At 45.2% G+C, this 70,938-nt stretch overlaps 2 protein-coding genes across 3 annotated transcripts in view; one reads left to right on the forward strand and one right to left on the reverse strand.

The window, feature by feature from the left end:
• Nucleotides 1–6,430: 6,430 nt before the first annotated feature.
• Nucleotides 6,431–44,647, reverse strand: Aldh1l2 (aldehyde dehydrogenase 1 family member L2). Of its 2 annotated transcripts, XM_050145763.1 has the most exons (23): nt 44,469–44,647; nt 36,555–36,699; nt 35,682–35,916; nt 33,656–33,821; nt 31,820–31,921; nt 31,562–31,651; nt 28,934–29,068; nt 27,683–27,808; nt 27,222–27,313; nt 25,361–25,508; nt 22,629–22,748; nt 21,929–22,056; nt 19,601–19,751; nt 18,873–18,943; nt 18,442–18,547; nt 16,284–16,371; nt 15,785–15,878; nt 15,132–15,231; nt 13,996–14,094; nt 11,739–11,904; nt 9,726–9,831; nt 8,932–9,131; nt 6,431–6,679 (listed from the first exon to the last, which is right to left on the reverse strand). In XM_050145763.1, the coding sequence occupies exons 1-23, from the start codon at nt 44,514–44,516 to the stop codon at nt 6,624–6,626; spliced, it is 2,772 nt and encodes a 923-aa protein (XP_050001720.1). In that variant the 5' UTR covers nt 44,517–44,647; the 3' UTR covers nt 6,431–6,623. The 2 variants fall into 2 exon arrangements, with proteins under 2 accessions (XP_050001720.1, XP_050001721.1); XM_050145764.1 differs by lacking the exons at nt 6,431–6,679; nt 8,932–9,131; nt 9,726–9,831 and adding an exon at nt 9,844–10,738.
• Nucleotides 44,648–51,315: 6,668 nt separating this feature from the next.
• The window catches only part of Washc4 (WASH complex subunit 4), a 47,829-nt gene continuing 28,206 nt past the window's right edge, over nt 51,316–70,938 (forward strand). Inside the window, exons 1-14 of the mRNA XM_050145549.1 lie at nt 51,316–51,454; nt 54,229–54,368; nt 56,099–56,152; nt 56,232–56,297; nt 57,010–57,055; nt 57,568–57,635; nt 59,657–59,739; nt 61,315–61,357; nt 61,749–61,852; nt 62,602–62,722; nt 64,714–64,837; nt 64,938–65,065; nt 66,182–66,342; nt 69,505–69,631. Coding sequence (XP_050001506.1) covers nt 51,394–51,454; nt 54,229–54,368; nt 56,099–56,152; nt 56,232–56,297; nt 57,010–57,055; nt 57,568–57,635; nt 59,657–59,739; nt 61,315–61,357; nt 61,749–61,852; nt 62,602–62,722; nt 64,714–64,837; nt 64,938–65,065; nt 66,182–66,342; nt 69,505–69,631 — 1,326 coding nt within the window. The 5' untranslated portion in view covers nt 51,316–51,393. The remainder of the gene's footprint in view (nt 51,455–54,228; nt 54,369–56,098; nt 56,153–56,231; nt 56,298–57,009; nt 57,056–57,567; nt 57,636–59,656; nt 59,740–61,314; nt 61,358–61,748; nt 61,853–62,601; nt 62,723–64,713; nt 64,838–64,937; nt 65,066–66,181; nt 66,343–69,504; nt 69,632–70,938) is intronic.

The following is a 70,938-nucleotide window of genomic DNA, read 5'->3' on the forward strand; positions in this document are numbered from 1 at the left end:
TACTGAACCTCCAGACTGTAAGTCAGTCCCACTTAGTTTTCCTGTGTAAGTCACCGTGGTCATGGTTTCTCTTCACAGCAATAGAAACCCTAAGACACTGACATTCGGAGTTGCCTAGGTCATTCTGCATGCCCAGAAACCACTAGATGGTAGCCCTCTATTAATGAAGATACAGTGCAGTTTGGTGGTTGGAGTAGAGAAAAATTGCTTAGGAGCTCTCGTCATGCTAAAAAGTGCCCTTCTGATCACTCGGTTTGTAGTTTTGTGGGTTTTTTTCCAGTGGTCCTTTCCCTTACCCTTGGGCATACACGATCGCAGCCAGTGTTCCAGCGGAAATAACCACAACCCCCCCCCCCACTCTACACAGTAGAAGAACACAGACACCGGGTCCCAACCAGGAAAGAAGGAAGGTGGAGGTGCTTCTCCTTCCTCTGATTTTCCTGCCTTTGTATGTGAGCTAAAGTTTCTCTCACAACATTTACTGTTGTTTCTCCAGTTCGTATTTCCACGTCTTTGACTGTGGAATGTCCAGCAGAGGATCTGTTGTCCCCTCTGCCGAGGTATGTCTGGGCTTGTGTCTTTGGTTGTCATTGTTCTGTTACTTTGCCTGGGCTGCTTCCTCCGCAATAAGGGTGTCCACCAATTAAATGTAGGTCCTTTGTACTGTCTTGAGGGGGGAAACAATAAAGAAACTTTAGAATATTTTTCATTCATTGACAATTTCATGTATACAAGTTATGGAGATTATATCCAACTCCAGATCGTCCTCCCTTCTCTAACATGTCATTTGTATTTGTGTATATGTAGCCTGTTGAGTCCAGTTAGTGCTGCCTGTTTGTGAATGGGTCAGGGAAAGTGAAAACTCACTATGATGGCTGTGTTACCCCAAATCAGTGTGAATGAGTGGACTCTTCAGGACACCAGGACAGGCTGTTTCCAAAACGTTAGATTTAACACCCTGTTATACAAAGGTCATTTATAATCATGTATGTATGTATGTATGTATGTATGTATGTATGTATGTATGTATTTATATATGTATGTGTATGTAATTTTTGATGTGTATATACACATTGAAGATTTTAAATGCACAAGAATAAAATCATAAGGGCATAATACTATATTGTTGTCACGTTTAATGATAATTGAGAAACACAACCCCCAATATAAGTCTGAAGTCAGAAAGGAAAAAAAGCAAAACTTCACAGATGGAGACTTTAAAAGTCTAGAAATCCCAGGGTAGACGTTCGAAAATTGAAAATGTGAAAGTCCACATTACTCAGTGGTGTATCAGACATCAGTGGAAACAGGAACTCAGACATGAATGCCAGACCCTGCGTCCTGGAGATCCGGGAGCATTAGTGGGCCGTGAGTCCAGGACCGTGAGTCCAGGACTTACCTGTGGTCAGCTCCAAAGCTGTTTGCATTTCTTAAGGACTTGTCTTTCCGGGTCCGTCCTGTATCAGCCACTGCCGAAAGGGCTTTCACTGCGCATGTGTACAAACCCTTCTTCAGTCATTAATTTCACAGTTGTGTATATTACTGTGTGGTGGTTGTTGCACTGTTTTTTTTAGAACTGTGTTGTTTGAACTGTTGTGTGGTCTGTGGAAAGGGAATTAGAAAACAGCATGTCAATGACTTCGGTGCCGAATTGTCGTGTTCCATTGTTAATTCAATTGTGTAACCAGACCGCATGTTGTGTGCATTGCTGTATTGGCATGTAACCTGTGTGTCCACTGATGTGCTGAGGCCCCCTCTGTGTCTCCCAGTGCCTGGTACAGAGCCTTTCTTGGAATATCTTGTGTCAATAAACTCTTTTCTTTCAGTTTTGTGTCAGTAAATTACTTCAGCTTAAACATTGGTTCGTTTCCTGACAAAATTGGTTTTGTTCTAAAGTAAACAGGACGGGTTGCCAGGAGACTCTAATCTGTGGATTCCCCTCCACCTTGTCACAAAGCCTTCATGTCCATTAGTTTCAGAACAGGGTGCATGAGATGAACCTTTCCAGCAGGAATTGCAGGGATACTGTAGTGTCTTAGGGTCGTTCCTGGAACTGTCTCTGAGTTGGCAGGGTGACCCAGCAGGTGACTGAGGGAGGGAGGGAGGGAGGGAGGGAGGGGAAGAGGGAGAGGAGGGCAAGTCAAATGTTGCTGCCTCGAGTGGCCCTGTACAGGACGGCCTGCTGCTCTGACTCCCGGCCTGACAGTGTCCCTGCTGGCAGATTTTCCACGTTTAATGTGAGCCTTGGCGTCACTATGCCATTAGCACAGACTCTGACCCAATTCTAGCCCAGCCACTCCACTGTTGCCAGCGATGAGCTGGGGTCTGTCCCCCTATAAAGGTACTGTAAGAACTTAGGGTCTCTAGGCATCGTGTATAGAGCAGCTCTCGGTAAAAGCCGAGTTGTTGGGTCCTGTGTGATGAATATTACAGAACAACAGCAGACATCTTGGGAAATCATTATGTATTTGACCCAAAACTTGCATTTTTAGGAAATTTCCTAGTCAGTGTAACTTTGGCCACGAGTTTTTATTTGTGTATTTGTGTCATTATGTATTCTGTGATGGGCTTGAACTCAAGATCTTTCTGCCTGTTTCTCCAGTCCTAAGGACACAAATTCTTTAATAAATTGTATTGCTTAGCCAGGCAGTGGTGGTGCATACCTTTAGTCCCAGCATTCAGGAGGCAGAGGCAGGAGGATCTCTGGGAGTTTAAGGCCTGCCTTGTCTACAGAGTGAGTTCCAGGACAGCTAGAAACCCTTCTCGAAAAACAAAACATAAAACATAAAACAATTATTTCTTCGTTGTGTGTATAGATACAAAGTGCAGTGCAGAGGTCAAAAGAAGGTCAACTTGTGGCAGTCATTTCTCTTTCTCAGTCAAGTGTACTCCAGGGCTCGAACTTAGGATGTTAAGCTTCACACCTAGAGTTTTTGTCTGTAGAGCCATATCATTGGCCGCTAACCCAAATTACTCAGTAGGATGTGTTGAGACATCCATCTCACAAGCAATTTCACAATGATTGGACACCTTGGATTATAGTCACCAAACCATACAAAGACATGATTATTGACATGATGATTGAAAATGGACATGATCAGTTAACATCCCATTGACCAGTGCATCAGTGAACACAGCAGTCTCAGGTGTGTGTTCATTTCTGTGAAGAGAAGCTGATGCTGAGTCAGCTTCATGTGGTTTTTACATAATCATATACTATTTAAGGTTCACTTGAGTATTTATGTCAGGATGATAATCCCTCAGTCACTACGCCCCCCTTTTTTTTTTTATTTTTTTTGTCTTTGAGTCAGGGTTCCACCATGTAGCCTTGGCTGACCTTGCAGCCACTACTAGCCCAGGCCTACCCCTGCCTCCTACCTGGCTGGGATTAAAGGCGTGAGCCGCCTTATCTAACTTCTCAGTCACTCTTAACTCCTTTTGTGTTCTTGGAATCTGATTGGGAAGAAAAGTGCGTCTTTTCTAAAAAACATCATTTGATACGGAAGTGGATTTTTAGAGTGTATTCACAAGAGCAGTAACGGTGCCCTTCCCATGAGCCGTTCTCTGCCTTTCACTGCTCCATGAACCCTAGGCTTCCCGCCTCCCACTCTCATGGAAAGTGAGTATGGAGCGGCACGTTCGGCTCATTCACCCCTCGTCCTAACCACTGCTGAAGAGCTCTCGCAGATAACACTCTTGGTGCTGGTTTTTTGTTTGTTTTTAGTTTGTGAAGGCATTATTTGTATTCCTCTCTCCAGTCTCCATGCCCTATTGCAGGCTTTGGGAGTAAAAATCCCATGGTTAAGACCATGAGGTCACTGCACAAATACTCAACAGCTGTGTGTTTTAGGTAGGTCACCTGACCACTCAGCTGGAAAGCAGATGTCTCTTGAGCTCTCCAACATAGTAGGCACAGGAGATACAGCACGGAAGCCTGCGCTTGTTCTCAGAGGTTGTCTGCACTGCGCTGGTTGGTACAGACCGGGTTGTGCCGAGCACTTTAGAAAGAACACAGAGGGAAGCACAGGATGACAGAGCGGTAAGAACTGTCATGGAACACGATTCTGGTCGAAACCTCAGTGTGAGGCAGCAGGGAGCTATGGCCAACCAGAAGAGTTCTGCAGGAGGCAGAGGTGTGCGGCTGTCGGCCTAACTTCTCAATTGCTTTTCTTCCCAGTTCCATGTTCATTGAAGTAACCTGGTAAGTCAGAGTCAGCTCTAAGAGGATATTTATACGTCGAGGGCCATGTGCTCACCCCTAACAAAAACTAATACCATCGGGGCTGGAGAGATGGCTCAGAAGTTAAGAGCACTGCCTGCTCTTCCAAAGGTCCTGAGTTCAATTCCCAGCAAATGGTGGCTCACAGCCATCTGTAATGAGGTCTGGTGCCCTCTTCTGGCCTTCAGGCATACATACAGAGAATATTGTGTACATAATAAATATTTAAAAAAAAAAAACCAAACTATTACCATCACCGTGGTAGCATAAGCAAACAGTGTCTTCAGCAGCCCCGAGGTGGGCAGGTTTGGTGTGTTAGGAACATCAGAGCATCCACAACAGACAGAACATAGGGAAGTCAACAGAGGTGAAGGCAGAGGACTGAGATGGACAGGCTGTATAATAAACTGAGCTTTATTCTAAACAAACCCTTAGCCTCTGAGCAGAGATTCAAGACTGACAGGCTTTGAAAAGGACCACATGTGGGAGGAAGCAGAGACACAATATTCTATAAGGTGATGTCATGTGTGGGCACAGGTAACAAATAGCTTCATGCACCTTCATTCATCATCTGGCAAGATTGGATGGGTTACTGCTATAATGGATTGTACTGTAACAAAACGTGCTGGATGGCAGCGTTTCCTGCGTTGGTCAAGGCAGGGTCTTTCCTTGGGAACGTTTTCTGCCTCTAGTGTTATTCCTACACACCTCTGTGTAGTCTCCTAAGGAGCGAGTACTTCTCAGAAGTTGCACTTCAAAAGGAAGATGTAAGTGAAGCTAACTGATGTGACCACGAAGTCTCCTTTATCTGGTTACATGTCAGAAGCAGTAGTTTAACCCGAGTCACAGCGGGATACAATGTGAGCACCACACAGGAGCAGCGGCCAGCTCTTAAATGATGTCATGCAGATGCTTGGCAAATGCAGGCCATCACTATCCAAATAAGTCACGGTGTTCGTTCCTCACCGTCTTTCATACACCAAATGCAGCCATGGAGACCTTAGGTCGCCAACCTGCCTGACATTCACAGCCAGCGAGCAGCAGAGCCGGCAGGTAGAAGAGTGGGACGCAAGAGTGTCCCGTGAGGGGGTGAGTAGGCAGCCAGGAGGAAAGCCATGGAAAAGGCGATGCTTTCCTTGGTGCCATTGACATTTTAAAGTCTGGCTTTTGTTTCTGTTTTTGATACCCAGGCTGGCCTCGAGCTTTCTGCATAGTCCAGGTTGACCTCAAGTGACAGCGGTCATCCTGTCCTGGCCTCCTGAGTCTGGCGTTACAGATGTGAACTATTGCACATGAGCACCGTTTTTCACGGCACGACAGTTGTCACATTGTACTGTATGTGACGTGTTGTACTGTATGTGGCTTGTACTGTCGCATGCTGTATGTGAGGAAAATGGGCGGGAAGAGGAGTCCAAGCAGTGATGACTGAGAAGTGTAGGTAGTTCATTTACCCATCAATTGGCTTCGCTGATTAGTGAGCCTTCTAAGAAGTTCCCTCATGCAGCCAATTAACTACTTCTAAAGTAGTGACTGAAAGAAAGACTTCAATTGACTATTTTCAGTGATGCACCGTGGTGGGGTTTTGCTTATTGCACGGAGTCCTTGTAGGCAGGGCTCTGAGAAGGCACTGCAGTCCCCTTTTTACAAACAAGGAACACATAGCTCAGAGAAGTTGGGTCATTTTTTTCCCAGTCAGACAGTAAGGCAGTCTATTACGACTAAGATTGGCTGTCTCACGCTGTTTACCTCCCAAAATTTGCCTGGAAAGATGTTTACTGGGGTTTAAATTATAGGACCAAAAACAATGTGAGTAATTTTGGTGTCCTCAGAACTTAACTTTGTTAACTTTGTTCTAGAGGTAGGGTTCCTGGGTGCTCCTCTGTCATGTCATGATGGGCAACAGAATAGTCAAAGGCACCAAGATCGCTTTACTATGGGAATGAAAAGGACAGCCGTCACATTCTATGGGGATACCCTGTTCTTTGATAGCAAAAGTAAAGAAATAATCGTCGGTATCCCGTATGTATGGCTCAGGGATTAGAGACCCAGAAGTCCTGTATATTATAGCTGAGTGAAGTCAGTGTGTTCAGGAAGGATGGCCTTGAAGAGAATAGTTCTTCCTGGGAGATAGCGGACTCCCACACTTTAGAAATACAAACAATAACCAGCGTTGTTAATCCTGACAGAGGTAAGACATTCGGTGATAAGAAAGATGTGTACTGGAATTTATTGCGGTCCTTGTTCAAATGCTCCCCAAGAGGCCCAACACTCAGGCAAATGGCCGCACGAGTGGTGCAATCTTCTTTTTGGTCTTCTTGGTCCTTCTGTATATTTTTGTGGCTCCCAGATTGTTCCTTGTTCATCAGCAACTGTTGGTCAACGGCCTCCTGATGCTAGTGTTGCTCTAATACTCCAGCGTCACCGTTTTGGTTTTGAGGTATTCGTTCAGGGCTTCCTCACCTGGGGGAGAGAAGAGTAGGCAGTAGAACACACACAAGGATGGGTAAGGCCTTGTGGCCTAGGCCTGTGCTGCTTAGGTTCACACGAGATATTAGAGAGCCTTGAAGTAAGTTAGGGGAAGCCCCTGATGTTAGGCATCGCTAACAGTCCTCACAGTGTGGATGCTAGTGTATCATAGCCCGTGATGAGTAGTGAGGGCTCGAGAAGCCTACCAGGGCCTTCAGGGATTGGAGCGTTGGTTGGTGAACTTCAGCCCTAACCTTCCTCCTGTTCCCTGCTTGATGAACTCTGTTTCTTTGTTTTGTGGTCCTGTGGCCAGGGTGCTGTTTGTTCAGTTGCATTAAATAAAGCAGAGTTGAGTACAGGGAGGAAAACTTGGGGACGTTCGCTGAGAGGGGACTGGAAGTGCAGTTTCCTTTGCTTGGCGGAGAGGGAAGACCACATCTTGGCTTCACCTGCTTCCAGACAAGTGATCTCAACAGTGGCCAAAGTTACAGGAGGCCAATGCCAGGGAGTCCCCAAGGAGTCTCATGACCACAGTAGACAGGGTGCAGAAGCCAAGGACAGGATGTCATACAGAGTCTGTTGAACACAGTACACAGAGGGCACAGAGGCCAAGGGCAGGTGCCACAATGCAGGGTGCCACAAGGAGTCTGATGAACACGGTAGACAGAGGGTACAGAGGCCAAGGACGGGATGACACCAGGAGTCTGAGGAACATGGTAGACAGAGGGTACACAGGCCAAGGGCAGGTGCCACAAGGAGTCTGAACACAGTAGACAAAGGGTACACAGACCAAGGGCAGGTGTCACAAGGAGTCTGAACACAGTAGACAGAGGGTACACAGGCCAAGGGCAGGTGTCACAAGGAGTCTGAGGAACATGGTAGAGGGCTGTCAAACTTGTTCCCTCATTTGAGCAATGAGGAAGGATGACAAACTTGTTCCCAGCCTTCTCCAGAGCAATCAGATCAGATATTTTACAGCCCCTAGGCAACTACAACCTACGATTGCCGAGATTGAGCCTACACTGAGCCAAGGAGCCTTCAGTCGTGTCAGAACCGTGAGGCATTTTGTTTTGTTTTATAGTCAAACAAGCCTTTAGCTGCCGGTTACACTGTCAGAGAACAAAAACAAGTAGTTCTATAACAAACATTCCCAAGAAAACCTGCAACTGTGTCTTAGACCCAAACCACTTTTTATTCCTATAAATACATTGTCAAAAATCTCTAGGAAACAGAATCTAATGCCTTAAATGAGCCAAATTTGCAGGGAAGTTTCAGCAAATCAAGTATTTTTATTTTAGAGTGTTTTGAGATTCACATAGCCTAGGCTGTTTTCCAATTTGCTATTTGGCCAAGGATGCTCTTGAACTGATCCTCCTGTCTCCTGTGCTCCTAAGTGCTGGGTTGCAGGCCTGAACCACCATACCATGCTCTCCCATCCTAATGTGTATTTTTATACTTTTAAGCAATGGAGGACTACAGAGTAGGAGATGAGATCTGCAGTTGGATTGAGTGACTTTTGCTTCTCTGTCTGCGCCTGTCTGTGTGGAACTGGGCACCTCATCCCCCTTTTCTAGGCCCGGTTCTCCTGATCAGAACAATGGCATCCTAGTAGCTGTCTGCTGGGTTCCCTCACTTGTGCTCATCAGGTAAAGTCTTACACGAGGGCCCAGCACAACCTCAGCATCCAGACCATTGCTGACCGTGAACTGCGTCCAGCATCGTGTGTTCTCTGTTCCTGGAGGCCCTGCGTGCCCAGGAGTCCCTGCTTATCTCAGTGACTCTGCAAGACTCACAGAGAGGACCAACCCCAGAGCTACTTTGACCCCCCCCCCAGACTGTCGTCTTGGTTCCACTGAGTTCCACAAAACCAACTTCATACTGAAAGTCAGATTTCAAAACACGTTATAGCTAAAACAATTGACCTAAGAGATTTCTGAGTGGGGAAAGGCCCTTCTCAAGCAAGCCCCATGGACTGTGTTAAATCTCCAGGATCCATGGGGTGAAAGGAGAGAACCAACATGGACAGTTTTCCTCCGAGCACATGTGTGACATGACACACGTACACATGAACAGAAACAGTTGTAGTTCTCTTCAAATGTACTTAGTGGTTTTTAGAATTTCAGTTTCCTTCGTAAACTGCTGTGTAGGAGATCTCCTTTAAAGTAATAAGGGAGTGGGGTGGCCTGGAAATAATGTTTCTGTGTGGTGCAGTGTGGATGTCCAGAAGCAAAATAGGCTGCACTCACCTAAGTCCTTCCCGAAGCCAGACTGCTTCACTCCGCCGAAAGGGGCGGCCACGTCTGTCTTGTTATAGGTGTTGATGAAAACCGTTCCCGCCTCTAGCTTGTCACTTACGTACATGGCCTTATTGATGTCTCTCGTGAAAACCCCAGAGGCCAAACCATATTCGGTGTTATTTGCTCGGCGCAGAACTCCATCGATGTCCCTGTGAGATATTTCCAGAAGCAGAAAACACCATTAAATATGCAGGGAGAGTATTCCACTCTCCACACAGGTTGGGGAGTATCTCTTCCTATTTCACCAGCATCATCTTTTTTAGTCTGCAGGGATCATTTGTGTGCTTCCTCTGCCAATTTTCGGAGCCTTTTTTCCTGTGTGCACCCCTCTTCAGAACTGTCCAGCCCCAAAGCTCTCCTGTCTTCCCCACATGCAGCTACTCTGTCTCCTTAGCTTTTGAGACAGGGTCTCTCATTAAACCTGTAGCTCACCAGTCAGGCTGGATTGGCTTGTGGGATGACATTCCTGTCTCTGCTCAGTTCTGAGTTTGCATCTGCCATGGTGCCAGACCTCCCTCCTAAGTGGGTGCTAGGATCTGCACTCCAGCCCTCTTCTTTGCCCAGGAAGCCCTTCACCCAGTGAGCTGTCTCCCAGCCCCCAGGTGCTTCTAACTTATTAGCCAGTTCGTTTACTCTTAGGGTGGAGACTTGCACGCCCACTGAATGCATTCTCTAAGGACAGCACCAGGCAGAGGAGTTATCTCGCTGAAACCCCTATTACACAGTGTGCGTAGGGAACACACCCGTTTTGAAACTTAGAAATGACCATGATAGGCCCGAAGGATTCCTCTTTGGCGAGATACATGTGGTCCTCGACGTCTGTGAACACAGTTGGTTCCATGAAGAAGCCTGGGAGGAAGAATAGACGCATCAGCCACAGGCGAGGTCGTTTCATCCCCAGTTTACTGAGGTAGTCCAGCCCCCACCCCAGGCTTATCTAAAGAAGAGAACCGTCTTCTGTGTAGCAGGAGCCTTCCTGGATGCTCATTTTTTACATGACTATTGTGGAAAGCTCAAGGATGTAAGAGGAGAGTATGTATTTAATATATATTCATAGTTCAGCACTTTTGAGTTGTTGTTTTTTCCCCACTGACATGTCTTGAACCTCCATCCTGCCTCAGGTTTTCAAGTGCTGGAGTTAAGTTGTATGCCACCCTACCTGGCTCTATTGTTGAATATCTTAGCATTTTTAATTTGACGTTGCTTTGTTAAGGTGTCATTTCTTTTTCTATATCATATATTCCTTTAAAAAAAAAATCCCTTGGGCATGGTAAGATGGCTCAGTGGTGAAGAGCACTTGCTCTTCCAGAAGACCCGGGTTTGATTCCCAGCCCCACGTGGTACCTGGAACTGCAGTCCCCGGAGGTACAGACCCTCTCCTGACTGTCACAGACACCAAGCAAGCATGTGCTACACAGACCCACATACAGGCTCAACACACACATAACCAAGCAAGCATGTGATACACAGGCCCACATACAGGCTCCACACACATACATATAAAATAAAAATGGTGTTTTTTTTTTTTTTAAAAATTATGTGTTCGCCTGCATGCGTGCACACTGTGCTCTTGCTCGGTGCCCACGGAGATCAGAAGTCCTCTGGAACTGGAGTTACAGCTGTGAGCTCCCGTGTAGGTGCTGGGAGTCAACCCAGGTCTTGTGCAAGAGCAGCAGTGCAGTAGATGCCTTATCCCTCTCCAGCTGCCAGTGCCTTGGTCTAAGGACTCCCGTCTCCATGGACCACCATTTTCTCCCTGAATCAGTGATTTTCATCAAGAGAAATGCAAAGCAGTGATTTTTCTACTCTGTCTTTTTTTTTTTCCTTCTCCCAAGACAAGGTTTTTTTCTATGTAGCTCTGACTGTCCTAGAACTCAGTCTGTTGACCAGGCTGGCCTACAACTCAGAGATCTGACTGCCTCTGCCTGCCTAGTGCTAGGATTAAAGGCGTGCGCCACTACCACCCGGCTTTTTTATTCTTTTGATTTACAACAATTCTTTTCTGGAAATGTCCCTGTACCACCTATTCAGGATTCTGGAAACTCAGCTCATCCAGGGAACACAGGATAAATACTTTGATTTTTCTTGCAATCGCCGTCATTTAAAATAAAGAGCCGGTGTACAGTAACAGTCCAAACAGTAGTTGTCTGCTTTTGAAGATCAACATATCAAGCCCCGTCTTGACAGCAGGTGAAAACTGCATGCACACACTGCACCTACACGCATATGCACCCAGGTGCACAAACACGCACACACAATACATGTATATACATATGCTGCACATATACACACACATGCTGCACCTACATGGATAAGCACCCAAGTGCACCAACACATGTAAAAACATACATACACATGTATATACATACACTGCACATATACATATTCACTCACATAGGCAAACACACACTGCTCCTACACGCATATGCACCCATGTGCACAAACACGTACAAACACAAATAAAAAAAAAAAAAAAACAAATAAAAATAAACACACAAAAAAACACACACAAGCTGTACCTACACAGATATGCGCCCATTTGCGCACACACATACATACATTGCACATACACACAAACATAGGCACACACACACATAGGCACACATGCCACACCTGTATTCATAAGCACACGTGTGTGTGCACACACAGACACACCACTCTTCTGCAAGGGAAGCACTGAAATAGAAGTCAATACCATCCATTCTGGCTTTTGGGTGGGGGGCAGGCACCAGGCACTTCCCCAAAGACGCTCTTACCTGACCGCTGCACCTGTCGTCCTCCGTATACCAGGGTGGCCCCTTCCTTCACCCCAGTTTCACAGTACTGCAGCAGCTTTTCTAGATGGGCTTTGTGGTTTTGGGGCCCGTGGTCCGTAGATCTGTCCAGCGGATCACCAATCTTCATCTTTTTAATCTCTTCCACCTGTATTTTACCCAATCCACAAAACACAGTCGCCGTTAGTAGTAGCAGTGTTATCAGTCACGTGTTCTATGTGTCTTATTTGTGTCATGGTGTCCTGAGCGGTTGACAGATGTGTGGTTGGCTCTTTCCAGCTGCACTGGAGGTAAGTCTTCAATGTTTCCATGTTACAGAAGGCGAAACCAAGGCCCCGAAGGAGTTAAATGGTTTGTCTCATCACACACAGTCACGCTACACTGTGACTTTGAAGGTCAAGTCCCTAAGTACTATGTTCTCACAATACAAGCCCAGTGCTGTGTATCCAAATCTTGAATTTTAACCCATGAAGAGCAAAGTGACATTCTCGAATTTTCATTAATGTCTTAGACTCTTGATGGCAAAAGAATTTCTGGTGTTTTCCCCTCTTTAAATGTGGTAGAGCGCCCTTGTGAGACTCTCGTGAGACAGCCAGGCTGGAAGAATTGCTGGAATGGTTTTGTTTTTGTTTTGAGGTTTTTTTGTTGTTGTTGTTGTTTTGTTGTTTTATTTGGGGGGGGGGGACAGACACCATGTAGCCCAGGCTGTCTTTAATCCCCTGTGTAACCAGGGCTGACCTGGCCTGTAGCCAGGATGGAATGTTTTGGTGAGAAGTGCCGCACTGCTTTTTCCTGGCACACCATGTGTGCTACTTTTCATCCTGGTCATCCTCTGTGTCGTTTTCCGGCTGTAACTCCAGCTCAACGAGGAGAAAGGACGGAGGACACCATGACCCCGTGAGCTTTAATATAGATCTGCTACTGATCTCTTGGTGCCATGCTAACCCTGTGCTGTAGAGAGGCTCTGCATAATGGTGACCCTGGCTGCCTGCCTGTTGTGTATTGCCAATGCCCAGAAGATGGTGACCCTGGCTGCCTATTGGTTCTGTATTGTCAATGCCCAAAAGATGGTGACCCTGGCTGCCTATTGGTTCTGTATTGTCAATGCCCAGAAGATGGTGACCCTGGCTGCCTATTGGTTCTGTATTGTCAATACCCAGCCTCAGCACTTAGCTGTTGAGGGCTGGAGAGATGGATCAGAGGATAGGAATGCATGTTGTTTTTGCAGAAGATCTGTTTGGTTTTTAGTACCCACACCAGGTGCTCACAACCACCTCTGACCTTCAGGGTGCACACACACACAGTTACAAATAAATCTTATCTGGTTGTGTTGGTGCGCATCTTTACTACCAGCATTTGGGACCCAGAAGCAGGTAGATCTCTTGAGTTTGAGGGCAGCCTGGTCTACATAGCAAGCTTCCAGTTAGGTAGGTTACACAGTGAAATCCTGCTCATCCAAGTCTTAAAAAAGGAAACACGATGAATGAATACCAAAATTGCCCTTGTAGAAAACAGTCCTGTACTGGACCAATAAAGCAAGTGCTTGATGTTTCTGGTCTCTGCTTTGAAAATGTCTCATGTGTCAGATCTTATGAGCCTCTGTACATTTATACTACGGACTGGATTCTAATGAGACACAAAGTAAATTACTCTGTAAGGCTGAGGAGTCAGTGACTACTGCCCACTGACTCCCCACGACCTGCCTCTTAAAAAACGTATCATGCTCTTTGTGAAGAAAGGATGCCTCTGCTTTTGTGTGTTTGTTTATGTGTCTGTATTTGTGTGTATGCAGGTGAATGTGTGTGTGTGTGCGCGCACAGGTGGAGGCCAGAGAACAACCTGGCTGTTTTTCCCCAGGTGTTCTTCACCTGTGTTTTGAGGCTGAGTTTCTCCTTTGCCCGAAGCCTGCTGGTCAGTCTATGGTGTTTTGTTCGTTAGTCCCTGGCCTCTGTCTGTGTCTACTGCCTGTCCAGCCCTGGGATTACAGGTATGTGCCAGTGCACTGTGTGTGTGTGTATGTATGCATGTGCATGTATGTGTGTGTATTAAGTGTGTGTGTATCTTGGAACACAGGGCCATGTGTGTGTTAAGTAGTCACTGAACCATCTGCACCCCTGGCCATCTCAACTATTACAATACCGCCATTGCTATCTCACATCTAAAATTCAGGAATAATCCCAGAAGTGCTTTTCCAGAGAACTGTTCATGTACAACCCGCAGCAGATCTAAGATGCCTTACCACCCTGGTTACGAATTCGTCGTGGATGGACTCTTCCACAAACAGCCGTCCCGCCGCAATGCAATTCTCTCCTTTATTGAAAAACACTGCACCCATGCCCTTCAGCAACAGAGGAGAAAGCCACGTTAGTATTGCTCAGGTCAGCTGGTCATCCCATCACACAGAGAGGGCAGCACTCTGTGTGAGAACATGTTCATGTGTGTGTGCACATGGAAATGGGGTCAACACCACATGTGTTTCTCGGTTGTTCTCCATGTCTTAATTTTTTTTTTTCTTGTCAGGGTCTCTTGCTGACTATCTGGACTGGCTGGCTAGTGAATTCCAGGGATGCTCCCACCTCCCAGTGCTGGGACTCCGGGTCCACACTGCCTTATCTAGTGTGGGTGCTGTGAATCCAGATACTGGTTTTTGCACTTGCTGTACTGACTGAGCCCTCTGCCCTGCCCCCACCTGTTTTTATGCAAGTGCCACGGTAACAGAGACTGGAGACAGTCCTGTAGATTGTTAGTGACTCTTAGCAACTGCCAGGAGATAGTTGTTTTGACTTTTCCCAGTTGCAGCTCGTGAGCACTTATTTAAAATGTGTGACAATGAGGATACACCTAAGATGATCCTGTGCAGGGTTTATAGATGAGTACCGCCATGCCCAGTTTATGACGTGCTGGGAATCAAACCCTGACTTCCATTGCAGGCAAAGGCAAGCCCTGCTAACTACTTTTCTCCTTATTTTAGAAATATTTTACATGTTAAATTTTGGAGGCAGGTGCATAAATATTTTAACGTGTATGAAGGTCAGAGGTCAACTTGCAGGAGGTGGTTTTTTCTTCCACTTTGTGAGTCTGCGAATGGAACTTGGGTGTTAGGCATGGAGGCAAACCCTTTGCTGAGTTTCTTTAAAGAGTTTAGCCAGAGCCTGGTTTCTAAGACCAGAAGAGGGATGAAGGAGACAAGGTGCTATCAGACAGGAGGGAGATTTTATAAAAAGCCATTTAAAGCAATTAAGCATCCCTAGGATAAACACAAAGATGACATTTGCTTCTGACCAGCTCAACTAGATCCCATCTGAAGGCCTCCCACAAAGGAGAGGAAGCGTGTTGTAGATCTAGGCGCCTTCTGCCTGGTTTGGGCCCACTTACCATCCTCACGGCCTTGTCAAGTTCACAGTCATTGAATATTATAAGTGGGGATTTGCCGCCCAGCTCCAGGGAGACTTTCTTCAGGTTGCTCACAGCACAGCTAGAGGAGAACAAATAGGAACAAGCAGTTATTCTGTCCGTCCATCCGTCCGTCCGTCCGTCCGTCTGTGTCTCTCTCTCTCTCTCCTAACCATGTTCGTACTTGAAATGCAAAATACAATTCAGCGTCAGAAACATGAAGAACCTCGCTTATGAGGGCGTGGCAGTGCATGCCTGTAGCTCCCGCGTGCAGAGCGTGGAGGCAGGAGGATGACGAGTGCAAGTCCAGACCTGCTGCACAGATAAACCGCGTCTCAGGAGTGGGGGGGGGGGGAGAAAAGAAACCTGATATGGTGGCTGGGCGGTAAATGTGGTAGGTTCACGTGGTTTTTTTCCCCATGGTTTGTATAGTTCAGAGGTGTTCTGTAATGTTTGAGAAATCCGGTGGTCAAATAATGAAGATTCCCCATAGGAATCAAACCCAGGGCGTTGTGCAACCTCGGCAATCAATCTGCCAGCTGAGCCCTATCCCCAGCCTTTTCTTCGTTCCAACACACTCTGTTGGAAGTCAGGTCGAAGCCTGATTGAGTGGGCTTCCCACAGCAAGCCAGTACCTGCTCATGATCTGTTTGCCCACAGACGTGGAGCCGGTGAAGCCAAGCTTGCGGATGTCCGGGTGCTGAGACAGCCGCTGTCCTGCGACTCCCCCTGCAGAATTCATTAAGGGGAAGACACGACTCAGATCTTGCAGGGAGGGTGGGTTTGTGTTTGCTCAAGTAGGGTTTCTAAGCTTAGATTCAAACCCGCAGTTACATTTTTTGTGTTAATTACAAATGGATTTAAACAGTGTCCTCCATGCAGCGGTGCCCATTGGTGGAGAAGCCTCAATTGTTACCTTCCAAAGTCAATATGGCCCCCTTAGGGCAGTTTTCCAATGCCATTCCTTTCCACGCTCCACACACATTAGATTTCAACTCTGTATTTCCATTACACCATAAATGTATTAAGCTTCGTGAACTGTATTCAGTTGTAACGCAGTTCATTCGGGCTAAGACTGCCGTGGGAAACAGCATTCAGCTTCCTGAGCTGCCCGTTGGTCCCCTGCAGGTTTACCTGAGCCCGGCACAATGTTGATGACCCCCTTTGGAAACCCAGCTCTCACTGTCAGCTCTGCAAACTTCAGGGCTGTCAAGGGCGTGACCTGGAAGAGAAGACAGCCATTGCCTTCCTCAGACCTGCTGTCTTTACCAGGGCCCTGATTCCCCCGTTTGTGGGTGTGGTGCACACTTGAGGTACGTGCACAGGAGTGTGGGTGTGCACACTTATGGAAACCAGGGCTGGATGTTGCTGTTGTCCACCTTATTGCCTTGAGACGTCACTGAATCAGAAGCGTGGCGTTTCAGCTAAGCTAGTTATAATCAATCTGTCTGCATCCACGTGTTCCCCACTGCTGCTCAGGCTACAGGCACATCCTTCTGTGTCCAGCTCACCACACAGCTTCTGAGGATCCAGACTCAGGTGTACATGCTGGCAAAGCTTGTCCTCCCGCCCGGTGAGCCATTTCCCTGCCCCTGGGAGTCCATTCTCTTTGTATCTTACATTGCTTTGTTGTTATTTTTTTTTTATTTGAAGATAACTTCAGGCTTATGGTAAAGTTGCTAAAATAGTCCAGAGAATTCCTCGTTCGCCCTGGACACCCAAATATGAAGTCTTCACTGTGTTTCTTTTTCGTTCTCTCTATCCTCTCATTTTTCCCCATGCTAACTCTGATTAACTAAATGTGTGCTTCTTTTTCTCGTTTGATCTCTAACAGTGGGGTAGGCAGGAAGATCCAGGGAGGTATGGAGAATATCTGAGCTTCTGTTTCCACCGGCAGATACACAGTAAACCATCTGTGACTCACGTTTAGGGCTGGACAATAGTGTTCAGTGTGCATGGAGGTGGGGTGGGGGGGTCACAGAAGGTGTCAGTATCCTGTGAATGAGGCACACGCAGAATCAAGGGGGACCTGCCCTCCCTCCGTCTGTCTGTCTCTCTCGCCCTCTCCCTCTCTCCCTGTGTGAGGGCAGGGAAGGAGAGGGAGATCACCATAGTCCCCGCATTAGTTTTGTCTGTGCCACTGTCCCACTCAGTTGTTCCTCTGCCCTGAAAGTTGCCCTGTGTGCAGTCAACAGGCCTCGCTACATGGAATCACAGATTTATTATTATTTTAAATGAAGCAACCTTCACAGAATGGACAAGTAGCCAAAAGACCCGGCGTGGAACCAGCATGACAAATACCGCAGCCCACGTGTAGAAAGGGCACCTGCTCCCCCTTCTAGTGACAGATTCCTTAGCTACACAGAGATGCTTAGACAGGGCCGCCTGGAGAAACTCGTGAGAAGCCAGCCGCAGTTGCTGCAGTGCCAAGAAGCCTACTGTGCCAGCCTGTTGTTTAGTCTACCACAGCGCTGTTGTTGAAGAGGGGACTGATCCAAGGTGTGTTATTATGCCCTGGAATGAAGCCACCATGGGTAGAATAACACTTATACCCATTCCCGAAGCTGGGTATGGCCTCTGCCTGTGATCATAGCCCTAGGGTGGTGGAGGCAGGAGGACCAGATGTTTTGGGTTTCAGGCCAGCTTCAGGTGCAGGGAAGTTCAAGATCAGCCTGAGTCACACGAGGTGTTCTTAACACATACAGAAACTACTGCAGCATCCGTAGGCTTCTCAGAGAAGTGCCCGAGGCATGTTCTTAAGCATTCCCTTGTTGTCCACACATGTACATGATTTCAGGCATGTTCAACCTGTGGCCCTTCCGTCATTTGTCTCCTGGATGACTGTGCATGTGGCCCAATATGATCGAGTTACGTCACAGAGTCGAAGTTTGTACACCCCCGGACCTAACACAATTGCCCAATTTCTACGTTAATCTTCTGTACTTTCCCCCATCTTCCATCCCTTTGCAAGATTTTTGGAAATTAAATGTGAATGGGGTCAGCAAGATGGTGCATAGACAAAGCCCTTGGCACCAAACCCTGTGACCCGAGTTCGATTCCCAGATCTTACAGGGAGAGAACAAATTCCTCAGACTCGTCCCCTGAGCTCTGCGCCCACGCACGAACACGCTCCTCCCCAACCTGCGATTTCTAAAAATGAGAATTTACAAATAACATACGAAGCGTTGTTTGTGAACCGGGGGAAGCTTGGAGGTGTGCTGTTCACAGATGTGTGTCTATGTTAAGTTTACTTACAGGCAAGTGGAGCTCTCTGCCCGCTGATGAGGCTCACCTGTGCCGGCTTGAGGACCAGGGTGTTGCCCGCCGCCAGGCATGCTGCGCTCTTCCAGGCCAGCATCATCAGTGGGTAGTTCCAGGGGATGATGATGGCGCAGGCGCTGCGAGGAGACGGCCCACGCCCTTAGTGCCCCCCCCTACGCTGACATATGTCCACGTCACCCCAGGCTCGAAGGCCCACCCCTTAGTGCCCCGCGCCACACTGGCACAGTGTCCACGTCACCCCAGGCTCGAAGGCCCACCCCTTAGTGCCCCGCGCCACACTGGCACAGTGTCCACGTCACCCCAGGCTCGAAGGCCCACCCCTTAGTGCCCCGCGCCACACTGGCACAGTGTCCACGTCACCCCAGGCTCGAAGGCCCACGCCCTTAGTGCTCCCCGCCACACTGGCACAGCGTCCACATCACCCAGAGGTTCTCCTCTTACCCAAGTGGCTCCTTCTTGGTGAAGGTTAGGTTGTGATTTGGACGGGCCTGGTTGATTGGGATTGTAGAGCCCTAAAGGAAACGGAGGTTGATATTTTATTAACTTAGATTACTAACCTTAATCGCAGATAATATGCTTTTTTGATCTCTCCTGTTCAACGTCTGGGAAATAAATTCCTGTGTTAGAATGAACTGCTGTTTCTTTCTCAAATGAACTATGATAGGACTGGGGAGATGACCCTGCTTGGGAAAGTGCATACTGTCAGCTTGATGACCTGAGTTCAGATCCCCAGCACCTATGTATAAAACACGAAATGGCACATGTCTATAATCCCAGAACTGGAGAGGCAGGACAGGCAGACTCCTGGAGATCTCGGATCAGACAGTCTAACCGAATCCACAAGCTCCAGGGTCAGTGAGAGACCCTGTCTCAAAAAACAGGTGGAGAGCAATTGAGGAAGAGACACCCAACATCCACCAAACACACACACACATGCATGCATGCACACTGCACGCATGAACACATGTATACACACAGATCAAGAAAGAAAAATAGTTAAAGGAGGCTCCTAGTGGGTTTGCCTGCTTTTCTGCAGCACGGGGATCCAACACTGCTCCCCCGCAGAGGACGGGAAATGAAGTGATGCCACCGAGCCAGAGGCCAGCCCTGCCACAAACCAGCGCTCTTGAGGCCACCTCCCTCTCGGGACGAGGAGCGTGTGTGCCTACCTGAATTTTGTCACACCAGCCTGCGAAGTATCTGAATGTCTGCACAGACATTCCGATGTGAGTCTTCAGAGCTAGGGTGTAGATGGCCCCGGAATCTAGTGCTTCTATGGTCGCCAGCTCCTCTTGGTTTTCTTCCATCAGATCAGCGAGTCTGTGTGCACAGGGGGAGGAATCCACTCAGCACTTACATGCTAGCACTAGTTGTACATGCTAGCGCTAGTTGTACATGCTAGCGCTAGTTGTACATGCTATCACTACTTGTACATGCTAGCATTAGTTGTACATGCTAGCACTAGTTGTACATGCTAGCTCTAGTTGTACATGCTAGCGCTAGTTGTACATGCTAGTCTAGTTGTACATGCTATCACTACTTGTACATGCTAGCATTAGTTGTACATGCTAGCGCTAGTTGTACATGCTAGGAATAGTTGTACATGCTAGAACTAGTTGTATGTGCTAGTCTAGTTGTACATGCTAGCACTATAGTTGTACATGCTAGCACTATAGTTGTACATGCTAGCACTATAGTTGTACATGCTAGCACCATAGTTGTACATGCTAGCACTATAGTTGTACATGCTAGCACTAATTGTACATGCTAGCACTAATTGTACATGCTAGCACTATAGTTGTACATGCTAGCACTATAGTTGTACATGCTAGCACTAATTGTATATGCTAGCGGTAGTTCTACATGCTACCACTGCGATTCCAGAGACTGATCCAGAGCAACATACCTCCCCCTATGGAGAGCATAGTCTAGGAAGGCAGCAATTAAATAAATCGTTGTATAAATGGTGTATTTCAGCAGGTTATTAATACAGATTTTGCAGTGCTATGGATCAAACCCCAAACCTCACATGCTAGGTAAGTGCTTTACCACTAAGCTACAGGGAGAAGCCAACCATGTCCTCAGCGTGTGCCCCTGGCCTCCTAGGTATAAGCAGTGGCGTGGTGGCGGAGCCACAGCAGCCACAGACAGGAGGTGGCGGGTCAAAGGAACCAGCAGCAAGCGAGTAGTTCATTATCACACAGGGAGGGGTCAGAGCACAAACCGCACCCCACTAAGGACCGTAGACACTTGTGGCTTTTTGGTTGCTACAGAAATGTTTCCAAACTAACTGCAGAGGACAAAGCAGGCATGTGGAGTGGATCCCCAACCCCACAGCAGATTCTTCAAGCTGCCGGTTTCCTCAGGAACATGAGTGGGGTCTGTGGCATTGTTGGGAATAGTCAAAAGAGCCATTTGTATTCATGCCCCACCCTGATTCCCCCTGTCCTTCCCACACCCTCCATCCTTCCGTCCCTGGGGTGGCTCTGGACATTCAGGAGTCTGGCTGGACAGGAGCCTCCATGCTTCTACTAAATCCAGATCTAAGAGGTCTGTCAATTCAGGCCAAACTTTTAGCTGTGTGTAAGCAAAAAGCAGGATAAATTATTGGAACTACTTCTAGAATACTCGCTTATTTGTAATATTCATCCAGAGTGTTGGTATTTTTCCTCCTTCCCTTTTTTTTTTTTTTTGAGACAGTGTTTCTTTGTGTAATAGTCCTAGCTGTCCTAGAACTAGCTTTTATAGACCAGGCTGTCCTCGAACTCACAGAGATCCATCTTCCTCTGCCTGTTTTGGGATTAAAGGCGTGCGTCACCACCACCTGGCTATCCTCCTTACTTCTTTGTCTTAGAAAACAAGGCGTAGCATGTCCCCTTGTGCAGTTTTGTCCATTTTCTCTACTCTGGTCCATGACCTTAGAGAATGACCTATGTATCCTATTTATTACCTGGTGACTGGGACACCTCAGGACATTTGTGAAGGTGGTGAAGGGTGTGCAGCTGCAGAGACTCTAGAGTGCTATTATGCAGCTACAGAGGACTCTAGAACACTCTTCTGCTGCTAAAGAAGGTACTAGAGCCCTATTCTGCAACTATAGACCTTGCCAGGTTCTAGCCATCACCTACTCCTCCATCTCTTCAGACCTCGGGGAAGCACCAACTTTCTCTGCCACCAGCCCTGTCTTCCCCTGGTCTTTGTGGGGGTTCCATGATGTTCTCCACATCTTACTCAGTCCTTGATGAGCTCTGACTGATACGAGCAGTAATCCAAACGTCAGGAACTTGTGTGGCATTTTATATGACTCAAGTAACAAGAGACACATAACGTCTTCCTCAGGTGCATTCAACATAGAATGTTTTGTGGGAATTTTAAAGTCTTAACAATGTTAACCTAGGTGTATTCAACATAGAATGTTTTGTGGGAATTTTTTTTAAAGTCTTAACAATGTCAACCAATACCCAATGATAACACAGTTGTTTTTACAGAAAGCATACCTGTACATCAGCCTTCCTCTTTCTCTGGCATTCATCCTTCCCCATTCACCATTTTCAAAGGCGTCTTTGGCTGCAGCCACCGCTTTGTCCACATCCGCTAAAGAGGCGTAGGACACTCTGCAGATCGTCTATTTCAGGGCAAGCGAAAAATAGGTCTCCTAAGGGATCTATCAGTGTGGCTCTTGGAATCAATATTCTATTACTAGGAAAAGTAGAGTGTGACTTATCACACAGGGGGTGGGCAGGGGAAATCCATGACAGGAAACCAATCCACGTAGGGCAAAGAAAGGGCAAAGTTAGAACAGTGAAACTGAACCTGATCATGGTCCATCCTATGCCTCATCTTATTCCGGAAGAACCCATTCAGGACAGCTGTGCCGTTTTTCCTTAGGGAAGTGGGATTGTTTTCCCTGAGTTCTCAGAGTCTGAAGTATCCCCCTCCCTCATGGAGCTCTATACAGAGAGATCTGCTGTGTGCAGGCACAACAGAGTAAATTCATCATAAATACTCAGTCTCCTTAAAACAAGGTTTCTGTGGGTCACAGTAGCCAGTGTCAGAGCGGAAGGGGTAAGAAATGCACGAAATGTATTTGAGGAGCTTGGGGGCAGAGCTAGAGCTGAGTGACTTCAGCCTGCCTGGTGCACAGCCTTGCGAGCCCAGAGCTCATGGCCGGTGGTCCCTGAGGCTGTCATTACTCACAGATCCATCTGTGGGGTTCACGGTGTCGTAAGTCTCCCCATCCTCGGCATCCACAAACTGCCCGTTTATGAAACACTGATATGGCATGTTCACGGTCATTTCGTTGACCTCCTTGGAGACCTGAGAATAAAACAAATGTGTTTCTGAGCTTATTAGCTTGATAGCAGATTTTGATGAAGAAGCATTCCCAGGGCTAGAGAGACTGTGGTGGTTAAGAGCACTTGTTCTTGCAGAGGAGCCAGGCTGGGTTCCCAGCACCTGCATAGCTCACAAATCTTCTGTAACGCAAGTTCCAGGGCATCTGGTTCCCTCTCCTCATCTCTAAGGGGGCCAAGTATACGCATGGTCCACAGGCATACGTGCAGGCAAAACACGCACACACATAAACAAGTTTAAAAAGTTAGTTTAAAACCCATAAAATGAGAGAGAGACAGAGAGACAGAGAGACAGAGAAGAGAGAGGGAGAAGGAGGAAGAGAGAGAGAGAAACATTCACCGATGTGGGAAAAAAGGCCAAGTCACAGGGATGTGACGGGACAGGGACAGGCATGGTGAGATGCGTTCAGGTGGCAGTTCTGCCCTGGGCTTAGCTCAGATGTTCTCTATTACAGACAGAAGAAATGCCTCAAACCCCCACGGACAGCACCATCTAGCAGCAGACACAACAGCGCCCCCTGTCGCACCACTTCCATCCTTGGAAAGTTTTCTCTTATCTGGGACATCTCCAGTTCTCCTCCGTGCGCTGTCTCCGTTGCACGTGAGCTACGGCATGGTTCTCCCTGCTGCCAGTGGAGAGCAGAGACTGAAACCACTCTACTTGCTTCCGTCAAGCTCAGAACCCGAGTTATAAAAACAGTCGCTATCAGCCTGTGAGGAGATGGCGTAGTAGTTAAGAGCACTTGGTACTCTTGCAGAGAACCGTGTTCAATTCCCGGCAACCACTCAGCTGCCTGTAACCTTAGCTCCAGCAGGATCTGACACAATCTTGTGGCCTCCATGGATACCTACATTCATGTACACACACACACACACACACACACACACACACACACAGCCAAATAGATACACATGCATACACATAATTAAAAACAGAAACAAAGCAAGACAGTTATATAAAGCAATAATTGAAAACCTGTGGTCGGGTTTATAGCAAATCCAGAAAGAATTCATATAAAAAAATAATAGCCCATGTTGAGGAGTATATAACAGAGCTGTGGCAGTGGGGTTTTCCTGTACTATTGGTATTAAGTTGGTATTAATCTGACCTAGATTGCTTTTAAGCAAAAAATGCTTATTGAAAGAAAATAACTAATAAAGTAGTAAGACAAACAAAGCAGGATGGTAAAGGCTCACACATCAAGGAAGACAGGCGAAGAGAAATAGACACCAGACTAGACAGATAGAAGGCACAGTGACAAAGAGTTTCACAAAAATAAACATCTGCACTGAATGTAGTTCCTCTTAGGAAGCAGAAGCAGGTGGATCTCTATGATTTTGAGGCTAGCCTGGTTTACAGAGCAAGTTATAGGACAGCCAGAGCTACATAGTGAGATACTGTCTTGGAAAAAAGTTTGTTTTGTGTCAAAGGATGTTAGCAAGAAAGGGAAAAAACAAATCAGCATACACACACGCGCACACAGAGAGAGAGAGAACCCATTCATAGGGCAAAAGAAAATATTCACAAATTCATATCTCATAAGAATTGAGTGTCCAGAATTGACAGAGGACTTTGACTCTAAAAAATCTCAAAAGCCAATTTTTTTAAATGGACAAAGGATTTGAATAAGCATTTTCACAAAGAAAAATAAACAAATGCACAGCAAACACTTGAAAAGATGCTGAATGTCATTGTCCATTAGCAAGTGTAAAATCCAAACCATAATGGGGTGCTTTTCACACACCAGCCGAGAAAGTAAAGAGAGAGAGGCAAGCGATGGAGCTTGAGAAAGGGCGCGGAGAAGTGAGATCTCTCCATTACACTGGTGGCGGGGTTCCTAGATGATATGATGACTGCTGTTGGCGATTCCTCAAAAGATTAAACACAGGGTTACAGTCTGAGTCCCCCGCTCCACTCTCAGCACGGCACCCAAGAGAACTGAAGATGTGTGTTCACGTCAAAGCATACGCCTTGAAGTTTTATATCAGTATAATAATAATGGCTGCCCAAGGGAAATGGTCTAAACACATGTAGTATGATGAATAGATTTATAAAAAGAGAGCATAGATTTTACAAAGGAAGTGTACCTGCACACAGTGAGATAGTATTGGCCAGAAAGAAAGTTGAAGTGATGATAACTGCTACAGGGTGCACCTTGAGCAGGTGCCAGGTGAAAGAGAACAGATACAAAAGGCCACATGCTGCCCACATATTCCTATATAAAATATTTACTCTATGGCAAATCCATAGACACAGAGAAGAGACTGCGGTTTCTGAGGGCCTGGATACAGAGTAGGTGAGCAGAGAAGCGTAAGATGGTCAACAATGGGTCTAGTCTTTCCTTGTGGAGTGATAAAAATATTCTAAAATAAGATAGCAGTGTTGATGATGATTGCAAAATGTGTGAATGTTCTAAAAATCACTGAATGGCAAATTTAACCGGGTAAATTATGTGACGCCCTAATAGAATCTCAATACAACTAGTCTTAAAGGCCATCAGTATAAATGCAAGCACACATGCTCTCTGTAGCAGTGGATGGGAAGTGTTTGGAGCTGAGCATCAACGAGACACTTACGTAATCCACCACCAGCTCCACCTCTTCATCCTCTCCTCTCAGTTTCCGCACGACCTTCTGGATGAAATCCTCAAACTTGGTGGCCATGTAGACGTCTTCGTTCTGCAGTTGAAGGCCACCACACTTCTGTCTGACCTCTTCCACCAGCCTTAAAGTGAGAACCAGCTCATGTTAGAGTCTCACGGCCTGTCTGCTAGCATTGGTCAAGAGATTTGGGAGTGAGTCCTGTTTGCATCGTACAAGATTGTCCACGTGGCAGCTACAGAAGATAAGTTGTGGGGCATCCTGGAGAGACACACTTTCTGCTCTCACAGAGGACCTGGGTGCAGTGCCCATCACCCTCATAGGACAGCTCACAACAACCTGTAACTCAGTCCCTTCCGGCCGCTGTGGACTGCTTGCATGTGATGCATGTAAGACAAGCATGCACACAAGCACACACAGAGACAGTTCTGTTTCTTTTTAAGTTTTCCCACAACTATAAATAAGGAAGTTAAGGAAAGATGTTTTAGCTACAGTAAATAGTTAGGAGCATAGAAGTCTGAACCTTTCAAATGAAATCAAAAAATGAGAAGAAAAAAAAGAGGCAACTTTCTAATTGGAAAGACCGTGATACCTGAATGCAGTAGAGAATATTTTCTGTAGTCTATCTACAAGAATAATTTGTTTGTCTTACATGTTTAACTTAGGCACTAGATAGCACCCCTAGTAGGCCAGTGTCATCCACAAGTCCTTGCAGATAAAGTGGACAAAGGCTCTTAACAATAAACGAATAGTTTGAACCCAGAAACCCAAATGGCAGAAGGCAAGAACAGACTCCCACAAGTTTGCTCTGATTTCCACATGGTATGTGGTTGCCCAGGCACACCAACACAAATACATACATGATTTTTATAAAGACAATAATGAGTGAACAAGTTAGACCAACAGGAAATGGGCAATTCCTGCAGGCATCTTGTCAGCAGTAGATAAGAATAACTACAGTAGGCTGGAGAGATGGCTCCGTGGTTAATAGCTTTGCCTGCTCTTCCAAAGGTCCTGAGTTCAATTCCCAGCAACCACATGTGCTCACAATCACCTGTAATGAGATTTGGTGTCCTCTTCTCGCCTGCAGGGATACATGCAGGCAGAACACTGAATACATAATTAAGAATAACTACAATACAGTCTTGGAATCCTTACCAAGCTAATCAGAATTTTCTCATAACTCACGAAATTATAGTTTATAGGCCCAATCCTCTTGACATTGATGATGTCACATGCTCATGAAATGAATACTTTTGGTTACTCCGTGACTAAGAGAGAGAGATGTCAGGGGGAGTGGGAGAGGGTGGGAAATGGTCATATTGGGACACAGGCAGGTAAGGTGTAAGAATTAGTGTCCTGGGGCTGCAGAACGACTCAGCAGTGAAGGGCACATCCTCCTGCAGAGGACCTGAGTTTGGTTTCAGCACCATTTGAACAGTTCATAACTGCCCGTAACTCCAGCTTCAGGGGACCAGTGCCTTCTTTTGGACTCTCTCGGTACCTGCACACACTGACACTGGCATTCTCTCTCTCTCTCTCTCTCTCTCTCTCTCTCTCTCTCTCTCTCTCTCACACACACACACACACACACACACACACATACACATACACATAAACAAAAATAATATATTTTTTTAAAATAGCAAACAATTCAAATCATTAAAGAAACGTGAAAATAGTCTGATTAGCAACCAATAAATAACCAGACCTGTGAGTGTGACCATGGAAACAACAACAAAAACCACAAAGAAGAGGGAATTATGATGGACACGTTCTCAGGGAAATGTATGTGTGTGTGCTCATTCGTGCGTACTCACAGAGGTAGTGCCTTTACCTCACAACATCCATTGAGCTGGCTCCAGATTTAAAGAAGTCTGTGGAGTCATCAATCACAGGGACGTTGCTTAGAATTCGAGCCCAGATAACCTGCACAGAAAGGGCCACTTTCATGAAGAAGGACCATGTGGAATCCCGGGGCAGAGACCTCTTTGCCCTTTACATGAAGATGCAACGTGGAGGTATTGTTCGCCCCAGATGCCCAGTAAACATGACAGGACGGGAGCATTCCACCCCACCAGTCTCGTCCTGTGAAAAATGACGTGCAATTACATGTGAGGTTGTGTCCTTCTCGTTAGCATCAAATGACCCCCAGCCTGGGTTTCTGAATGGTTCGACCTTGTCCTCCATGTCCCAGGAGAAAAAGTCACGCTTCTACTGCGCTAAGGATAATTACACCAGCTACAAACAGGTCTTTTTTTCCCAGGTAAGAGTCGATTATGGACAACACATGTTCACCTTAATGGTCTCTGCCACCTTCACCTCCTCTGCTGTGAGTTCTACCGCCGAGGTCTCACCCGACGAGAAGTACTGGGAGGCAGGAATCATCTTCCCATCTTCAAACTGCAGGTTTTTCACCACCAGCTACGAGACAGCAGGAGAAAGAGCTGAGCATCTGATCAGTCTGAGAGCGAGGCTATTGGGAGGCAGAGTCTACTGTGTTAGATGGGTGTGGAGACCGGCTTGTTTGGATAATACAAACATATGGTTGAACTACTTCCCTGTGTCTAAGAGGACTCAAATGACATCTTAATGGTGGCAGGAAAAAAGGATAGAGTCAATTCTAGGGCCAGATGCATCTCAAAATGGATAAATGGTACACCTATGGAAAACTTGCATTGTGGTTACAGATGCCTGGACCAAAGACTCCTACAGGATGCTAGATGCCCCCAGGACACTCCACCGCTGCCAGCACGCAGTCACTGTGGTGCACTGTGGACGCATGTGCTGGGATCTGACGGAGATGAATGCTTTTGTGCCTGCTTTGCTGTTGCGGTAGTGGAGGCTTAGTGAAACTCATAGTCTAGTGTCACCCAGGTAGTAAATAGCAGAGCTGGTTTAAGATCTACCAGTGACCAGGTGGTGGCGCAAGCCTTTAATCCCGGCATTCAGGAAGCAGAGGCAGGTGAATCTCTGTGAATCTGAGGCCAGCTCCGTCTACAGAGCTAGTTCTAGGACAGCCAGGGCCACACAAAGAAACCCTGTCTTGAAAGACAAAAGCAAAACAAAACAAAAACCAAACAAACAAATAAAAAAGACCCAGCAACAGCTGGCACTAAAACATTGTAACATAACAATTTATTTATCCTTAAGTGGGGACAGTTCTGTAAACTACCCAGAGATAGCCACACGGGTGGGGCTGGCCTGGGGAGGTGACAGCAGTGGACGATGGAAGAGTCCACTTGAGTTTCACTGGATCATCTCAATCTCTGGCAGGGGGAGACAAATATGGATCTGAGAACCAGCAGGGGAAACCATCCTTCCCAAGCCATCAGGTGGAAGGGCAGAGGTCCCCATCTCCCTCTTCTCACTGTGAGCGTCCATGGGGTCTTCCTGAGGAACCTTGTCCTTGGACATGCAAATGCCTCTCATCTTGGGAGGCAGGGCACACACCGTGACCCTCCCACCTCCCAGTGAAAGCAGGAGGAGCTATCCCCTGTGAGCTGCGGTTATAGAAGGAATACAGAGAAAGTGACTTTATACACTCACTGCTTTTCCATCGTTACCAAAAAGAACCAGTCCATTTTTGGTAACAAGGCCAGGCTTCTCGGATCCTCTAATGTCCAATGGCTCTCCAGCAGGCACGGAGCTAGTTAATAACGATGAACCGTAGAAGGTCACCATCTGAGGAAGACATCAAACCCTGTGAACTCGGGAGGTAAAGCCACTGCCCGGTGTGTGTGTGTGTGTGTGTGTGTGTGTGTGTGTGTATGTGTGTGTACACACACAATCGTCACCGTGTGTGCAAACACTGAAGTTCAGATTTGTGTAGTAACGTTGAGACACGGTTTTGCCATGTGTGTTTATTTGGTGAGACTGAACCAAGCATCAGTAGAAAGGGGACAAATGAGAATCTCTGCAAATGTGTGATCAATGTCTCAGAGACATTGGAGAGAGGCTTGGGGGTCAAGGGTGCCTGTTAGCACCCACGTGACCCCTTAACAACCACTGTAACTCCAGTTCTAGGACATCCAATGCCTTCTGGCTCTGAGGGCTGCTACACACAAGTGGTATACACATACACACTCAGGCATGCACATATGTACAAGTAAAATGAATAAATAATTTTTTAAAGTCTTAAAGATGGGGGCTGGGGAAATTCTCAGCTGCTCAAGTGTGATGTGGGATTCCCCTCTGTATGGTATGAATATGTTTTATTACCCTTGGTTAATAAAGAAGCTGCTTTGGCCTATGGTAGGGCAGAATATAGCCAGGCAGGAAATCCAAAGAGAGAGAGAAAGAGTAGGCGGAGTTAGGGAGACGCTGTGTAGCTGCCCAAGAAGCAAGAGGTAGCAACCACAAGCCTTGTGGTAAAATATAAAATAATAGAAATGGGTTAATTTAAGATGTAAAAGCTAGCTAGGAATACGCCCAAGCTATTGGCCAAACAGTGTTGTAATTAATATAGTTTCTGGGTGATTATTTGGTTCTGGGCAGCTGGAAAACGTAAAAACCGTCTCTGTTTATACAAGTGCTTGGTGCATAAGCTTGAGGACCTGAGTTTGACACCCAGGTAAAAAGCAGAGTGTGATGGCGCTGGCCTGCAATCCCCGTGCTGGAGAGGCAGAGACTGGAGGATCCCAGGGGCGCAGTGGCCAGCCGGTCTAGCCCATTGCTGAGTTCCAGGCTCAGGGAGAAAATATCTCAAAACCAAAGCAGAAGAGCAAATCAACACCAGTCTCTGCCCTCCAGACACACTTATGCACATGTATGCACCTGTTCTCACACATATATGGCCTCACACACTATACTCCCTCACAAATGCACACACACACACACACACACAGGAGCACATATATACACATACAAGGAAAAGGTTCAAACAGTTGCACAAACAGGTGATATGAGTGTGTCATTCAAACTGAATGAGATTAAAAGAGAAAAAGTGGAGCCTTTTTTTTACCACAAAGGTGTGTGTGTGTGTGTGTGTGTGTGTGTGTGTGTGTGTGTGGTGTGGACCCGGGGGGGGGGGTGGCTTGTAGTGCTGGGGACTGTCCTGGTTCTTTTTTGTTTGTTTGTTAACTTGGCACAAGCTAGAGTTATCTGAGAAAAGGAACCTCAATTGAGAAAATGTCTCCATCAGATTGGCCTACAGGTATATCTGTGGGGCATTTTTATTTTTAATTTTTTATTGTTTTTATTGAGCTATATATTTTTTCTCGGCTCCCCTCCCTTCTCCCCTCTCCCATGGTCATGGGGCATTTTCTTAATTGATGATTGCCATGGGAGGGCCCATGCCACCCCTGGGCGGGTTAAGAAAGCAGGCTGAGTAATCCACGAGGAGAAAGCCGGGCAGCAGCTCTCCTCCATGGCCTCTGCTTAGGCTCCTGCCTCCAGGCTCCTGCCCTGGCTTCCCTCAGTGATGGACCATTTCCTGGAGGTGGAAGATGACATAAACCCTTTCCTCCCCAGGTTCCTTTTGCTCGATGTTTTATCACAGCAATAGGGAACCCTAACTAAGACAGGGCTGAACTCAAGGGCTTCGTATATGCTAGGCAGTCACTCTGCAACTGAGCCCCAAGGAACATGGGGACCCTTCCAGTGCAGGGTGATGAGGGGTGAGCAGTGCAGGCTGTTTTGGGGATCAGTTCAAGAAAACAGGACTAGAAAAGGATGGTGGCCAAGAGCAAAGGACACTGATTTTTTTTTAAATTATCATTCTATAAATTCGGTTATTTATTAAGCTGTAATGATTAATATGTATTGAGTATTTCCTGCATATCAGGAAATGGACATGTATCAACTCATTTAACCTTCCTTTCTTTCCTCCCTCCTTCCTTATTTCCTTCCTTTCCAGACAGGGTCTCACTGTGTACACCAGGCTGGCCTCCAACTCCCAGAAGTCTGTCTGCCTCTGCCTTCCCACAGCTGCAGTTAAAGGAGGAGCACAAATCTGAAGTCAGCCCGGGAGATGGACCCCAAAGTGTAGCTCAGTGTCATAGTGCAAGGCTTAGGTCTAAATGCCAGTAGTACACACACACACACACACACACACACACACGAGAGAGAGAGAGAGAGAAAGAGAGAAAGAGAGAGAGAGAGAGAGAGAGAGAGAGAGAGAGAGAGAGAGAGAGAGCGCGAGCTTGTATGGGGGAAATGTATCCTGTGAACGCATACCTGTCCATTTATCTCTGCCCAGGCTCCAGGGACCTTATCATGACCTCGAATCCAGTTATGCAAAACTTCAGCAGGCTGGTCCCAAGAAATCTAGGTGGGCACAAATAAAGACTGTAAGGGCTAGCTAACCTTTTTCTCCATCAGGACAGGTATGGGGGACACATAAGGCCAGCTGACTTGGAGGCCAGGAAATGGTACACTGGGAACTTCTCAAAGGCGGAGGGCTGTGACCTGGCTGTGCATTATCGAGGTAGGTACCTTGGCATTTTCCTTCCTCTGGATCCCTTCGTATGTCGCCCCCTCTTCTGGCTGGGGAACGCGAGGAGCTTTTCCATCAGCTATGAGTTGCACAGCTTCTACCTAAAGCCGAGAGCATCACTGGTGTTACAGCCCCGTGATCCACAAAGGCATGGAAATCTGTGTCCAACAGACTGACTGCATAGAACTGCTCAGAAGTCAGCCAGGCTGTGGTGACAGCTGCCGTCCATGGCACACACACGGCTACTTATGTAAGTTACCCCCTGGAGACATCACAGGTATCTGTGTGTACAGGTGTGTACCACTTTCCTGGTTTGTAGATGAGAAAGTTGTGGAGTTTCAGGAACAGCCAGACAACTAATTCTAGGTCCAGCCACATTTGGCTAGGGATCGTTATGAATGCCACCAAACACGACTTCATACATAAACTAGCTTAAAGCACCAAAAGTTTTTTTTTTGTGTGTGTGTGTGTGTGTGTGTTTGTTTTTGAGAAAGGTTTTTCTGTGTGGTTCTGGCTGTCCTGGAACCCTCTCTATAACCAGGCTGGCTTTGATCTCAGAGATCCTCCTGCTTCAGCCTCCCCAGTGCTGGCAGTAAAGGCGTGCGTCACCCTATCCGGCTGATTTCTTTTTTCTCTTTTGATAATAAAACTGCACATCTTTTGAGTGTGAACTTTGTAGATCTCAGTGTCATTTCACAACAGCGAAAGGTTCGACATGCCTGGAAGGATGTCGTGCCCACAAGGCGTGCCCACTCCCAAGATCAAGCCTGCACTGAAGCATGGACTATTGTTGGGGCTGGAGGTGGAGCTCAGGGGCAAAGCTCATGCTTAGCATCTGCAAGGCCTCAAGTTCAACCCAAAAAGACAGGAGGGCGAGGAACGGAGGAAATGGGCTGTTGTGTTGTCATGGTGATGCTCGCCACCGTGACTTCACTTCTTTGAGGTGTGTCTACATTCTCTTTCCTGACACTTCACTGGGACGTCCCCGTGTGCCTGTGTGCTGTTTGGATTATCATGTTCTGTTTTGAGCACCTGCCGTGCGCTAGGTTCTTTACACGAATGATGTTGTTTAACTCTGAAAATACTTCTACAAGCCAGATAGTGTTTTCCACAATCTACATAGGAAGGAACCAAGGCCATAGAGGCCAAGGAGCTGGCTGTCTGTTCAAAGCATCATGTGTAAGTGGTAGAACAGGAATTGCAGATGAGTCTCTGTAACACCAAGGACCCTCTGAATTGATCACTAAGTGACATAAACAAAGGTCTCAATTATCCCTCACATCAGTGGTGACTTAATAGAACCTGGCTGCTTTCCCTACCAAATTCTGGTTGGGGCGGGGGAGGGGGAGGACAACCAAATGACTTGCTGAATCTCTGGATATGTTTATGGACAAAATATTTTACTTCATGGGCAATATGTATGCTCGAAGTGTTTCTCCTCCATCCTGAGCACATCTGAATGATTAAATCAGTCATCATATGTCACTCTGTTATGTAGACTAAGTAAAATACCTTTACAGTAAGTCTGTTACTCAGATAAAAAAACTGAAAGATTCTTTATACTTCCTTATAATCAGCCATTATCTACAGGGTTGACGACTCAGGTATTTAACAAAAAGGATGGGACACTTTGGCTGTCGTCCTGCCCATCCCCTTTCTTTCTTGTCAGCATCACAGAGTGAGTTTCAAGCTCACACTGACACTACAGGCGTGAACCACCGAGGGTCACAAGCGTGTGCCTGCATGCCTGGCTTAGCAAACTCTCGACGAAAAAAAACCAGCCCTCCAGCCTTAGAGGTTTCCTACATTGTTGTTGGTGGTGTTATTATACTGACCATGGCCTTGATTCCCTCGGGAAAAAGGAACCGGTTATAAAGGGCATCCACTGTGTCATTGGGTTTGACGTCGCATGCTCTCTGAAGAAGGATAGGTCCTGTATCTAAACCATCATCTGCCCAGAAAACAGAAAACCCAGCTTGCTGATCTCCCGAGATCAGGGTCCTGCAGAAAGAAGAGGTTTCAACTTAAAACGGTAGCTGCTTGTGTCAAGAATTCGTCACGTTAAAGGAAAGGGGAATTGCAATGGAAAAAACAGGTAGTGAGTGAGTGGCCTGAGAAGTTGATAACAGAGCTCACAGCAGGCAACACCCCCCCCCCCACGGTCCCTGTCCATGCATCCGCATTATGTCTTGCATGGCTGGTGGTGCCTCTTAAAAGGCGTCAGAATCCGGCCTTACTGCCACGCCTGGCAGTTTTCCTCTTCTTTGGGACTGAGTAATTTTCATCCCGGCATGTCCTTCCTACGTCCCGCTTGGTCATGTGTTAGAATAGAGTGGAGACTAAAACAGAGGGCACCCAGCACAACGTGCAAAGGAAAACCGGCGGTTGATTTAGGCTGCATCGTAGAGTAAAGTGTCCCTCAAGGTTAGAATTAGCTCTAGGCTGGCTGCATAAACTGTAGTAAAAGTCAGTTGGTAAAATCAGCTGTTCATACTGCATTCTGTATACAGCCTAGACTGAGAGACATACTTAGCTCTACAGTGGCTTATAATGCAAACAATACACAGGGTATGTGAAAAATGCCTAATGCTGATATCAGAGCACAGGCACACACAAGAGAAGTTGTAAAATGTCTGTTCAGCAGTGCCCTAAATCGTCTTTTTAGATTTATTCTAATTTTTATGCCTATGTCTCTGAGTGCATGCCATGTCTGTGAGATGACCACAGAGGCCAGAAGAGGACATCAGATCCCCTGGGATTGAAGCCACAGGCTGCTGAGAGCTACCTGATGTGGGTGCTGGAACCAAACTCTGGACATCTGTAACAGCTGCAAGTGATCTTAACTTCTGAGCTGTCTCCCCAGTCTTAGCCCCCTCTCTGAATCATCTGAATTTCTCTGAGTGATCAAGTAAGCAAGCGCTAAATGTTTTCAGAAATATTGAGGAATTAGCATTACACTGCCAGGCGCCTTGAAAATACTCATATGCTGTTTCCCAATGATTCTGCATATAGAAATAATTCAAAATGAAAAAGAAAAGATTTAAATGCAAAGGTATCTACTACTATTATTTATAAGACCAAAAGAAAATTAATTCCTGGCATCAACTTTTAAACAACAAGTATTTTTTTTTTCAGCCATTTAATCCACACGTAGTTGTTTTTGTATACTCGATAGCTGATGCCAAGCTTATCAGGAAGGTGGCAGATAGGAGAATGAAGGTGGACATGGCGGGGAGACCCAGTTCAGCCTCAGCATGGGGTGCTGTGGTGTTAGGAGCTTAGGGAGTGCCAGGAGCTGTGCTCGACACAGAAATGAGGATGTTGGACCGTCTCTTTGAGGAACTTTGAGTCAAAGGAAGGGGATGGATGATAAAGAAGGCAGATTAAAGTGACTCACATCTTCCTAAATGTACTTGAGATCCTTCGCATAAAAAGGAAAAAATTTTCCGAGAGCATCACACACTGTGAAGACCGTTAAAGTAGATGTCAAAAGTGCAAAGAAGTCCTGCCGTAAGCCAGCATGATCAAACTGATCTCATTCATCTGACCACAGAAGCATAGTGTCTCGCTGAGAAAACGTACCAAGTCACACGGCTGAACATGGGTTAATTTAAGTCGTAAGAATTAGTTAGTAATAAGCTTGAACAATAGGCCAAATAGTTTATAATTGGTATAAGCCTGTGTGTGTTTATTTGGGACTGAATGACTGCGGGACATGTGGGATAGAAACGCCTGTCTACACAGCGCTTTGCTGACTAAGCCATCTCTCCAGCCCCAAGCACCCCCAGTGTCTGCACTGTGTAGGAAATACATAACACAGCCTGTGGGAACAGCCACCGTTCCTGCTATTCCAAGTCTCACCAGTTGATGGCAGAAGCGCCCCTGTGCCTGGGAAGGAGGGAAGGGTGGTAGATGATGGAGCCATGCTTTGGGCTGTCAATGACATCCATGGGGATGAACTGTGTGCAGAAGGGGAGCACGTTGAGCTCGGCGCCCACTGACTGGTAGGCTTCCGCTACCTCCTTGATGGTTTTACCCTTGACTCTCCATCTAGGGAACTTGAACACAGGGGTCCCATCTTTCTCTGCAGCCAAAGCTGAGCACAAAATAAATAAATAAAAATAAATAAATAAATAAATAAATGAAGAGGTTTCCCCCCCCCCCTCAGGTCATGTTCTTCTATTCTCACACGGTAACAGCACAGTTTCACAAAACTTTGACAGGTTAAGCGTCACAGAGGGGAACTTGGACCGTGACTAGAGTTGGATGTCGTTTGCATCAGGTTCGTCCGTCTGTCTAGAGGGGCGTGCATCTATGTGTTGGCGTGCATCTACGTGTTAAAAGCATAATGCGTTCAGAGGCTGGTGAGTAGATCATATTTTCAGATACTGACTTTCATTACTTTTTTTTTTTTTTTTTTTGGATTTTCCAGACAGGGTTTCTCCGTAGCTTTTTGGTTCCTGTCCTGCAACTAGCTCTTGTAGACCAGGCTGGCCTCGAACTCACAGAGATCCGCCTGCCTCTGCCTCCCAAGTGCTGGGATTAAAGGCGTGCGCCACCACCACCCAGCTCTTTCATTACATTTTTATTCATTCATTTGGTGTGTATATATGTTGTGTGTGTGTGTGTGTGTGTATACCTGTGTATGTATGTCAGCCCTCTATATATCCATCCTAGGTCATTTCCAGGAGCCACGGCAGGAGGGTTTGACCCAGTGTTCCCGGGTGTACTCACCTAGAGGGTCAGCCTTCCCATCCTTGTCTGGAACTGTGAACACCCCCACTACTCGGTGACCCTCTTTCTGGAGGTGGCTGTAGACTTCCTTTCCGAAGAGGCTCTGGCCAATAAGCGCCAACTTCAGCTTGTTTTTGAAATAAACCTGTGAAAGAATGCAGTGAGGGCGGCAGCTGACGTCGTGGGCAGAAAACACCGGATGACAGATCACGGGAAACGTTGTAAGATGTCTCAAGGGCCAGAAGTTCCAAGACCTCCAACACAAAATGATTAGTCTGGTGGCTATGGTGACTGGAGGGTTGATAGTACAAGACCAGCCTCGGCTACTTAGTAACTTGCAATTTTGCTGGCCAACTGGGGTAAGAATGCTCCTGAAAACTAGACTCTAACAAAAACCACCGTTTCAGACACGAGAAACCTTCTGTCAAGTTGTTGCTCAGGGGAGTCCAAGAAACTCCCAAAACAACACTGTTACTGTTGCCCTTGATTGCCTCTCAGAAGCTGAAGGCAAGACCCCGTTGCTGAAAATGCCATGTACTTCAGACATAGGATTCAGAAAAATCAAGCTGGATTTGGCTGCAATGCCTCTTGATACAGGATACCTTTCTGTATGCTGTGAATATGTGTTGCTTTTATTGGCTGATGAATAAAGCTACTTCGGCCTATGGCAGGGCAGAATATAGCCAGGTGGGAAAGACAAACCGAATATAGGGAGAAAGAAGGTAGAGTCAAGAGAGACGCTAGCAGCCACCGGAGGATTAAGATGCCAGAACATTACCGGTAAGTCACAGGGCACATGGAGATACACAGATTATTAGAAATGTGTTCATTTAAATATGTAGAGCTAGCCAGTAAGAAGCCTAAGCCATCGGCTAAACAGTTTGTAATTAATATTAATCCTCAGAGTGGTTATTTGGGATCTGGCCGGCGGGAGAGAAACCTCTAGGTACAGCCCCTTCCCTGAGGACTAACTTTCATAGCACTAGAGGGGGCATTGCCAGCAGCCAGGGGAGAAAATCAACAATAGCTGTGACATTTGCATACCACAACAATCATTACGTCAGGATATCCCGAAAGGTGCAATGGTGGTGCTCACATCTTGGTGCAACCAACAGCTTGATTGGGCAAGGACTTAAGACTCTCTAAATAGGGAATTTATGGCTGGTAAAATAAACCTAGCCAACTCCCCGTGGCTAGTGAGGTGGTCGACCTTAGAAGACCCTACAGCACTGCCTCTTTACTAAACTAGTCTGAGTCCCAGCTGCATCCTAAATACGCATCCTTGTATCCACAGATAAGTGTAGCTCTAGACCCTCATCAAAGGAGCTTTTTATTCATAGTGGATGGAAATAACTATAGAAAGCCACATGGTTGGTTAAAATGCAGAACTGGCCATGGGAGGCTTAGCCCCAACTATAATACAATGCCTGCACCTCAAATCCCAAGTGACCAGCCCTAAGTATGTATGGACTCAGAAGGTTTTTGCACACTCACAAACACACACACACACATATGGACCCAGAAGCTTTTACACACACACATGTATGGACTCAGAAGGTTTTACACACACATGTATAGACTCAGAAGCTTTTACACACACATGTATGGACTCAGAAGGTTTTACACACACACGTATGGACTCAGAAGGTTTTACACACACGTATAGACTCAGAAGCTTTTACACACACATGTATGGACTCAGAAGGTTTTACACACACACACACACACACACACACACACCATGTATGTAACAATAATAGTTGAAGTGGCACATGGGAAGAGTTGGAGGGAGAGAAGGAGGAGTACCTGTGTTATAAACACAGAGACTCATGTATGAAATGCTCAAAAATTTAATACTGAAAAAGCTGGATATGGGGGCATGCATGTGTAATTTCAGTGCAGAGGAAACAGAGGCAGGGGGATTACTAGAGCTTGCTAGCCCACCAGTCCAGCTGAATAGGCAAGCTCCAGGCCATGAGAGACCCTGTCTCAAAAACAAGGTAGATGGGCGGCTGGAGAGCTGGCTTGGTCGTTTAGAGCACTTGCTGCTCCTCCAGGGGACCCATGTTCTGTTCCCTACTCCCGTGTTAGGTGGCTCAGGAACACCTGCAACTCCAGCTCCAGGAGATCCAATCCTCTTCTGACCTCCATGGGTACACACACACACACACACACACACACACACGAAACACACACATACACACAAAGGACACACATGCACACACTTATTAAGAAATAAAACCAGCCAGGTGGTGGTGGCATACACCTTTAATCCTAGCACTTGGGAGGCAGAGGCAGGTGGTTCTCAGTGAGTTTGAGGTCAGCCTGGTCTACTAAGTGAGTTCCTGTACAACCAGGACTGTTACACAGAGAAACCATATCTCGAAAAAGAAAGAAAGAAAGAAAGGAAGGAAGGAAGGAAGGAAGGAAGGAAGGAAGGAAGGAAGAAAGAAAGAAAGAAAGAAAGAAAGAAAGAAAGAAAAGAGTACCCAAGGAACAAACCAGAGTTGACCTCTGGCCAGCACACACACACATAGACACACCAAGAAAAATTAAAAATGCTCCATAACTATTTGAACTCTGTACCCTATAATTAGGGCAGAAACAGAATCTTCCCATTGGCCACCTTACAAAAATTTCAACTTCGCCCCACACAATTGTTAATGCCAGATATTTTAAGGCATCTGAAACTCTGCTTTCAAAATGCACAGAGGGGCCAGGCCGTAGCTTTCTGGGGGAGCATCTGTTCGCCATGTGCAAGACCCTTGGCCTGACAACCAACGTTACCAACAAAAGTGGGGTGGGCGTGGACAACTTCAAAGCACACAGAAGTCAAGAGTCCTAGTCCTTCAGTGTGCTTCTACATTCGACTCGACTGTCATCTGGCTAGTTGGAGTTCAGTTCCAGATCAGCCGAGAAAGTCTCTAAAGCAAACATGTTGCATTCACTGACCACTTTCTGAGCGTGGCCGGTGACTCCACACCCCATCCCTCTCTCTGATGTTGTGAACGACCAACCGCACAGCCTTCAACCTGAAGCTTGCACTTTACTACAGAGCCAGCCCCACAGCCCAAGGTGAGTTTTTAACACTGGGAAACGCTCAGATTCCAGGACTGTATGTCTATTTGTGAATTCGCAGGATACCAGAAGACTGGACTTAAGATATTTATTGCTTTCGTGTCTCCGAGTACAGTCTGAGTGCTGACTTGACCATGCTGGCGGAATCCACCAGGAAGATGCTCTCGTTTGTTCTCAGTGCGCGTTTCCCTTTCTGACCCCACCCCCACCCCGTACTACAAGATGCATAGAAAGAGAGTGGTCCCTGTCCTCGGGACATCAGTTGGGAGGGAAGACATCCAAGTAGACAAATCAGTGACACGGTGCTAGGATAGGTAGGCACAGCGAGGTTCCGAAAGGAGACGACATCACCCTAAGGCAGTTCTTCACAGGTAGGAGATGGCAAAAGGGTGCCTATGCGTTTGTCGTGTGTGTACGTAGTCATATGTGTGCACGTGTGGAGGACAGATGTCAGTGTCCTCCTCGGTCACTCTCCATGTTCTTATATTAGACAGGATCCTTCACCAAGCCTGGAGCTGACTGAGTCAGCTAAGTTTACCGCCAATTAGCCCCAGGAGTCACCCCATCTCTGCCTTCCCGTCTCTGCCTTCCCATCTCTTACATTACAGATACACATGACTACACACACTTTTTACACAAGTGTGTGGATTTAAACACGGCACTTTTACCTGAGGATCCATCTCCCTGTTTCTAAGGGAATTCTTTAGCTAAATCTCAGAGGTTTCATTTTGGGAGCGGGCCAAGAAAGTGGGGAGGATTATGTGAGACCCCTGGGGAGTTCCAGGCAGAAGGAAATGAAGAAATGGTACAGTGTCCAGAATGGGGAGCCATGGAGTACTAACAAGCAGCAATCGAGACAGGAGCGGCAGAGAGCTTTATCGATTCCAATCATTTGTACCATGTTATGAAGACAGTGGGACTCCCTGAGTGACTGTGGGCAGGAGGGTGATGTAGATTCCTCCCCGGGTTAGCCCATCTCTGGGGCAGCTCTGTCGAGGCTTGAGCCGGCTCCGAGGCATGCCTCTCGTGCTTGAAAATGGAGCAGAGGGGAAAATAACGGCTGCTATTCAGTGTGCTCCCAGGATGCATTTGGAGTGTGCAAAGGCTCTGGCTAGTGTGACAAGCTCTCACCTGAGCAGGAGCAGCGTGTCATGCTTCAGATAGAGATGAAGCTACGCAAGATTTAAGACACCAGCGACAAGCTTGTGCAACTCGGTCTCCTTATTGCATCAGAACATAAAGAAGGCATTCATATCAATTGTCATTCTGATATTTTTTCCTCAGTGCTGGGGGGTCAAAGCTGAGTTGCTGTACATGGCAGGCCAGTGCCCCTAGCTACACCCCCAGCCCTCATCACTTTTTAAAACGCTTTTCAAAGGGTCGTTATTTTCACGTTATCAATGTGTATGTGTCTGCGTGGGTTTATGCCCTGAGTGTTACGATGGTCGCAGAGTTACAGGTGGTGGCGAGCTGTTGAACAGGGTTACTTGCAGAGGGTAAGAAAAAAAAATCCTTGTGTACACAGAAAAGCAGTGGAGAGGCCAAGAAAGTTAAACACATAACTTATCTCTTCCATGGAACAAAGTACATAGTTGTTTTCCTGGAATGGTGGGGGGGGGATGTAGTTTACAACCTGGTAATCCTTTGCTACATGTTGGGTGAGGCTACCCATGTATCCCCCAGAATATTGTTCGTTTATCCCAGACTCCCATGCCCCACTCCCCGCAAAAAAAAAAACTTGAACATTACTTCTAGGCTATAAAACTCATCGTTGTGAGCGATGTCACTGTACTTTACAGCCTAAGTGACTTCTATGCCATCTTAGAGCCAGGGCAGTCCTGAGACCCACGGGTGTTGTATTTACCTCGGTCATCTCCCAGGCCCTCATCTTGAGCATTGTTTCTAAGTCACAGTTTCACTCACAGGGCTGAGCTAATTGTTATCTGAATGCTTTCCTCCGAAACTGGGCCGTGCTTCCGCATGGCTGACGTCAAACGATCTGGGTCAGACCCTAGAAGCCCTAGATTTGGTCAGGTTACCAAATCAGACTGATGCGAGTTTTGTTCTTCACCCTCCTGGCTGTGGAGTCTGCATGGACCCTAACACAGATGCTGGGAATCAACTCCCATCCTCTGTGAGAGCAGCAAGTGCTCTAATCCTCTGAGCCAGCTCCCAAGCACCCCACAACATGTTTGTGTCTCCCCCTCCTCATCTCCCTCCTCCCAGTCACCCCAGACAGAGTTTCCCTGTGTAGACCTGGCCCCTGGCTGTCCTGGAACTCGCTCTGTAGACCAGGCTGGCCTCAAACTCACAGAGACCCACTTGCCTCTGCCTCCTGAAATCTAGGATTAAAGGCGTGCGCCACCACTGCCGCCCCCCCCCAAAAAAATTCTTAGTTTTTTTTTTTAATCAACTCATGATGTCAACACAGAGGCCTGTCAGGAGGTGATGCCTAAAGAGGAATGCTTAGCATAGGGGAGGAGAGAGAGAGAGAGAGAGAGAGAGAGAGAGAGAGAGAGAGAGAGAGAACTCCTGGCATGGAACTGGTGACCACAGAGCATTCTAGATTTTCAGGAAAGGGGGACACATCCACTCCAGTGTGTCCCCATCATTGTAATGTCATCTCTCTGAGGCCTCTCCAGAGCCCAGCAGATGCTGGTATTATGCTCCTGGGCTTCAAGAACTGAGAGCTAGATAAATCTCTTTTTATAAAGTTCCCAGCCTCCTGCATTTTGTAATAGCCACAGCACACAGACTAACACAAACTTTCATTAAATGCAGCCCGACATACCCTTTCTTATGTACTTGTGTACATGCCTATGAATCCAGAACACATAGGCACTGCCACACCAGTGGACATTCCAGCACTCGCTACCATTTCCCTATGTCACCAATACTTGCTCCTTCCTACTAGTGATCCTAAGATCTAGTGACTTCTTTTGTCTCTAGATCCTCTTTCAAAAACGTCAGATCTGTGACTATCTAGACCTTTGGAGGGGGTTCATATGTTTAACATACATATTTGAGTTTCATTCCCAGTGTGGACGCCTGTGGTTCTTCCCTCCCCATGCAAGGTAAAATCCATTATATCCATGGTTTTGTTACATTTTGTTTGTCCTATCACCCGATGAGAATGATCTTTCCAATTAGGGATGATTATAGAAACACCCTATAAATATCTGTACACAGGTTTTATTTCTTGTGGGTTAATAGGTACCTAGAAGTGTGGAGCGTAGCATATAACTCAGGGGTGCAGGGTGTGCTTTGCCCGTGGGAGGCTCCGGCCCCATCCCTAACACCATGAAAACAAACAAAGACCTGATAGAGTGGAGGCAGCATCCTGTGGCGGAGATACCATTTAGACCATTTAGCACTATACCAAACTGCTCAGCAAGAAGGCTCGTCTGGTAGGGACACTTGCTGCCAAGCCTGGGGACCAACAAGAGGGAAGGAAAGAACAACTCACTGACAATCATCCTCTGACTTCTCCATGTGTCCTACGGCATGTCACCGCCTCAAGTAAAAATGTGATTTAAAAATTTTGCAAAGGGAACTGGCTTGCTTCCAAAGTGCTCATACCATTTTGTAGTCTTATTAGCTGCGTGTGTTCATTTTAAAATAATTCTGGAGGTGATTTATATTATCTTTAGAGTAAAATGTCTTCCTTTTGACCATGCAGAACTCTGCCTGATTCTACGCTCTCTCCGTGGCCACCTTTCCACATGTACCCCTGGGGACAGTGGGCCCCGGGACAGCCTGCTGCTTCTCCCAGCCGTGTTTCTATTTCTGTTGTCACCTGGCCTGTTCAGTTTTTATTACTGAAAACTTCTGTAACCCTACGTGGAAATCCTCATCCTTCAAAACTCCTTCCCTTCAGCTTTCCAACAGCTCACTGACAGGTGGTGACAACGGCCGGTGAGGTGACAGCCCCTTGCTGTCTTGTGACACAAAACTTTGAAATGAATGAAAACCAGGGACAATTTCTTAGCACAATTCAAGATTCTGCCTTATACATGTTTTACATATGGCACTGTCAGAGAAAACAAATGGGGCAAAATCCTTTATAACACAGCTGGGACGTACTGCTTACAAAAGAGATTATGTACACAGGATAACCGCTTTCCTTGGCCTGAACAGCCTGAACAGTCTAGGCTCAGAAAGGCTCTTCTCCCAAGGCCCACCCAAGTGCTGAAGGCTGAGCCACTTGCAACGTGTCGGCTCCCATTCCTTTTCTAGAAGCGCTGATGCAATCTCAAGCCTGAGGGCTGGGCCAAGGCCGGGGATTCTTACTCCACAGTTTAACAACGTTCCAGCGTGGCTACTCCAGCAGTGCTGGGTGATCCTGGAAATCTGGCCGGTGGGAAGCACCAGGCAGTCCCTGCTTGCAGTGCTGAGCTTGCCTGAGTCACAGTCGCATCTGACAGACCGTGCAAGGCCGGTGCCTAGTGCTCACTCTAATTCATAATCCCGATCTTATGCCGTTCACGTCGGGGCCAGGGAACCTCTCAGTTGAAATGCAAAACGGAAGAAAACAGATGCTAGCTCCTGTTCCTTTACCCATTGTCATTCCCCAGCTTGTCATCCCAGCCGGACCTGACACATTCAGTAACCTCGTCTGCAACTCATTCCCCGCAAGAGACAAAGGCTCACTTGACAATCCCCATCCCGGATACCGCAGCAGTCTTCTCTGAAGTCACCCAGTATGAAAAATGCTGCGGTCCCTTCTTGTAAGATCTGGGCATCACTGCCCACCCCAGCGTCCGCCGCACTGACCCTGCAGCCCCTGAGGTCTGGAAAGCAAGACCAGGACGTGGATGCCGCTTTGGTTGGACTCACCTGACCGGTGGAGAAGTGCCGAAGCGCCTGGCTGCCCGGCCACCGCATGATGAAGGGGAGCGCACGATTGCCACGGGCTCGGGAGGCAGGCGCTGGGAGTGGGCACCAGGGCTGCAGAATGTTCAATCCAAGCTCTGCTCACGGCCCTGCCCCTCAACTGGCAGGTCCCGCCCCTCGGCTGGCAGAGCTCCTGCTCCCGCCCCCTTCCACGTGACCCGGAGCAGTTTGGAAACGAATTGGTGCCCAGCTGCCTGGGCATCTCTTGGAAGCTACCTGGACTCCGCCTCTGTTCCATGAATAACCAAGGTGTTCACCAGCGGTGGGACCTTCCGATCTCTCGGAGTCAGGAAGAGAGATGCACCTTAAAATGATCCATTGGACACCCTGCGAGGGTTACTCTTCTTTAACAACTTGGCACAAGGTAAACTGGCCTGGAAAAGGGATTGCCTAGATGGGATATTTCTTGTGTTAAAGTGAGAAGATGCATCCTAATTGTGGGTGGCACCCTTTCATGGGCTGGGTCCTACAGTAAGCATTCTCTCTCTCTCTCTCTCTCTCTCTCTCTCTCTCCTTCCCTCCCTCCCTTCTTTCCTCACCCCCCCCCTTCTCTGCCTCGGGTTCCTCCCCTTGCCTTCCAGACCATGATGGATAATAACCTAGACTCCCAAGTTAAATAAATCCTTTCTCTGCTAATTTTTTTCGGGGGGGGGGGGAGAGGGGCAAGATTCGAGACAGGTTTCTCTCTGTAGCTCTGGCTGTACTGGAACTTGCTCTGTAGACCAGGCTGGCCTTGAACTCACAGAGATCAGTGTGCCCCTGCCTCCTGAGTGCTGGGATTAAAGGCATGAGCTAGCACAACCTAGCTCCCTAAACCACATTTTGTCAGTATTTTGGAACAGAAATTAAATTAGAACACTTCCCAAGTCACCCGGGAAACAGTCTCAGGAAATTGACCTGCTTGAGCTGGGAAGCTAAGGGGCTGTCTGGGCAGCCTTGCTTCAGAAATAGCCTGGTACCTCAATCATCGGAGGATGAAGGTCGGTGAGATATGGTCCCCTGGGCTTGTCGTCCAGATCTGGTCCCCAGTAGATAATCCATACCTGTCTTTGTCCCTTGCCTCTCTAAAGACATCTCACACGTGCTTTAGTGGAACCTTTGTCCCAAAAAGACGTCTTAGCCCGGAGCTCGGGGCTGCTCGGGGCTGCTCGGGGCTGCTCGGGGCTGCTCGGGGCTGCTTGGGGCTGCTCGGGGCTTGGCATCCATCCTTGTTTCTTCATGTTCTTCACATGTGATCATTTCTTCGCAGCTGTTTGTTACCAGCTCATTGAACAGAGCAATAGCTTTCTCTGCCGTTTCCATACTTAAGTATTGCTCTTTGTTGGACTCCACAGTCCCTAATACCTTTCAACAATCCACATGGTTTATTTAGACAGTCCTGCCTGGAAAGCAATCAGCCCTGAATGCCACAGAAGTTAAAACAGCCAGATGTAAAAGACATTCTGTTTTCTTCCCCTCCCCACCTCTAATTTTATTAATATGTTTTTTTTCTTTTTCTTTCTTTTTTCTCTGATCCAAACATGTAGCCAACACTCTGGCCTTTTCATTGTAATTACGTGAAGAAATTGTTACTGAATCCCTTGCTTCAATCTGTTTCACTTTTGAGCCCTCAGAGTTCAGGCTCGCTGTTTAGGGAGCTTCCTTCCTTTTTAAATTTTTACTTTATTTTGAATTATGTGCACTGTGTTGTATATATGTGGGTATCTGAAGGTGACTGCTGGTGCCCTCAGAGGGGACTTATAAGAGGTCATAGGTCACTTGAAGTGGGTAGTGGAGACTGAACTCTGGTCCTCTGTAAGAGCAGTCTGAGCTCTGAACCATTGACCCTTCTCTCCAGCCCCCAGCCAGGACATTGCTTATAATCCTACCAATATTTTGAGACTAGATTTTTGTTCCAGTTGTACTGATCTGTCTATCAGCAACTGTGTGTGTCAGCTTGTGGAACTGTGCGCTCTGAACTGAACCTTTCTGGTAGAAAATGGTTGAAGAGATGTCCATCCCAGATCATTTTACTTAAGAGTCTGCCTTCCGGTGTGTGTGTGGGGGGGTGGCGCACGCTTTTAATCCCAGGCAGGTGGATCTCTGTGAATTTGAAGCCAGCCTGGTCTACAGAGCGAGTTCCAGGACATGCTCCAAAGCTACACAGAGAAACCCTGTCTCAAAAAACAAACAAACAAACAAACAAAAAACCAAAACAACAACAAAAAAAGAGTCTGCATTTAGTGTCTAGAAATGAAATGGACTAAACAATTTCTAAGCTGAAATATCTTTTTTATTTTGCCATTCTCATGTGTTGTGAAATAGACTATTTGTTTAACTATATAAAGATGGGCTGCACTCGTTTGTGTTGCAGAATAATTAACTATGTGAAGAAGTATTACATTTATTTGTGCTGCGTTTATTACATAAAGATGCGTTGCTGTTGCACCTTGCCTGCCTAAGGCATCTGATTGGTCTAATAAACCTAATGAAGCTGACTGGCTGATAGCTAGGCAGAGGAAGGATAGGCAGGGCTGGCAGACAGACATGGAGGAAGCAGGAAAGCAGGATGAACCGTGTGTAGATGAGATAAAGAAGCCTCAGGGCAGCACATAGAACAATAGGGATGGGTTAATTGAGGTTTAAAAGAAACAAGTACAGAGTCATCGCAATGCCCATCAAAATCCCACCAAAATTCTTCAAAGACACTGAAAGAATGGTACTCATCTTCATATGGAAAAGCAAAAAAAACCCCAGGATAGCCAAAACAATCCTGTACAATAAAAGAACTTCTGGAGGCATTACCATCCCTGACTTCAAACTCTACTACAGAGCTACAGTACTGAAAACAGCCTGGTATTGGCATAAGAACAGACAGGAGGACCAATGGAACTGAATAGAAGACCCGGATATCAAGCCACACATCTTTGAACACCTGATCTTTGATAAAGAAGCAAAAATATCAAATGGAAAAAAGAAAGCATATTTAACAAGTGGAGCTGGCATAACTGGGTGCAAAGGCTCTCCTGTGGCCAGTGGTTGGAGATGGCATGCTGGAGCATTATCTGCTGGCAGATTGCCAGCAGTGGGGAGTGCCACCGAGGCTTCAGCTGCTGTGTCCTCAACTTCTCTGCACACACAGGGGTCAATGACTCTCATGAACTCTGCCCATGGAGCTAAATATAGTTCTTAAAAGATAAATTACAAACAAACCCGATACCTTATTATTATTTGAAATTTAGAAGCAAGACTGTCTGCACTCTTTGAACAGAGGGTGGTTTTTGATCATTCCTGGCAGCCTCCAGAGCAGTTCCTGGAAGAGATGTCTCTGAGCACATTTTAAGCCAATCACTACAACAGTGCTTTCACTGAAGCTGGGGGGAGGTTTGCAGAGGGGAGAGGCAGGGAGAGACTGCAGCCAGCCAGCCATAGGTCAATGAAGCTGAGAAGGTGATGGAAATCTTTCTCTGTCATTTGCTGTTGAATATTACAAAATAATGAAATGGATAAAGACATAAAAACAAGTCAATAATAATCAATAATAATCCCACAACCCAAGGATAACAACTATTTCGTCAAGCCAAACTAAAACCAAAATGAGAGATTTTTCAAAGAGAAAAAATAAGGAATAGCCATATGGGAAACAGTCAGTAAACTCCTGGCATGTTCGAGAGGCAGAGGAAAAAGGGAGGTTTTAATGGAAGAGGGTTACATCAGTTTTGTGAAACCATTTTTGTTGGCCACAATGATTATAACAGGGGCCGTATTAGCTCATTATTGGACAGTTTCTTTAGAGATCCTTCTCCAGAAGGTTGCCTAGTTCTCCTTGCAAACATTGGGATATGACGGAATATTTTGTAATGATGATTATTAGGCAGCCATGGGTACTGGACCCTTTCTGCACAACCTCCTGGCTTCATTTTAACGTTTTATTTATCTACGTACAACACAGGGCGGGCATGTGGAGGTCCATGGATAAACATCAGAAGTCAGTCATCCCCTCCTTTCACCCTGCGGGTCCCAGCGGTTGAACTCAGGTCGTTAGGCGTGGTGACAAGCACCTTTACCTCCTGGGCCATCTTTACCCGAATGAGACTCCATTTTGATCCTGGCGATGTTTGCATCTCATTTGAAAAATAAGATTCCTTTAACCTTTCACTGATTTCGAGAAAGAAGATGAGAAACAGAAAGCCTTGTCGTTGTACCCAGACTGGCTGAGTCACACAGCTATTAACTAAGTAAGCCGTGGATCTCACACAGGGTGGGAAGCAGGTCTGGGAGTGGAACACCCAGAATTCTGTTGTGGGTTCAATGATGTTGATCAGATGCCCATGTAAAGTTCCTGTGGAAATGTCTAGTTGACATAGCATGAAATTATAGTATATTTAAAGACCTTATCAAACTTTGGTGATATATGTATTCTTAGACTCGTGACTTTCCTCCAAACATATTTCTGCCAGGCCCTTTTCTTTTTATAGATCAACAAGCCCTGGTTGCCCATTTTTCAACTCTTTTCCAGATTTCTGTTTCTGTTTGGGTTTGTTAGAAAAAAAAATCATTTTTTTAAAAAAAAAATTCCTTGCAAAGTCAGGCATAGTGTCACATGCTTGTAATCCCACCACTTAGCAAGTGGAGGCAGGAAGATTTGGAATTCAAGGCCAGTGTCAGTTAGAGAGTTCAAGATTAGTCTGAGTTCCCTGGGCTTAACAATAACAACAGCAATAAGCACAAAATAAATGTTATCTGCGTTAGTAAAGTCCTAGAAGTTCTTTTATCTAAAATTCTAAATGTAAGCATCTAAATAATAAAATTATTACAAAATAGTCTTTTTTAAAAGCAATCTTCTTACAAAGATTTTATTTATTATGTATACAGTGTTCTGTCTGCATGTATGCCGGTAGGCCAGAAGAGGGCACCATATCTTATTATAGGACGGTTGTGAGTCACCATGTGATTGCTGGGAATTGAAGTCAGGACCACTGGAAGAGCAGCAAGTGCTCTTAATTGCTGAGACATCTCTCCAGCTGAAATAATCGTATTTTAAAAAAGCTGTCCTGCTGTAATAATTAATTGCTAACTCCAATACCTAGACCATAGTCACTGTGAGATGCTTGGCTGCTAAGACCAAGTGGCTCAGCGGTAAAACCACTATCATAGCTCTCCCGGCCATATACACCCTCTCCTTGTGCTAATACCCACTGGTTTCCATATAGGCTAGTCTCTTCCACTCCCAGGCCAAACGATTCCTGCAGCGTTGCTTTTTCCTTTGCTCTCTGCATCCGCGGAGCACGTGACCTACACTCAGCCAATCTGTCTGTCCCTCCCGTTCTTTCTGTTTCCAAGACAGGCTGGAAAGTGTGCTCCAGTACCAAGAAAGGCAATCACTACTGGCAAGACAATTCTGGGACTTTTGTTCGAGTTATCGGTTAAGCGTGCTATTTTTCTCCCGTAAGCTGGATTTAGTCTTGTCATGATTTGAGTCGGAAGCTGCCAACATCTACCATATGGAAGCTAAAGAAGGCTGCCAGAACCCTGCACGCTACAGAAAGACGCCGAACATTCCAACGGGACATCCTGAAGGCAGAGGTGCAGGAAGTCCTCTCGGGTGTGACAGGTGTCCCTGTAACACGTTCTTGAGATCGGTATCTTACAAAGAAGATGGTCATTTTTTGGCTCAGATCTTCGGAGGTTTCGGTCTAACGCCCTGCTGCAGACCCAGAAGCAACAGGGCCACTCAGCTATGGTATTGGGATCTTGTCTCAAAGCCATGTCCAAACCTCAACATCTCAGAACATGCTTTTCAAGAGAATATTCTTTATTAATTTTTGGTACTCTATGATGCAAATAACTTAAAACTATACTTGCAAAAGATTCAGCTAATAGACAAGAAAAATATGAGAGCCACTTTGTATATATCAGCATCTACTCATTCCCAAGTAAACCATTGTCTTAACGAGATTTGAATTCTCTTATGTATTTGCAACCACATGGGCATGTTTACATAGATTGTAATTTAACGGCAAATATGCGATGTTCTAAAATTGCCTCCTGTCTTTTTATTTTTCACGACATTTGAGACCTATTTCATTACATAGCTCTCTAGGAATTCAGAGTATGAATGATTAATTTTTATATTATTACTTTTTGATGGCTCTTTAGACTGTTTAGTATTAGCACTTCCTAAAAACCGGGCTGATAGGAAGCTTTTTGTGTAAATTTTAGGGTAAATGTAGAACTCGGGGTAACAAATTCCAATCACACCGTCTTCCAAACAAGGGAGGAAGAGCAGTAATCGGTGTAAAGCAAATCCAGTAGTGAGGTTGTTTGATAACCTTCTTAAAGTCACTACTCTTCTATACACAGAGGCCTTTTGTCAAAAAACAAAACAAAGACAAATGGGGTAGGACGTGCACAGGGTGGGAACTGCGAGGGTAAAGTCAGAAAAGAGCTGGTGAGGCAAACATCTTGGTCCGATGGCCAGGGCAGTGTCCTGGTTTAGGACCCTGTCTTTGCGTTGGTCCCCACCCCGTTATTTCCGCTCTTTCTCCGTTAGACTGATAGAGTAGTTCCCTCAGGTGTTTAAACAGCCTGGACGCAGCATAGGAGAAACTGAATGCGGCTAGAGAACAGACGCAAACGGCAGCGAGGCCAGGGAAAACATGCAGGATGCCAACAGCCATCGTCACTATGGCGGCCCTGCCGGGCGCAGGCGGACGGACTCGCTTTCCCAGAGGCCCCCGCGGTCCGCAGGGCCGAGCGTCCACTGGCTGTGGCGCACGGGGGCGGGGCCAGGTCCCGGAAGTCACGTGCCGTGACAGCAGCTGGGGTGAGGCCCGCGTCGCGGCCGCGGCAGCTCGGTGCTCTGTCTGTGGGAGGCGCCGCCGCGGCGATGGCCGTGGACACTCTGTCGCCGGACTGGGAGTTCGACCGCGTGGACGACGGCTCTCAGAGTGAGTCTCCGGGTGTCGGGCGAGGCGGGCCGGGTGGCGCGGCCGAGGGACGTCGGACGGCGCCGGGAGGCGCGGCCGCCCGCTGGGGACTGTCCCGTGGGGTGGGACGCGGCGCTGCGTGACTGCCGGGGTCGCATCGAGCCGCTCGGGTACCCGGTGTCCCTCGCGGAGGCGGGGAACCGGCCAGCGGCGCTCGCTCCCTGGGGGCCCGCTACGACAGGCCAGCCTCCCCGGGATGCCCATCCCATCCCAGGGCTGGCGCCAGATGCTCTGAGCCTTCAGTTCTAGAAGAGTCTGGGTTCCCGTTTCGGTTTCCTGTTTTCTTTTCTTTTTTTTTTTTTTACTTCTCAAATCAACTTTAATGAAGTTTGGGTTCGCGTTCCTAGAACCATAGAAGATAGCGGAAAAATAACTCTTCCTGGCATTTAAAAAAAAAAAATAAAAGCCAAAACCAAAACATAAGTCAACACGGGAATGTCATCTTATCAATCCTAGGCCTTTTATTGATTTTATATGGTTTTAAAAAAAAACCCTTCTGTAATTGTCATTGCAGCTGAAATTTTTTTTCAAATTTAATTTATTTTAGTTATTTTTACAAGCTCTGCTTCGCAGTTGCTTAATGAAATCGAGTCGTCCGGTTTTATTTTTAAAATCAGAGGTACAACCCTAAAAGCCTCGCAGTTTGTGTCAGTGAAATGTACAAGCCAACCTAATAATTATATTAGAGAAACTCTTGTGATTGATTTGTTTCTTATCTTCTGAGTAATAGAAGAGAAATTGGGGTAGTTGTTTTAAGAATTTTTAAAATGTGTGTCTTTCCCCAAAGTAGGAATGTCATTTCAAAAAAATTACTGCTGAATTGCGGATTATTTTAGAGATTTAGCATGTGCAGATTTATATATACTGAGGTTTTAGTTGCCTTTACATCCGGGTCCTGTTCCGTGCAGTATTTCAGCAAACATTTCTTAATTGTATGCGGCATAAAGATCTGGGCGAAAGGATAATAACCACTTTTGGGTTTTGTATTCTCGGTTTTAAAGTGAACTGTACCTTGTCAGGTGTTCTTTTTTGTTTTGCATCTGACCGAAGTTGGGATGAAGGTATATAGGGCTTGAATTTGTTTCAGCTTGAATTAGACCGATCAGCTAGTTAATCACTTAATCATACCACGTGAGCATTGTTTTAGACCCTAGAGGGTTGGGGAAAACAGGGCTGGGGAAAGGAGGGGAGAGAGAGCTTGGGTGAGGACACAAGGTAAGCACACCTGTGCACACGTGTGCGTGGATGCGCTGTGATAAAGCCCTTAACACTGTATCCTAAATTGAAAAGGAATAAGAAAAATAAACCAAGAAATGCAGTTTGTTGGGAGGGAAGTGTGGTGTGCACTTTAACTTTTATGAGCTCAGAGCTGTTAGATATCTTATCAGCAAAGAGCTTAAAATGCTTCTGCAGGTTTTCAGGTGTTTCTAACCTTGGTCTCACCAGCTGATCTATGAGCGTGTTTTTCTCGTGCGGTCTTTAAGAACCCATTTGCTGGTCAAGTGATACTTTGGCCATTTCCCATACAATAGAGTAAGACATTAACACGGGATTGTTAGCTGTAGGTAAGAGATTTCTCTTTGCCTGGTTTCCATTAGTTTTTGGACTTTGATTCATATCTAGACTAATTGTTTTCCAAAATTAACTGAGTGCTATATTGAGACAGCAGTCTTAGTGAACTGAATTGATGCCCCTGATTCAGGGCCTCAGTAGCAAAATAGAGGACAGGTGTCTTTATTTCCCACAGTGTGAGTCAGGACATTATTTCATAATGGCTCCACACTTCAAATTTGAAGGGAAAAAAACCTTTTCTTAAGACGACAAAGAACTGAATTTAAGTTGCATTTTTGGAATCAGTAATGAATTCTTAGGTATAAGATGGAATGTTTATTAATTTTGGTGAGTAGGCTTCTGAAAAATCCAACTTATTTCAGTGGCTTTAAGCTTAAGGTCATGTACTAATATATAAATTTTGTGGGTCCCAGCTGTTTTTTTGTTATGTTTTATTATCTTACATGTGTGTGCAATACCTGCAGAGGCCAGAAGCTGATATTGGATCTCCTGGGTCTGGAGTTACAGAATCAACACGTGGGTGCTGCGAACTGAACCGCAGTCCTCTGAACCCCAGTAATAAGAGCAGCCAGTGCTCTCAGTGGATAGGCCATCTCTCCAGCCCCTACCTCAGCCATTATGTTTTATCTGGCTTATACATGTTGATTATAATAACTAAAAAATTGAACAAGTAAAGCATTTTGGTAAGTTGGGAATTAGAGAAATAATAATACAGTGTAGCAGGTCTAAAACCTACATGTAAAATAGATTTGATTGTATTCTTAAACATTTTACTATGTATAAAATTAACCAACCTTTTTACAGTTTGCTCTATAACAACACAGAATTTTGTACCTGCTTCCCATCAGGTAGCTGATAACCTTTGCAGCAGAGTTGTGTGTGACCAAAAAACATAGGATAGCTTCTGGACCCTGGGTTGTCTGAGGCAATACTCGGGCTGGTTGGTAGCCCCAGATCCTAGGGTAAGGGCCGCAGGTTTTGAGTACTTTGACATATTTGGAGAAAATTAAAAGCTGAATGACTCTAACTTTGGAGCCTATTTCCATGAAGTGAGGTACTCCAAGGTAGCCATTGACTGTGTTTTGCTGCTTTACTGAGATCACTTGAAGCTAGTGTTCTGCCATTCAGTAGTTGTAATTGTAACTTTCTGTTTTACAATTTAGAAATTCATGCTGAAGTCCAGCTTAAGAACTATGGGAAATTCCTTGAGGAGTATACATCTCAGTTGAGAAGAATTGAGGACGCACTGGATGATTTGATTGGAGATGTTTGGGATTTCAATCTTGATCCTATAGCATTAAAGGTCTGAATTAATTTCATTAAATATATATATATATATTTCTGAAAGAATGGCAACCTTACAGTATCATAACACAAAGTCCAATTATTCCACCTAGTCATTGTTTTGATCTTCAACAAAGAGCTAGATGGACACACTGGCTTTGTTTCTTTCATTGTAGCTATTTTACACATAGTCAAATATACAGATTTTTAAGGATTTCTCACTGAGTTTTGCTGAGCACAGAGCTCATCCACCTCATATTCTAATGAAGATAGAAAACATTACTGTAATTTCCCAAAAGGAGTGAAATTGGGGATCTTAATGTGGGAATGCCTTTTTAAAAACAATTACTTATTTTATGTGCATTGTGTTGTGTCTTCATGTGTATCTGAGTGAGGGTGCTGGATCCTTGGCAGTTGGAATTACAGAGAGTTGTGAGCTGCCATATGAGTGCTGGGAACTGAACCCGGGTCCTCCCGAAGAGCAGCCAGTGCTCTTAACCTCTGAGCCATCTCTCCAGCCCGAGCTGTCCATTCTTTAGGGATAGACATTTAGGTTTTCCAGTTTTGGCTGTTGGAAATAATGCTAATTATGTGTCCTAGGGTTTTATGTACACATGTTTTCATGTCATGCATTATACTAGAAGCAGAATTACTGAGTTGTTTGGTAGCTTTGCTTTCTGAGGATTTTATTGTACACATTTGTGTGTGTTTGTGTGCATGTGCTGTGCCATGGTGTGTGTGGAAAGAGTACAACTTGTAGGAGCCAGTTCTTTTCTTCCATATGTGTTCTGGGCACCGAACTTAGATCACCCGGCTTGGTAACAAGGGCCTTTACCTGTTGAGCCATTTTGCTGACCCCCTTCTCATCTTTTTCCTGATGCGGCCACACTGTTTTTAGTCCCTATCAGTAATATATGGGGGTTTCAGTTTCTCTACATTGTTGCCAAAGTTTGTTATTGTTTGTCTTTTAAAATCAACCCTATCTTAATGGATGTGAAATGAAGCCTCATGGCTTTGTGAAACAATGAAATTGTCTCAGCTGTAGTCTTCCGTCAACAGAAACTTTAAAATCTCTTTATATATTTACCCTCTTGTACAGCCCTTTCTCTTCCAGCTTACCCTGGGACCTTTCTTTAGTCCGTTTATTGGGAAATTATTTTATGTTCCTGCTCTGCAACAGTTATAGATTCTGATAAGATCTTTATAAATAGAAATTGCAAACTAAATGAGAGAAGTTATTTTTAATTTATGTATGTACTTTATTGTTAGTATGTAATTAAAAGAAAGGTCCAGTTTTCACTTAATAGAAAACTCGTTTTAGTTACTAATCAGGAAAGCTTTAGAGCCAGGCAGAAATGAAGCTGCATCAGATGTAATGACTTAAGTTTGGCCCGTTTAGTTACGACATCTTACTAAGTGTATGCTTGCATAACAGTGTCTGAAAGGACAGAGCTCACTTTAGTCTTTTCTTGGTGTCCTCCTACCCTCAGCCACTTTCTGTTGGGCACAGCTGGAGCTGTTTGGGTGCCTCGTGTTGTGTGCAGGCTGTTTCTCAAGTGATTGTACCTTTCTTCCTTTGTTAAAATTATCTTAAACATAGTAGTTGAGTTGATGCTAATGCTGACTGACTATAGGGTCTAACACAAGTTTAACTGTAATCCATTTAATCTCATTTTATATATTTAAAATTTCAGTGTTTTTTTTTCTTCCCTTCAAATTAAAAGATGTTCTTTGCCTTTGTTTCCGTAGCTTCTGCCCTATGAGCAGTCCTCCCTCTTGGAGCTCATAAAGACTGAGAACAAGGTAATTGTCCTAACCTAAAGAACATTCAGAGAACGTTCTTGGTGCTTACCACTCACTTTTTCCTTATTTTTGAAACCAGGTCCTAAACAAAGTCATCACTGTGTATGCTGCACTTTGTTGTGAGATCAAGAAATTAAAGTATGAGGTAATTGTTTCTCTTCTTTAAGATCCGTTAAAAGCAGTGTGCAATAAATACTGACCCACTTAAAATAATAGCAGTCCTGGAGGACTTAGAATAATCTGGCACTCATTGAGTGGTTACTGTGTTATGTGTAGGGTGAGGACTCAGCAGGTGAGGAACAGGTTGAGAAATTGGGGCTTACAGTGGGTATTGCTAAAAGTAGCAGTTTGAATCTAGGCTGGCCTGCCTCCAGAGTAGTATATGTGGTGTGTGTGCTGGCAGTCCAGAGGTACGCCCCCTCCCTACCTTCTACTCCCCAAGACAGGGTTTCTCTGTGTAACATCCCTGGCTGTCCTGGAACTCGCTCTGTAGACTTTGGCCTGGAACTCACTGAGATCCGCCTGCCTCTGCTTCCTGAGTGTGCGCCACCACTTCCAGCTTTTTGTTGTTGTTTTTCCTTTTAAGTTTAAACTTTTTATATGGATTTGGATTTGGAGACATTGGTGAAACTGTTGGGGAGATGCGTGGTCTTGAGGGTGCTCAGATGATGGAGCACAGGCTAGAGGACCACGCTCAGCTTGGTGTCAGTGGTGATCTTCGCCCTGTAAAGAGAAGTTGATCATCTGAGAGCAGATTCTGAGATTATGTGTAAGCCATGTCGTGTGTCATTAGAGCGTTAAGAGAGTTTAGGATTTGAAAGCAACCTTTTACATTATTTTGATTTTCTTTTAAACAGGCGGAAACTAAGTTTTACAATGGCCTTTTGTTTTATGGTGAAGGAGGTAAGTTCAAATTTTAGAATTGCATTTGTTGCTGCCTTTTATGAAACTGAAGTGAGCCAAAAGCTAACAGATTAGAAAAAACAAACATTCAGAAATTTTTAAAGATTTATTTTGTGTATGTGGGTGCCTATAGGGGCCTCCCTATGTGGGTGCTGGAAATGCAAACTGTGGTCCTCTGGAGGAGCAGCAAGTGTTCTGAGCTGCTGAGCCGCCCTCCAGCCCTGACCTTGAGTTGTCTCGTTGGTTAACAAGTGAGAAGTGGAGTAGTGGCAGCAGACCCTCTAGAGCCGGCATGTGTTGTGTCAGCTCAGTCCTGTGATGGGACCGGTGTGGGGGTTCGCGTGGCAGTCGGGCGTGGCTGCTGGATGTTGTATATAGTTTATGACTTTGCCATTTTTCTCTTCAGAGTTAAAAGTCCAGTGTTTCAGTACTGGGCACTAGTGAAAGAATTGTTTGTCTTTGTTGCTGGATTTAAATAAAAAGAGAAATAAAATTCATGCTGCTTTTTAAAGCCTCAGATTCCAGTATGGTGGAAGGTGACTGCCAAATTCAAATGGGGAGATTCGTTTCATTCTTACAGGTAACTATTTTTTTTAAGTTAGCTAATTTTTTTTTAACTTTCTCTTGAGCCATTTATTTATTTATTCAAGATAGGGTCTTACTAGGTATCCTTGACTGTTCTGGAGCTCACTGTCTAGACTACACTGGCCTCAGACTTATAAGAGGGTCACTGCCTCAGGCACTTCACATTCTGAGATTAAAGGTGTGCCTCATTATGTCTGGCTGAGTCTTCTCTTTGTAATTTTGCATAGAAATTACACATGATTGAAAAGTTGTGACTTGTGCACTCAGAGTAAAGCAGTTAGTGTGGTTATAGTGTAGGCCATCGTGACTCCTGAACTGTTTCTAAGGGAATTTTGGAGAATAAGGTATCAAGAGATGTGAACAGTTGTTTAAAATTGTTTTGATAGATTATATAATTTGTATAATTTGATTTGTATAGTTTCATCTGTGAATAATATTGTTTTTAACTTTAAAAATTTTTTGTGGGGTGGGAACTGGAGAGATGGCTCAGCCATGAAGAGCACTGGCTGCTCTTCCCTGCAATTCTGAGGTTTGATTCCCAGGTCCCAGCACCTGTTCACATGGTAGCTTACAGCTGTCTATAACTCTGGTTTGGAGGGACCCAGTACCCTCTTTTGGCACAGACACACATGTAGACAAGATCATAAAAAAAAAGGTAAGATAAAAATTAAAAAAAAATTGTGTGCTGGAGAGCTCATTTTGGTTCACTGGTTAACAGCATGTACTGTTTCCAGAGAACCCCAGTTGAATTCCTTAGACCAGTATCGGGGGCTCACAGCTACGTGTAACTTCACTAGGGATCCAGTGCCTCTGGCCTCCATGTGGATACCTGTACACAGGTGCTCACACATTCAGCAGGAGAGTTAGGACAGAGGCATGACCGTGCAGGAGCCTTGTTAGCTGTGCTCCAGTGTACTGATTGTCCGGGAGTGCTCTAGTGTCTGTGAAACATCCAAGTGAGCTAGTGGTGCTTCTCAGTATCGGAGGGAAAACAGCAAATGGATGGATTCCGGTTTTGTTTTTTTATACCGTCTGACAGTCTTTTAATTGACTCCATCTATTTCTGTCTTACAGAATCCGAACTTATTTCTGCCTTTTTGCTGTGCTTTGTATTTTGTATTTTCCTGCTATCATTTAACCTTCAGAAGTTTAATAACATGTAAAATGAGCTGTTTGAAATTAAAATCTATTACTTAGCACATTGATAATGCCTGTATCCTAGGACTCCAAGCACTGAGAAGGCTGAGCTGGGATCATGAGTTGAAGGCTAGTCTGGCCTATGTAGCAAAAAGCTGTTAAAAAAAAATTTTTTTTTTACTTTGAAAGACTTCAAATTCTGTTTGTGTGTCACTAAAAGCTGTGTAAAAAGTTTACTGTCAAAAAAAAAGTTTACTGTTCCAGAGTTCATCTGAGGTGTTCAGTGGGCTGTGCGTGTGTGTGGGCGTGCTTGTGTGTGTGTGGGCGTGCTTGTGTGTGTGTGTGTGTGTGTGTGTGTGCGCGCGCGCGCGCGCAGCTGCTCTTGGTGATGGAGGAAACCAGCACATAAAAGCAATGAAAACTCTTGCTCAGGACTTATAGTTTAGAGTGGGTGAGGTCTGGGCACAGCAGAGTGAATTAACATCTTTGGGGTAAGTGATATTGCAGTTGGTGTATGCCAAGGTACATATATGTGACCAAAGATAACACATGAAGTAACCTAGTGACTAGTGGACCTTGCTCTGTCTTGGTCACACTTCTGGAAGCCATTGTCATTCATTTACAGGGCAGGGGTGGGCTGTCCCTTTCATCTCGGAGCTGCATGAGTAACTAAAACTGAGACTCAGACTGCGAGAGTGAAGTGCAGGGGCAGCAGAGATAGGAATGACCCGCTGTGCAGGAGCTGAGGGAAGTGTTGCTTGAGGGCGGCTTATGTCTGGCTGCTGGGTATCCGGGGTTGGGTTGTGTTAGAACGTTCAGCCCAAATGTCGTGACGTTCCTGAAGCAACCCTGTGATGTATACTCTCCTTGTCCTTTCAGGAGCTGTCCTGTTTTGTCTCGAGGTGCTATGAGGTGGTGGTGAATGTCATCCACCAGTTGGCTGCCCTCTACATCAGCAACAAGTAATGCAATTTAGCATTGTTTGACTTTGATGAAGTAGAGGGAGTACTTCTTAGAAAAGGAATTATTTGAAATAGCTTTGTATTAATTTATTTACTCAGTATGTACACTCAGGATGTTTAGATACTGCTGGACGTGTTTGTATTTATAGACTAATGAGCTGCAGTTTTCACCAGGTTACGAACTTGATTTCTGTCAGCGTGAGAATGTTGGACAAAAAATTTTAAAGATATTTCACGATAGAAAAAAACTATAGATACAGAATTAGTTCACACACAGTGTTTTATTTATTTTTCCTGCGTACATTTAGTGGTCATATGACTTTTCTTAAACTTCAGAGTCTTGGGGATGGAGCGAGTGTAGGCAGTCTACACTGAAAAAGAACTTAAAATTCTAATGATCTTCCAGATCGACCCTAAATTAAGAACTGATCAAATTTCCATTGCCCTTGCTGTTCTTATCACCATAAATTACATCTAACCTTTGGCAGTTCTTGGTATTTTTCTACATCTGTTGTACCGCTATTGAGGGATGTGACTCATACTTCAGTGAGAGCCAAGACCCAGAGGTGGCATTACCACGATCTCACGGCAGCTCTGGTACTGTTCCTGTGGTCAGCAGTCCATTTGTTGTTCCTGCTGTACCACGCTGTGAGGGGGTAGAGGACATTTATCACCTCACTCTCGGGGACGTCTGGTCAGTTTGCTGTCTTTTTTTTTTTTTTTTAGTATTTATTTATTTATTTATTTATTTATTTATTTATTTATTTATTTATTTATTTATTTATTTATTATGTATGCAATATTCCGTATGCATGTATGCCTGCAGGCCAAAGAGTGCACCAGATCTCATTAGAGATGGTTGTGAGCCACCATGTGGTTGCTGGGAATTGAACTCAGGACCTCTGGAAGAGCAGGCGGTGTTCTTAACCACTGAGCCATCTCTCCAGCTCCTCAGTTTGCTGTCTTTATGTATTCTGGCTCTTCACCAGGAGCAAAGGATGGCAGTCCCCTCCCCCACTCAGTGCAGAGGATGGTAGCCCCAGATCTCCACACACACCCCCACTACCTGGGGACTCTTCCTCGTTCCTGCTATAGAAAGATAATAGTTAAATATTTTGTTCAACTTTAGATGTGCGTCCTGTATTCTGGAATACTTCATATGTAGTTTGATATTTAAGAACTATATTGATTAAGTTCAGAAGGAAGTAAGTGGTGTAACCCTAGAGGGTGTGGTTCATTGCTTCTTAGCAGGAGTGAGAACTGAAGGAGTTTGGCTTGTTCTTAGGACTCTCCAGGTGCCAGTTTTGGTAGAGTGAACAGATAATAGTTGCTAACTGAGAGACTCATAATTCATCAGTGTGCTTCCTCTACTTCTATGCCAAGGCTCATCCTTTAGGGTTAAGAAACTCAGGTCATTGGCCAGTTGTCAGGTCTTTACCCGTGAGTGCCACATAGCAGGCGTAGCCCAGACAAGTCAGAGTTTCTGCTCCTGTATTGGTTTCTTGAATTTAGAATGAACTGTAACCATAAAGGTGTTTTTTTTTTTTTTTAAACTTTGGTATTGTTTTCTCATAGGATAGGACCCAAAATTATAGAGACAACTGGAGTTCATTTTCAGGTAAAAGTTAATTTTTCTATTTTATTTTGGAATTTGTATAAGAAGTGTGATAATGCTAGCATCTCCACCCCTGTTCTTGTGTTCCCTTCGTCCATGCAGTTGTCAAGGCATCTTACTCTGCACTGCCTCTTGTAGTTTTTCCCGGTAGTGTTCCGTGCAGATTTTCTGTTGCCAGTGAACAAATCTGCAGCGTCACAATTAAGGAAGAAATATTAGGTAAAATATATTGTATTTAGGCTAGTACCATTTGAAGCTCAGAACTGTAGTTAATAAGCCAATTGGTGCCTCCTTTTACCAATTTAATAATAAACCCACATGTGTTTTTCTTTAAAAGTTCACATGAGACTTCTAACGAGTGACTAAATGATAATCATTAAAGGTTTTTTGACAGACTATGTATGAGCACTTGGGAGAACTGCTAACAGTTTTACTTACCCTGGATGAAATTGTTGACAATCATGTCACACTGAAAGACCATTGGACCATGTACAAAAGGTACGCCCCCTAAAATACTTAGTTTGTACAGTTGATGTGTTAGCTTGGTAAAACTAAACAGTTACAAATTATTCAGATTCTTAACAAGACCTAGCGACTCTAATGAAAAGGAATTCATGTCCAATATATATTTTTATTTGTGTGTATGTGTTTATGTCTGCCTGTCTCCATGTGTGTCCGCACATGGGTCAATGCCTAGGGAGGCCAGAAGAGGGAGCTGGATTCCCTGGAGCCAGAGTCCCATGTTGTGAGCCACCTGATGGGAGCGCTGGGAACTGGGCTCAGGTTTCCTCTGCCGGGCTCAGCTCTTGAGTCACTGAACTGTTTCTCCAGCCCTGTGGTGTCCAGTAGTTTCATGAAGGCAGTCAGCCCCGCTGTTAGATGGGCTTTTGTGAGAGAGATGTGTGTGAGCATGCTCAGTGCTGCAGAAGCTTACAGGTTCCCCTTGGGGTTCTGTGCAAGTGAAAGTTTCTTCCTTGCATATCATTTATTTGATTACATACCCTGGAACACTCTTAAGTTTTTATTCAGTTTACAAGTTGTCACTGAATATTTGGTTAGTGCAGAGCAATAAGCAGCTGAATAAAGGCGATAAAAAGCATAAGAATTTCATTAACATTGCTCCATCCGTGTTTTCCAACGTGGAGAGCCGATGAAGGAATAGCAAATACAAAATTTTATTTACTGGAATATTTTTAGCTTTTAAGAATTTATTAGATAGATTTAAGCTCTTTCTTTAAATCTACAAGGTTACTGAAGTCTGTCCATCACAACCCTTCGAAATTTGGGATTCAGGAAGAAAAATTAAAGCCATTTGAAAAGTTCTTGCTGAAGTTGGAAGGGCAGTTACTTGATGGAATGATATTTCAGGTAAGAGATTGGTGCAGCTCCAAATTACGGGGGACACTTTTGTAGAATACTTTGAATTTCTTTACTTTTCTTTTTTGGTTTTTTTTTTTGTTTTGTTTTTGTTTTTTTGTTTTTTTTGAGACAGGGTTTCTCTGTGTAACAGCCCTGGCTGTCTGGAACTCACACTGTACACCAGGCTGGCCTTGACAGAGATACACCTGCCTCTGCCTCCTGAGTGCTGGGATTAAAGGAGTGTGCCACCACTGCCTGACTACTGACATTTCTTTTCTTTAGAAAGTGGTTTGACTTATAAAAAATTAATTATTAGTATATTAAAGTATAACTCAGTGTCTAATAATAAACAAAATAAAAAGTTACTTATAATGAGGGTTTTAAAATAAAACTATGCAAAAATATAAAATTGAATCAGGCATGGTGATACACTTTTATAGTTCCAGCACACAGGAAACTGTTCAAGACTTCAAGGCTAGACTGGTGTACAAAGTGAATTCTAGGTCATCTTGAGATACATAATGATATCCCATTTCAAAAACAAAGACAAAAATCTAAGACATAATTATTTGCATTATGTTTGTTACTAGCTTCTAGATTGAGATTTTTTAAGATTAAAAAATATTTGAAGGGCTGGAGATGCAGTTGAGTGGTGGGGCGTTCACTTTGGTATGCTCAGGGTCCTGGATTTAATCCCCAGATCTACAAAGAACAAATCAAAACCCTTAGCAAAGCCAAATAAAAGCTTAGTTAATTCCTCTACACTCAGTACATGTACACAGATGCGTGCCTTCTAAATTGAAACCAGCTAACATTAGTTAGAAACATCACTTCTATGTTCTCCCTATATGGACAGTACAGAAGCAGCACGTTGTCTTCCTCCCAGAAGGACCTTAGCAGCGCCGAGGGGTGGTGTCATCTCTGTCTGCTTCAGAGTTGTCTGTCTAGTTCTATATTATTACAATTTTAACAGATGGACCCAGCTCTTGGTTTTTAAAGTGGGTTTATCAGTCTCTTAGAGGCTTTGTTTTCTCTCTTGGGGACATTACACAGCGTATGCTAGGAGCTGGGTATTGTAACTCTGGCTACATTTGTACACAGAGTATGCTAGGAGTTGGGTATTGTAACTCTGGCTACATTTCTACACAGAGTATGCTAGGAGTTGGGTATTGTAACTCTGGCTACATTTCTACACAGAGTATGCTAGGAGCTGGGTATTGTGGCTCATGCCCATTATCTCCTAGTACTTGGGAAATTCAAGCAGGATTTTCATAATCTGAGGACAACTTGGGCTACAGAGTGAGACACTCACCAAAGGGGGAGGGGAGGAGAAATGCTAAGAAAGGAATTGTAATAACTAAGTGAACAGAAGCTCCTAAAGGGTACTCTTCACAAAAAGATGTAGCAGCTGGAGAGCTGACTCAGCAGTACTGCCTTGAAGAGGACGTGGGCTTGATTCCCAGCACCCATGTGGTGGCTCACAGCCATCAGTACCTCCAGTTGCAGGGTATCTGATACCCTCTTCTGGCCTCTATAGGCAGTTCATGCATGTAGTGCAGAGACATAAAAGCATAACACTTTTATACCTGCAAACTTTTAAAAATGCTTTCTGCTGGGTGTGGTGGAACACACTGTTAATCCCAGTGTTTGGGAGGCAGACACAGACAGATCCTTGAGTTCGAGGCCAGCCTGGCCTACATAACGGGTTCTAGGACAGCCAGGGCTACATAGACCCTTTCTCAAACAGACAGAAACCTCACCACTTTGCAGTACATCAGCAGTAATCCCTTCCGTTCATCTCTGATTCACTCAGATCTCCTCAGATGGGGTTAGAGTGCCGTGTGATGGTGCTCACTGTCAGTACATGCACATATCTTGTCAAAGGATTTAAATATTAAAGAGCATGAGACCCAGTGTAGTACCAAGTGGTTCATCTTACCTAGGTGTTTGCTCGTTTGTTCCCTAGAGACTGAATTTCTCTCTAAATGTTTCCTGTCTAGGCCTGTATTGAACAGCAGTTTGATTCCCTCAATGGAGGAATATCTGTGTCGAAAAACAGCACTTTTGCGGAAGAATTTGCACATAGCATTCGCTCAATTTTTGCAAACGTGGAAGCCAAACTTGGTAATGTAAATTTTGTGTTTGAGTGTTTATCAAGTTTACATGTCCTTAAAAGCCCAATTTACCTATCGTTGGTTCTGTTTTTCTGTTGTCCCTTTATAAGGTGAACCTTCTGAAATTGACCAGAGAGACAAGTATGTTGGAATTTGTGGGCTCTTTGTACTGCATTTTCAAATTTTTCGAACTGTTGATAAAAAGTTTTATAAGTCTTTATTGGATATTTGTAAGAAGGTAAGAACTTGAAACTTTTTATTTTCAATTTGTGATATAAGTTTGGATAAAACTAGATATCTAATAAAAGTGCTAATGAAAAGTTATTGAAAAAAGAATGTTACCTTTTATGAAATATAAAACTGTGTTAAAATAATAGAGCTGGGGAGCTGTCATCATGGATTAGTGCTTGTAGTAGTACATTGTGACGATTGGAGTGGAGGTTCCCAGAACTCATGGAAGTGAAGGCAGAGACCATATCTGGTAAGCTAGTGATAATACTGACATGTGTCCTAGAACTCTGGATGACTAAAGTGGAGAGCAATGGGGAGAGACCCTCAGTGTCACGTGGGCTTCAATATATACATGTGCTCACATGTGTGTACCCACACACATGAAAAGGCATGCATGCACACCACACATACATGCAGAAATAAAACCATAGAGCTGAGAGTACACACATTCTTGAAGTGAGCAATGTGATAAATGAAAATAACTGCATTTCATGAATGTATGTGTGGGAGTGGTGTGTGTGTGTGTGTACGCGTGTGTGCGCGCGCACATTAACTTGTTTGCTTTATTTCTGAGATGAGGTCTTGCTGTGTAGTGCAGGCTGGCCTCAGTCTCAGCAATCCTTTTGCCTCCACCTCCTCAGAGCTGTCATTGCAGGAGTGCACCCACACCCTGGTCACACTAGCATACTGTTAGTGCTCTCCACATGGCCTCCCTCTTCCTCTGATGTCTCCTCTTGTCCCTCCTTCCTGCTAGTAAAGTAGAAATATGTTACATTGTTTATTTTTGTCTTTGCTATTTCCATGATATGACTTGGTTTCATAACTGAAACTTCGTAGCACTATCAAATAATAACAGACCACAAGGTCCTTAAGGTTGTTGTAACTGTCTTTAAGGTTGTTTCTTTATATTTTATTAATATGCCCTGGCAATAGGTAAAGTCATGAAAGGTTGAATTTCATTTTGCTTCTTATATATTACTAATTATTGTGAAATCTGTGTTACTATTTAGTCAGAATAAAGTTGTCTCACCTCAGCTGTAGGCATGCTTTCATTCTTTCCACAACAGGACCCTTGGGGGAAGGTGCTTGGTAGTTATTTTGTCTCGAATCTCCTCCATTTCAGGTGCCAGCCATCACTTTAACTGCCAATATTATTTGGTTTCCTGATAATTTTCTGATTCATAAAATGCCAGCAGCTGCCAAACTTCTAGACAGAAAAAGTCTTCAAGCCATTAAAATACACAGGGATACCTTCCTGCAGCAGAAAGCTCAGTCACTTACCAAGTAAGTTCCGTATGTAACTGTGAAGGGGATGTTTGGTACCTGTATTGGAAGTGCTTGAGTCCACAGGTGACGTGTTCTCACTAACACTCTGCAGTCTCCAGGGTGGGTCTTTGGTTTTCACTGTATTAATTTGTCTAGTGTGAAAGGTGTGCTTGTGTAAAAGACAAGATAGCTTACAGGAGTCCATTCTCTTCTTCTACTGTGTGGGTGCTTGGACCCAGACTCTGGTCCTCAGGCTTGTGTGGCAGGTGCTGTCAGCGAACCTCCAGATCCCAGATTTTCTAAGAACTTTCGCTTCTCTTTTTTAAACTATTTTGGATTTTGTGTGTGTGTGTTTGTGTATTATCCGCCTATTTGGATCCCTGTATCAAACCTAGTTTGTTAGGTTTGGTGGTAGTGCCTTTACCTATTGAGCCATCTCCCAGGCTAGAACTATCTTTTTATTTAAGCTTTATGAAAGCTAATGTGTGCAGATATCAAAAGTCCCAAAAGCTAAAATTTAAAAGTAATTTTTTCTAACTCAATTCTTTCCTGTAATTCAGTCCTGCTTCTAGAAAGACAACTTTTTTTTTCTTCTGAGTCTTCTCTCTCTACTATGATACTAGATGTTGAATCCAGGACCTCGTGCAGTTCTAGGCAAGCGTGTCCCCAAACTATATTCTTAGTCCTTTTATTTGTGTATTTTTATTTTTATTTTTTTTGGTTTTTCGAGACAGGGTTTCTCTGTGGCTTTGGAGCCTGTCTTGGAACTAGCTCTTGTAGACCAGGCTGGCCTCAAACTCACAGAGATCCGCCTGCCTCTGCCTCCCAAGTGCTGGGATTAAAGGCGTGCGCCACCATCGCCCGGCTTATTTGTGTATTTTTAATTTTATACTATGTACCCTTTCAATAATGTATAAAACAAAATTATACAAAGAGCCCCAATGTTAACCATCATGTTTAGTAGTTAACTGTGCATTCTGATTTGAGTACATTGCTAGCACGTTAACCTGGATGTGGTGTCATTGGAATGCAGCAGTATCCTGTCATTGGCCTTATGTTGGTCATGCATCTTATTACCTTCAATAGGAATGGGTGATTGGTGCGGAGCAATGGTGGGGCACACCTTTAATCTCAGTACTTGGGAGGTAGAGGCAGGAGGATCTCTGTGAGTTCTAGGCCAGCATGGTCTACAGAGTGAGCTTCAGTACAGCCAGGGCTACACAGAGAAACCCTGTCTTAAACAATACCCCCCCCACACACACACACAATAAAAAAGAAAGAAATGGATGATTGGCTAAAATTGGGCCTCTGCTGCACAAGGGAGAGGAAGACAAATGTCCAGCATATCTGAGAGCTGTTAAGCTATCTGAGGACTCCTGTGTCCTGTGGTTAATCATAGGTCAGTGGACAAAAATAGCTGATTTATGCAGTTCTGCTCAGGGCAGGAACCAGCACTGGGAGACAAGGTTTCCATTTAGATTCATGGTGAGGGTCTAAGCAGAAAGGCAGATGTCAGGTTTTAGTAGCAGTATGTTAACAACAACAACAACGAAAAAAACCAAAAAATGTTGTTGGTATTTTACCTCCTAAAAGTTTACCATTTTTCTGCAGTGATGGAGCTGTTAAAATGCTAGTACAAGCCTGGATTTATTAACAAGCAGTGCCCCGTTACAGACTTACTCCACCATGGCAGTTGGTACTTTCAGAGTTTCATTGATTTTCCCCTTTTTCCTTTCGAGACAGGATCTTGCTGTCTGGGTTGGTGTTTTCTGGAAAGCCCAGACTGGCCTCAAATTCTGCCACTCCTCTTGCATCAGCCTCCTAAGCATTAGGGCTATAGGTGTGTGTCATTGTGTCTAATGGACTGACTTTTTTTTAAGATTATAGCGGGCTAACTGATGTGTGGAGGGAGTGTGTGTGTGTGTGTGTGTGTGTGTGTGTGGTCTGTCTGCCTGTTGTGTTGCTAGAGATGGAGCTCAGGAGGTTCCACCTTTTAAGAGGGTGACAAACTGTAGGGTCTTGAGATGAGCTGGGTGATGACTGGGAAACATGTCTTCTCTTCTAAATCCATAAGGAGTCTGCAAATTTTAGAGAAATCTGAGGAAAATGTGTGTCTCTGAATGTTGAGAGGCAATCAGCTTCAGGAAGGCTCTAGAATGCTACACGAGACTTTGACGGGGAAGATGTCAGATAATAACCATCGTAGTTGCCAGCTTTTGGACCATTTCATGTTGTAGAAGGCATCATACAAAAGGCCAGCAGAGGGCCTCTGATCTCCTGGAGCTGGAGTTGTAACTCCAGTTGTGAGCTGCCAAGTAGGTGCTGAGAATTGAACTCAGGTTCTTTGCAAGAGCAGGAATTGCTCTTAACTGCTGAGCATCCCACCAGCCCCTGTGTCCACTGCTGAAGATGTTGTCCTTTCTCCTGTATTACTACAGTTGTCCCATAGGTGTCATCCTCACGATGGCTTATCTTTAACACAGCCAAAGTGATAGCCATCCTCTTAAACCCAGCCAGTGGCCATTCATCTCCAGTGGTTTCTCTTAAGGACTTGCTTTCCCCAAGGCCGTTTGTTCCCCAGGCCCTTCCCTTCTCTCCCACCCACCCTCTACCTCTGTTGTGCTTGTCTGTCCCCCTCCCTTTGTGCTCCAGCCACGCTGGGTGTTTGTTATTACCTAACTGCTGGGAACCTTTCCCTAAGTCTCAGGGCTTTTGCACTTGTTACCCACACCCCTTAAACTCTCTTCTTGTACATGTTTGCACATCTTACTTACTGATCTGGGTCTTGGCACAAAATCACCCACACTGTGAGTGTGCTGTGATTACCCTGTTTAAAATTATAGGACCACCCCAGGCCCTGGTCCTCCCCACAAGAAGCATTTATCACCTCACAGTTTAAAAATCACTTTGGCTTTAGTTATTGATTTATTGTGCATCTCTCCTTTCTAGCATATAAGCCTCATGGAGCCAGGTTTTCACCTGTTGTGTTCTCAGCACAGTAGTGTGTTAGTGCCCGGCTTGAATGGGCACTCAGTAAATGTGTGTAGGTTAAGTAACTTACATACGCTTATAGAACTTTTGTTGAAGGCCAGAAACCTACAGTTTAGTTTTGTCAGTGTGAAGCGATGGAAATATATTTTTGTTTGTGTTCTGAGTAACCTCAATGTTTTCCTTTGCTAGAGATGTGCAGTCTTACTACGTCTTTGTGAGCTCGTGGATGATGAAAATGGAGTCTATGTTGTCTAAAGAGCAGAGGATGGATAAGTTTGCTGAAGACCTCACCAATAGGTGTAATGTTTTTATACAGGTAGTCACATTTTCTTCTTAGAATCTTTTGGGTACAATTTCTTTTTTAATTTAATTTATAGAAGTTACAATGGACACAGATGTGAAAGGGAGGGGATCTGTTTTTGCATATCAAACAAATTGAGAGACTGGAGAGTCGGCTCAGTGGGTCAGAGCACTGGCTGCTCTTTCAGAGGCCCCCAGTTTTATTCCCAGCACCCATATGGTGCCTTAGAACCTCCTGTGCCTCTGGCCCCTGGGCAGCTGCATTTATGTTTGTTTACATGTGCGTGCGCACGCATACACACACACACAGTTTAAAATAAATAAAAGACGTTGTAAGAACCGCAAAAGTTGACTTCCTTAGGTTTCCTAGTGCAGCCATGTTGTGGGAACTTCTTCAGTCAGAGCCTTTAAGACACCAGCCCCCTTTGGTCATGGTCTCACCTACCATAAATGCAGTGAAAACCATGCTCGTGCCTCTTGGCTGCTGGATTCAGTTCCAGTTCCCAGTGCTCGTAGAGGACTGCAGATCGCTGCTACTCTTTCTGCGAGTTTATCCCCAAATAAACAAATCTTTTATATACTCTTTGCTGAGTGGTTGTGGAACTCTTGTGCGCCAACACAGCCATTCAGAGCTCTGTGCTTTTAAGCAGGACTTTGTAGCTGGGTCCTATAAGTTAGTACTTTAAAATGTTCATTCTGGTTCAAAATACCTGAACATTTTATTGTAACTTAACTTTGACATTTAGATTGTTTTTATTAATTTATTGTGTGTTTGGTAGCGTATATTCATGTAGAAGCAGAGGCCTGCCTGTGGGGTTTGTTCTCTCCTTTCTTCATGTGGTCCTGAAGCTCAGAATCAGGCCATCAGGCTTGATGGCAGCTGCCTTTACCTGCTAAGCCATTTGACAGTGCCCTTTGGGGGTTTGAAAGGTACTTATAAACGTGCACACTTTTAATTCCAGCACCCAGGAGGCAGAGGCAGGTGGATCTCTTGCAAGTTTGGCCAGTCTGGTCTAGAGAGCAAGTTCCAGGACAGCCAGGCCTGCACAGAGAAACCCTGTCTCCAAAACAACAACAAAAGATACTTCTCTCTCTCTCTCTCTCTCTCTCTCTCTCTCTCTCTCTTTCCCCCTCCCTCCCTCCCTCTTTTCTTCCTTCCTTCCTTCCTTCCTTCCTTCCTTTCCAGATATATGAGGATTTCTTTTATCTTTTATATTTTTTAAATTACATGTATCTATCTTGTGTATGTGCACTTAAGGGGTCACAGTACAGATGTGGAAATAAGGATACTGGTGGAAGTTGGTTCTCCTTCACCACATGGAT

The sequence above is a fragment of the Alexandromys fortis genome, unplaced genomic scaffold (assembly GCF_014885135.2).
Source record: "Alexandromys fortis isolate MF-2015 unplaced genomic scaffold, M_Fortis_MF-2015_v1.1 scaffold_50, whole genome shotgun sequence".
Classification (NCBI taxonomy): Eukaryota; Metazoa; Chordata; class Mammalia; order Rodentia; family Cricetidae; genus Alexandromys; species Alexandromys fortis.

Excerpts from the sequence above, each read along its gene's own strand:
- Aldh1l2 (XM_050145763.1), bottom strand. The coding sequence starts at position 44,516 with ATGCGGTGGCCGGGCAGCCAGGCGCTTCGGCACTTCTCCACCGGTCAG. Across the intron at positions 27,314-27,682 it reads AGGTGGCAGAGACCATTAAG|GTTATCTGGGCTCGAATTCT; the intron begins GTGAACATGTGT and ends CTTTCTGTGCAG. Across the intron at positions 9,132-9,725 it reads ATTTCTAAGTTTCAAAACGG|GGACATCGATGGAGTTCTGC; the intron begins GTGTGTTCCCTA and ends AATATCTCACAG.